This window comes from Microchirus variegatus, assembly GCF_963457635.1.
Source record: "Microchirus variegatus genome assembly, chromosome: 23".
In the NCBI taxonomy this organism is placed as follows: domain Eukaryota; kingdom Metazoa; phylum Chordata; class Actinopteri; order Pleuronectiformes; family Soleidae; genus Microchirus; species Microchirus variegatus.
In genome coordinates, this window is record NC_139824.1 from 14656892 (window position 1) to 14728980 (window position 72089).

At 37.9% G+C, this 72089-nt stretch overlaps 1 protein-coding gene and 1 long non-coding RNA gene across 3 annotated transcripts; one reads left to right on the forward strand and one right to left on the reverse strand.

The window, feature by feature from the left end:
- Positions 1 to 23322: 23322 nt before the first annotated feature.
- Positions 23323 to 25363, reverse strand: LOC310944003. The gene is made up of 3 exons (XR_014593120.1): positions 25125 to 25363; positions 23995 to 24065; positions 23323 to 23846 (listed from the first exon to the last, which is right to left on the reverse strand). It is a non-coding gene; the product is annotated as an uncharacterized lncRNA (long non-coding RNA).
- A 1530-nt stretch (positions 25364 to 26893) lies between these two features.
- LOC310943658 (uncharacterized protein) lies at positions 26894 to 38828 on the forward strand. Of its 2 annotated transcripts, none has more exons than XM_083909293.1 (12): positions 26894 to 27705; positions 30706 to 30836; positions 31645 to 31756; positions 32507 to 32618; positions 32714 to 32829; positions 33130 to 33307; positions 33381 to 33558; positions 33643 to 33804; positions 34658 to 34758; positions 34846 to 35093; positions 35336 to 35525; positions 35605 to 38828. In XM_083909293.1, the coding sequence occupies exons 1-12, from the start codon at positions 27582 to 27584 to the stop codon at positions 37031 to 37033; spliced, it is 3081 nt and encodes a 1026-aa protein (XP_083765419.1). In that variant the 5' UTR covers positions 26894 to 27581; the 3' UTR covers positions 37034 to 38828. The 2 variants fall into 2 exon arrangements, with proteins under 2 accessions (XP_083765419.1, XP_083765420.1); XM_083909294.1 differs by having other exon boundaries at positions 34846 to 34943.
- The last annotated feature ends 33261 nt before the right edge of the window (positions 38829 to 72089 follow it).

Below are 72089 nucleotides of genomic sequence, written 5' to 3' on the forward strand. Positions count from 1 at the left end.
GATGCAATAAATTGATGAATATTAAATGCATTTTACATTGTCGTGTGTGTGTGTGTGTGCGTGTGTGTGTGTGTGTGTGTGTGTGTCTGAGTAAATTAGTCATTTGATAATTTGTCTTTGGGTGCCGTAATGCTCCTCAAAAGTTAGAAATTTTGGAACCAAGAAATACCGTGACATCACAAGTGGGCGTGTCATATTCAAGGTTGTGAAGACGAGCCACATGCGCTGGGTGAGCAACAGTCCGCCTTTGATTTTTCATTGGGTATCAATAATAAGCCCCGCCCAATGATTTCCAGCGTTCACGCCCCCTACTTCCTGATTGGTTTGACCACTCGCCAATACTGTAACCCCTAACTAAACTCCAGGTGAATCTCGTTGTGGCCGCAGCAGAGGAGAGGAGCGTGTGTTCTACTTTAAATCTTTCGTTTCAACTTTGTGTTTTACCACTGACAACAGTTATCTACTTATCAGTGAGTTAACCATAATATGACTTTCTTTTGTCAAATTTTGGACCAAATTGTATTTATTAATTTATTTATTAAATTGTTAAATTTTACGACATAGTATAGTATGACGTTTTTGTCAAGTTTTGGACCAAAAAATGGTTTTCAAAAAAAGTTGCCAGATTTTGGACGACATAGTATAGTATGTCGTTTTTGTCAAATTTTGGACCAACATTTTTTTCTCCAAAAATGGTCACATTTTGGAGACATAGTATAGTATAACGTACTACATAGTATAGTATGACATTTTTGTCTAGTTTTGGACCAAAAAAATGGTTTTCAAAAAATTGTCAGATTTTGGACGACATAGTATAGTATGTCGTTTTTGTCAAATTTTGGACCAAATTCTTTTCTCCAAAAATGGTCACATTTTGGAGACATAGTATAGTATGACGTACTACAAAGTATAGTATGACGTTTTTGTCTAGTTTTGGACCAAAAAAATGGTTTTCAAAAAAATTGTCAGATTTTGGACGACATAGTATAGTATGTCGTTTTTGTCAAATTTTGGACCAAATTCTTTTCTCCAAAAATGGTCACATTTTGGAGACATAGTATAGTATGACGTACTACAAAGTATAGTATGACGTTTTTGTCAAGTTTTGGACCAAAAAATGGTTTTCAAAAAAATGTTGTCAGATTTTAAACGACAGTGTACTATGTCGTTTTTGTCAAATTTTGGACCAAAATTTTTTTCTCCAAAAATGGTCACATTTTGGAGACATAGTATAGTATGACGTACTACATAGTATAGTATGACGTTTTTGTCTAGTTTTGGACCAAAAAAATGGTTTTAAAAAAATTGTCAGATTTTGGACGACAAAGTATAGTATGTCGTTTTTGTCAAATTTTGGTCCAAAATTATTTTCTCCAAAAATGGTCACATTTTGGAGACGTAGTATAGTATGACGTACTACAAAGTATAGTATGACGTTTTTGTCAAGTTTTGGACCAAAAAATGGTTTTCAAAAAAAATTGTCAGATTTTGGAGGAAAGTGTACTATGTTGTTTTTGTCAAATTTTGGACCAACATTTTTTTCTCCAAAAATGGTCACATTTTGGAGACATAGTATAGTATGACATACTGCATAGTATAGTATGACGTTTTTGTCTAGTTTTGGACCAAAAAAATGGTTTTCAAAAAATTGTCAGATTTTGAACGACATAGTATATAGTATGTCATTTTTGTCAAATTTTGGTCCAAAATTATTTTCTCCAAAAATGGTCACATTTTGGAGACATAGTATAGTATGACTTACTACATAGTATAGTATGACGTTTTTGTCAAGATTTGGACCAAAAAAATGGTTTTCAAAAAAATTGTCAGATTTTGGACGACATAGTATAGTATGTCGTTTTTGTCAAATTTTGGTCCAAAATTCTTTTCTCCAAAAATGGTCACATTTTGGAGACATAGTATAGTATGACTTACTACATAGTATAGTATGACGTTTTTGTCAAGTTTTGGACCAAAAAAATGGTTTTCAAAAAAATTGTCAGATTTTGGACGACATAGTACAGTATGTCATTTTTGTCAAATTTTGGACCAAAATTTTTTTCTCCAAAAATGGTCACATTTTGGAGACATAGTATAGTATGACGTACTACATAGTATAGTATGACGTTTTTGTCTAGTTTTGGACCAAAAAAATGGTTTTAAAAAAATTGTCAGATTTTGGACGACAAAGTATAGTATGTCGTTTTTGTCAAATTTTGGTCCAAAATTATTTTCTCCAAAAATGGTCACATTTTGGAGACATAGTATAGTATGACGTACTACAAAGTATAGTATGACGTTTTTGTCAAGTTTTGGACCAAAAAATGGTTTTCAAAAAAATGTTGTCAGATTTTAAACGACAGTGTACTATGTCGTTTTTGTCAAATTTTGGACCAAAATTTTTTTCTCCAAAAATGGTCACATTTTGGAGACATAGTATAGTATGACGTACTACATAGTATAGTATGACGTTTTTGTCTAGTTTAAGACCAAAAAAATGGTTTTAAAAAAATTGTCAGATTTTGGACGACAAAGTATAGTATGTCGTTTTTGTCAAATTTTGGTCCAAAATTATTTTCTCCAAAAATGGTCACATTTTGGAGACGTAGTATAGTATGACGTACTACAAAGTATAGTATGACGTTTTTGTCAAGTTTTGGACCAAAAAATGGTTTTCAAAAAAAATTGTCAGATTTTGGAGGAAAGTGTACTATGTTGTTTTTGTCAAATTTTGGACCAACATTTTTTTCTCCAAAAATGGTCACATTTTGGAGACATAGTATAGTATGACATACTGCATAGTATAGTATGACGTTTTTGTCTAGTTTTGGACCAAAAAAATGGTTTTCAAAAAATTGTCAGATTTTGAACGACATAGTATATAGTATGTCATTTTTGTCAAATTTTGGTCCAAAATTATTTTCTCCAAAAATGGTCACATTTTGGAGACATAGTATAGTATGACTTACTACATAGTATAGTATGACGTTTTTGTCAAGATTTGGACCAAAAAAATGGTTTTCAAAAAAATTGTCAGATTTTGGACGACATAGTATAGTATGTCGTTTTTGTCAAATTTTGGTCCAAAATTCTTTTCTCCAAAAATGGTCACATTTTGGAGACATAGTATAGTATGACTTACTACATAGTATAGTATGACGTTTTTGTCAAGTTTTGGACCAAAAAAATGGTTTTCAAAAAAATTGTCAGATTTTGGACGACATAGTATAGTATGTCATTTTTGTCAAATTTTGGACCAAAATTTTTTTCTCCAAAAATGGTCACATTTTGGAGACATAGTATAGTATGACGTACTACATAGTATAGTATGACGTTTTTGTCTAGTTTTGGACCAAAAAAATGGTTTTAAAAAAATTGTCAGATTTTGGACGACAAAGTATAGTATGTCGTTTTTGTCAAATTTTGGTCCAAAATTATTTTCTCCAAAAATGGTCACATTTTGGAGACATAGTATAGTATGACGTACTACAAAGTATAGTATGACGTTTTTGTCAAGTTTTGGACCAAAAAATGGTTTTCAAAAAAAATTGTCAGATTTTGGAGGACAGTGTACTATGTAGTTTTTGTCAAATTTTGGACCAACATTTTTTTCTCCAAAAATGGTCACATTTTGGAGACATAGCATAGTATGACATACTGCATAGTATAGTATGACGTTTTTGTCTAGTTTTGGACCAAAAAAATGGTTTTCAAAAAATTGTCAGATTTTGGACGACATAGTATAGTATGTCGTTTTTGTCAAATTTTGGTCCAAAATTTTTTTCTCCAAAAATGGTCACATTTTGGAGACATAGTATAGTATAACGTACTACATAGTATGGTATGACGTTTTTGTCAAGTTTTGGACCAAAAAAATGGTTTTCAAAAAAATTGTCAGATTTTGGACGACATAGTATAGTATGTCATTTTTGTCAAATTTTGGACCAAAATTTTTTTCTCCAAAAATGGTCACATTTTGGAGACATAGTATAGTATGACGTACTACATAGTATAGTATGACGTTTTTGTCTAGTTTTGGACCAAAAAAATGGTTTTAAAAAAATTGTCAGATTTTGGACGACAAAGTATAGTATGTCGTTTTTGTCAAATTTTGGTCCAAAATTATTTTCTCCAAAAATGGTCACATTTTGGAGACATAGTATAGTATGACGTACTACAAAGTATAGTATGACGTTTTTGTCAAGTTTTGGACCAAAAAATGGTTTTCAAAAAAAATTGTCAGATTTTGGAGGACAGTGTACTATGTAGTTTTTGTCAAATTTTGGACCAACATTTTTTTCTCCAAAAATGGTCACATTTTGGAGACATAGCATAGTATGACATACTGCATAGTATAGTATGACGTTTTTGTCTAGTTTTGGACCAAAAAAATGGTTTTCAAAAAATTGTCAGATTTTGGACGACATAGTATAGTATGTCGTTTTTGTCAAATTTTGGTCCAAAATTTTTTTCTCCAAAAATGGTCACATTTTGGAGACATAGTATAGTATAACGTACTACATAGTATGGTATGACGTTTTTGTCAAGTTTTGGACCAAAAAAATGGTTTTCAAAAAAATTGTCAGATTTTGGACGACATAGTATAGTATGTCATTTTTGTCAAATTTTGGACCAAAATTTTTTTCTCCAAAAATGGTCACATTTTGGAGACATAGTATAGTATGACGTACTACATAGTATAGTATGACGTTTTTGTCTAGTTTTGGACCAAAAAAATGGTTTTAAAAAAATTGTCAGATTTTGGACGACAAAGTATAGTATGTCGTTTTTGTCAAATTTTGGTCCAAAATTATTTTCTCCAAAAATGGTCACATTTTGGAGACATAGTATAGTATGACGTACTACAAAGTATAGTATGACGTTTTTGTCAAGTTTTGGACCAAAAAATGGTTTTCAAAAAAAATTGTCAGATTTTGGAGGACAGTGTACTATGTAGTTTTTGTCAAATTTTGGACCAACATTTTTTTCTCCAAAAATGGTCACATTTTGGAGACATAGTATAGTATGACATACTGCATAGTATAGTATGACGTTTTTGTCTAGTTTTGGACCAAAAAAATGGTTTTCAAAAAATTGTCAGATTTTGGACGACATAGTATAGTATGTCGTTTTTGTCAAATTTTGGTCCAAAATTTTTTTCTCCAAAAATGGTCACATTTTGGAGACATAGTATAGTATAACGTACTACATAGTATGGTATGACGTTTTTGTCAAGTTTTGGACCAAAAAAATGGTTTTAAAAAAATTGTCAGATTTTGGACGACATAGTATAGTATGTCATTTTTGTCAAATTCTGGACCAAATTCTTTTCTCCAAAAATGGTCAGATTTTGGACGACATAGTATAGTATGACGTACTACATAGTATAGTATGACGTTTTTGTCTAGTTTTGGACCAAAAAAATGGTTTTCAAAAAAATTGTCAGATTTTGGACGACATAGTATAGTATGTCGTTTTTGTCAAATTTTGGACCAAAATTTTTTTCTCCAAAAATGGTCACATTTTGGAGACATAGTATAGTATGACATACTACATAGTATAGTATGACGTTTTTGTCAAGTTTTGGACCAAAAAAATGGTTTTCAAAAAAATTGTCAGATTTTGGACGACATAGTATAGTATGTCGTTTTTGTCAAATTGTGGACCAAATTTTTTTTCTCCAAAAATGGTCACATTTTGGAGACATAGTATAGTATGACGTACTACATAGTATAGTATGACGTTTTTGTCAAGTTTTGGACCAAAAAAATGGTTTTAAAAAAAATTGTCAGATTTTGGACGACATAGTATAGTATGTCGTTTTTGTCAAATTTTGGTCCAAAATTATTTTCTCCAAAAATGGTCACATTTTGGAGACATAGTATAGTATGACTTACTACATAGTATAGTATGACGTTTTTGTCAAGTTTTGGACCAAAAAAATGGTTTTCAAAAAAATTGTCAGATTTTGGACGACATAGTATAGTATGTCGTTTTTGTCAAATTTTGGTCCAAAATTATTTTCTCCAAAAATGGTCACATTTTGGAGACATAGTATAGTATGACTTACTACATAGTATAGTATGACGTTTTTGTCAAGTTTTGGACCAAAAAAATGGTTTTCAAAAAAATTGTCAGATTTTGGACGACATAGTATAGTATGTCATTTTTGTCAAATTTTGGACCAAAACTTTTTTTCTCCAAAAATGGTCACATTTTGGAGACATAGTAAAGTATGACGTACTACATAGTATAGTATGACGTTTTTGTCAAGTTTTGGACCAAAAAAATGGTTTTAAAAAAATTGTCAGATTTTGGACGACATAGTATAGTATGTCGTTTTTGTCAAATTTTGGTCCAAAATTATTTTCTCCAAAAATGGTCACATTTTGGAGACATAGTATAGTATGACGTACTACAAAGTATAGTATGACGTTTTTGTCTAGTTTTGGACCAAAAAATGGTTTTCAAAAAAAATTGTCAGATTTTGGAGGACAGTGTACTATGTAGTTTTTGTCAAATTTTGGACCAACATTTTTTTCTCCAAAAATGGTCACATTTTGGATACATAGTATAGTATGACATACTGCATAGTATAGTATGACGTTTTTGTCAAGTTTTGGACCAAAAAAATGGTTTTCAAAAAAATTGTCAGATTTTGGACGACATAGTATAGTATGTCATTTTTGTCAAATTTTGGACCAAAATTTTTTTCTCCAAAAATGGTCACATTTTGGAGACATAGTATAGTATGACGTACTGCATAGTATAGTATGACGTTTTTGTCAAGTTTTGGACCAAAAAAATGGTTTTAAAAAAAATTGTCAGATTTTGGACGACATAGTATAGTATGTCATTTTTGTCAAATTTTGGACCAAAATTTTTTTCTCCAAAAATGGTCACATTTTGGAGACATAGTATAGTATGACGTACTACAAAGTATAGTATGACGTTTTTGTCTAGTTTTGGACCAAAAAATGGTTTTCAAAAAAAATTGTCAGATTTTGGAGGACAGTGTACTATGTAGTTTTTGTCAAATTTTGGACCAACATTTTTTTCTCCAAAAATGGTCACATTTTGGGGACATAGTATAGTATGACTTACTACATAGTATAGTATGACGTTTTTGTCAAGTTTTGGACCAAAAAAATGGTTTTCAAAAAAATTGTCAGATTTTGGACGACATAGTATAGTATGTCATTTTTGTCAAATTTTGGACCAAAATTTTTTTCTCCAAAAATGGTCACATTTTGGAGACATAGTATAGTATGACGTACTACATAGTATAGTATGACGTTTTTGTCAAGTTTTGGACCAAAAAAATGGTTTTAAAAAAATTGTCAGATTTTGGACGACATAGTATAGTATGTTGTTTTTGTCAAATTTTGGTCCAAAATTATTTTCTCCAAAAATGGTCACATTTTGTAGACATAGTATAGTATGACTTACTACATAGTATAGTATGACGTTTTTGTCAAGTTTTGGACCAAAAAAATGGTTTTCAAAAAATTGTCAGATTTTGGACGACATAGTATAGTATGTTGTTTTTGTCAAATTTTGGTCCAAAATTATTTTCTCCAAAAATGGTCACATTTTCGAGACATAGTATAGTATGACTTACTACATAGTATAGTATGACGTTTTTGTCAAGTTTTGGACCAAAAAAATGGTTTTCAAAAAATTGTCAGATTTTGGACGACATAGTATAGTATGTTGTTTTTGTCAAATTTTGGTCCAAAATTATTTTCTCCAAAAATGGTCACATTTTGGAGACATAGTATAGTATGACTTACTACATAGTATATTATGAAGTTTTTGTCAAGTTTTGGACCAAAAAAATGGTTTTCAAAAAATTGTCAGATTTTGGACGACATAGTATAGTATGTCATTTTTGTCAAATTTTGGACCAAAATTTTTTTCTCCAAAAATGGTCACATTTTGGAGACATAGTATAGTATGACGTACTACATAGTATAGTATGACGTTTTGTCAAGTTTTGGACCAAAAAAATGGTTTTCAAAAAATTGTCAGATTTTGGACGACATAGTATAGTATGTTGTTTTTGTCAAATTTTGGTCCAAAATTATTTTCTCCAAAAATGGTCACATTTTCGAGACATAGTATAGTATGACTTACTACATAGTATAGTATGACGTTTTTGTCAAGTTTTGGACCAAAAAAATGGTTTTCAAAAAATTGTCAGATTTTGGACGACATAGTATAGTATGTTGTTTTTGTCAAATTTTGGTCCAAAATTATTTTCTCCAAAAATGGTCACATTTTCGAGACATAGTATAGTATGACTTACTACATAGTATAGTATGACGTTTTTGTCAAGTTTTGGACCAAAAAAATGGTTTTCAAAAAATTGTCAGATTTTGGACGACATAGTATAGTATGTCGTTTTTGTCAAATTTTGGTCCAAAATTATTTTCTCCAAAAATGGTCACATTTTGGAGACATAGTATAGTATGACTTACTACATAGTATAGTATGACGTTTTTGTCAAGTTTTGGACCAAAAAAATGGTTTTCAAAAAAATTGTCAGATTTTGGACGACATAGTATAGTATGTCATTTTTGTCAAATTTTGGACCAAAACTTTTTTTCTCCAAAAATGGTCACATTTTGGAGACATAGTATAGTATGACGTACTACATAGTATAGTATGACGTTTTTGTCAAGTTTTGGACCAAAAAAATGGTTTTAAAAAAAATTGTCAGATTTTGGACAACATAGTATAGTATGTCGTTTTTGTCAAATTTTGGTCCAAAATTGTTTTCTCCAAAAATGGTCACATTTTGGAGACATAGTATAGTATGACGTACTACAAAGTATAGTATGACGTTTTTGTCAAGTTTTGGACCAAAAAATGGTTTTCAAAAAAAGTCGTCAGATTTTGGAGATCAGTGTACTATGTAGTTTTTGTCAAATTTTGGACCAACATTTTTTTCTCCAAAAATGGTCACATTTTGGAAACATAGTATAGTATGACATACTGCATAGTATAGTATGACGTTTTTGTCTAGTTTTGGACCAAAAAAATGGTTTTCAAAAAATTGTCAGATTTTGGACGACATAGTATAGTATGTCGTTTATGTCAAATTTTGGTCCAAAATTTTTTTCTCCAAAAATGGTCACATTTTGGAGACATAGTATAGTATGACGTACTACAAAGTATAGTATGACGTTTTTGTCTAGTTTTGGACCAAAAAATGGTTTTCAAAAAAAATTGTCAGATTTTGGAGGACAGTGTACTATGTAGTTTTTGTCAAATTTTGGACCAACATTTTTTTCTCCAAAAATGGTCACATTTTGGAGACATAGTATAGTATGACATACTGCATAGTATAGTATGACGTTTTTGTCAAGTTTTGGACCAAAAAAATGGTTTTCAAAAAAATTGTCAGATTTTGGACGACATAGTATAGTATGTCATTTTTGTCAAATTTTGGACCAAAATTTTTTTCTCCAAAAATGGTCACATTTTGGAGACATAGTATAGTATGACGTACTACATAGTATAGTATGACGCTTTTGTCAAGTTTTGGACCAAAAAAATGGTTTTCAAAAAAATTGTCAGATTTTGGACGACATAGTATAGTATGTCATTTTTGTCAAATTTTGGACCAAAATTCTTTTTCTCCAAAAATGGTCACATTTTGTAGACATAGTATAGTATGACTTACTACATAGTATAGTATGTCGTTTTTGTCAAGTTTTGGACCAAAAAAATGGTTTTCAAAAAATTGTCAGATTTTGGACGACATAGTATAGTATGTCGTTTTTGTCAAATTTTGGTCCAAAATTATTTTCTCCAAAAATGGTCACATTTTGGAGACATAGTATAGTATGACTTACTACATAGTATAGTATGACGTTTTTGTCAAGTTTTGGACCAAAAAAATGGTTTTCAAAAAAATTGTCAGATTTTGGACGACATAGTATAGTATGTTGTTTTTGTCAAATTTTGGTCCAAAATTTTTTTCTCCAAAAATGGTCACATTTTGGAGACATAGTATAGTATGACGTACTACATAGTATAGTATGACGTTTTGTCAAGTTTTGGACCAAAAAAATGGTTTTCAAAAAATTGTCAGATTTTGGACGACATAGTATAGTATGTTGTTTTTGTCAAATTTTGGTCCAAAATTATTTTCTCCAAAAATGGTCACATTTTCGAGACATAGTGTAGTATGACTTACTACATAGTATAGTATGACGTTTTTGTCAAGTTTTGGACCAAAAAAATGGTTTTCAAAAAATTGTCAGATTTTGGACGACATAGTATAGTATGTTGTTTTTGTCAAATTTTGGTCCAAAATTATTTTCTCCAAAAATGGTCACATTTTCGAGACATAGTATAGTATGACTTACTACATAGTATAGTATGACGTTTTTGTCAAGTTTTGGACCAAAAAAATGGTTTTCAAAAAATTGTCAGATTTTGGACGACATAGTATAGTATGTTGTTTTTGTCAAATTTTGGTCCAAAATTATTTTCTCCAAAAATGGTCACATTTTGGAGACATAGTATAGTATGACTTACTACATAGTATATTATGAAGTTTTTGTCAAGTTTTGGACCAAAAAAATGGTTTTAAAAAAATTGTCAGATTTTGGACGACATAGTATAGTATGTCGTTTTTGTCAAATTTTGGTCCAAAATTATTTTCTCCAAAAATGGTCACATTTTGGAGACATAGTATAGTATGACTTACTACATAGTATAGTATGACGTTTTTGTCAAGTTTTGGACCAAAAAAATGGTTTTCAAAAAAATTGTCAGATTTTGGACGACATAGTATAGTATGTCATTTTTGTCAAATTTTGGACCAAAACTTTTTTTCTCCAAAAATGGTCACATTTTGGAGACATAGTATAGTATGACGTACTACATAGTATAGTATGACGTTTTTGTCAAGTTTTGGACCAAAAAAATGGTTTTAAAAAAAATTGTCAGATTTTGGACAACATAGTATAGTATGTCGTTTTTGTCAAATTTTGGTCCAAAATTGTTTTCTCCAAAAATGGTCACATTTTGGAGACATAGTATAGTATGACGTACTACAAAGTATAGTATGACGTTTTTGTCAAGTTTTGGACCAAAAAATGGTTTTCAAAAAAAGTCGTCAGATTTTGGAGATCAGTGTACTATGTAGTTTTTGTCAAATTTTGGACCAACATTTTTTTCTCCAAAAATGGTCACATTTTGGAAACATAGTATAGTATGACATACTGCATAGTATAGTATGACGTTTTTGTCTAGTTTTGGACCAAAAAAATGGTTTTCAAAAAATTGTCAGATTTTGGACGACATAGTATAGTATGTCGTTTATGTCAAATTTTGGTCCAAAATTTTTTTCTCCAAAAATGGTCACATTTTGGAGACATAGTATAGTATGACGTACTACAAAGTATAGTATGACGTTTTTGTCTAGTTTTGGACCAAAAAATGGTTTTCAAAAAAAATTGTCAGATTTTGGAGGACAGTGTACTATGTAGTTTTTGTCAAATTTTGGACCAACATTTTTTTCTCCAAAAATGGTCACATTTTGGAGACATAGTATAGTATGACATACTGCATAGTATAGTATGACGTTTTTGTCAAGTTTTGGACCAAAAAAATGGTTTTCAAAAAAATTGTCAGATTTTGGACGACATAGTATAGTATGTCATTTTTGTCAAATTTTGGACCAAAATTTTTTTCTCCAAAAATGGTCACATTTTGGAGACATAGTATAGTATGACGTACTACATAGTATAGTATGACGCTTTTGTCAAGTTTTGGACCAAAAAAATGGTTTTCAAAAAAATTGTCAGATTTTGGACGACATAGTATAGTATGTCATTTTTGTCAAATTTTGGACCAAAATTCTTTTTCTCCAAAAATGGTCACATTTTGTAGACATAGTATAGTATGACTTACTACATAGTATAGTATGACGTTTTTGTCAAGTTTTGGACCAAAAAAATGGTTTTCAAAAAATTGTCAGATTTTGGACGACATAGTATAGTATGTTGTTTTTGTCAAATTTTGGTCCAAAATTATTTTCTCCAAAAATGGTCACATTTTGGAGACATAGTATAGTATGACGTACTACAAAGTATAGTATGACGTTTTTGTCTAGTTTTGGACCAAAAAATGGTTTTCAAAAAAAGTCGTCAGATTTTGGAGATCAGTGTACTATGTAGTTTTTGTCAAATTTTGGACCAAAATTTTTTTCTCCAAAAATGGTCACATTTTGGAGACATAGTATAGTATGACGTACTACATAGTATAGTATGACGTTTTTGTCAAGTTTTGGACCAAAAAAATGGTTTTCAAAAAATTGTCAGATTTTGGACGACATAGTATAGTATGTTGTTTTTGTCAAATTTTGGTCCAAAATTATTTTCTCCAAAAATGGTCACATTTTGGAGACATAGTATAGTATGACTTACTACATAGTATAGTATGACGTTTTTGTCAAGTTTTGGACCAAAAAAATGGTTTTCAAAAAAATTGTCAGATTTTAGATGACATAGTATATAGTATGTTGTTTTTGTCAAATTTTGGTCCAAAATTATTTTCTCCAAAAATGGTCACATTTTGGAGACATAGTATAGTATGACTTACTACATAGAATAGTATGACGTTTTTGTCAAGTTTTGGACCAAAAAAATGGTTTTCAAAAAAATTGTCAGATTTTGGACCACATAGTATAGTATGTCGTTTTTGTCAAATTTTGGTCCAAAATTATTTTCTCCAAAAATGGTCACATTTTGGAGACATAGTATAGTATGACGTACTACATAGTATAGTATGACGTTTTTGTCAAGTTTTGGACCAAAAAAATGCTTTTAAAAAAATTGTCAGATTTTGGACGACATAGTATAGTATGTCGATTTTGTCAAATTTTGGTCCAAAATTCTTTTCTCCAAAAATGGTCACATTTTGGAGACATAGTATAGTATGACTTACTACATAGTATAGTATGACGTTTTTGTCAAGTTTTGGACCAAAAAAATGGTTTTCAAAAAAATTGTCAGATTTTGGACGACATAGTATAGTATGTCGTTTTTGTCAAATTTTGGACCAAATTCTTTTCTCCAAAAATTGTCACATTTTGGAGACATAGTATAGTATGACGTACTACAAAGTATAGTATGAGGTTTTTGTCAAGTTTTGGACCAAAAAATGGTTTTCAAAAAAATTGTCAGATTTTGGACGACATAGTCTCGTATGTCGTTTTTGTCAAATTTTGGACCAAATTCTTGTCTCCAAAAATGGTCACATTTTGGAGACATAGAATAGTATGGCGTACTACATAGTATAGTATGACATTTTTGTCTAGTTTTGGACCAAAAAAATGGTTTTCAAAAAAATTGTCAGATTTTGGACGACATAGTATAGTATGTCGTTTTTGTCAAATTTTGGACCAAAATTTTTTTCTCCAAAAATGGTCACATTTTGGAGACATAGTATAGTATGACATATTACATAGTATAGTATGACGTTTTTGTCAAATTTTGGACCAAAAAAATGGTTTTAAAAAAAATTGTCAGATTTTGGACGACATAGTATAGTATGTCGTTTTTGTCAAATTTTGGACCAAATTCTTTTCTCCAAAAATTGTCACATTTTGGAGACATAGTATAGTATGACGTACTACAAAGTATAGTATGAGGTTTTTGTCAAGTTTTGGACCAAAAAATGGTTTTCAAAAAAATTGTCAGATTTTGGACGACATAGTCTCGTATGTCGTTTTTGTCAAATTTTGGACCAAATTCTTGTCTCCAAAAATGGTCACATTTTGGAGACATAGAATAGTATGGCGTACTACATAGTATAGTATGACATTTTTGTCTAGTTTTGGACCAAAAAAATGGTTTTCAAAAAAATTGTCAGATTTTGGACGACATAGTATGTCGTTTTTGTCAAATTGTGGACCAAATTTTTTTTCTCCAAAAATGGTCACATTTTGGAGACATAGTATAGTATGACGTACTACATAGTATAGTATGACGTTTTTGTCAAGTTTTGGACCAAAAAAATGGTTTTAAAAAAAATTGTCAGATTTTGGACGACATAGTATAGTATGTCGTTTTTGTCAAATTTTGGACCAAATTTTTTTTCTCCAAAAATGGTCACATTTTGGAGACATAGTATAGTATGACATACTACATAGTATAGTATGACGTTTTTGTCAAGTTTTGGACCAAAAAAATGGTTTTAAAAAAAATTGTCAGATTTTGGACGACATAGTATAGTATGTCGTTTTTGTCAAATTTTGGACCAAATTTTTTTTCTCCAAAAATGATCACATTTCGGAGACATAGTATAGTATGACGTACTACATAGTATAGTATGACGTTTTTGTCAAGTTTTGGACCAAAAAAATGGTTTTATAAAAAATTGTCAGATTTTGGACGACATAGTATAGTATGTCGTTTTTGTCCAAAATTGGACCAAACTTTTTTTCTCCAAAAATGGTCACATTTTGGAGACATAGTATAGTATGACGTACTACATAGTATAGTATGACGTTTTTATCTAGTTTTGGACCAAAAAAATGGTTTTCAAAAAAATTGTCAGATTTTGGACGACATAGTATAGTATGTCGTTTTTGTCAAATTTTGGACCAAATTCTTTTCTCCAAAAATTGTCACATTTTGGAGACATAGTATAGTATGACGTACTACAAAGTATAGTATGACGTTTTTGTCAAGTTTTGGACCAAAAAATGGTTTTCAAAAAAAGTTGTCAGATTTTGGACGACAGTGTACTATGTAGTTTTTGTCAAATTTTGGACCAACATTTTTTTCTCCAAAAAGGAGGCTCATGGACGTGTGAAGAACTGCAGAGAAACTCTTGGAATCATGAGGATTGCAAGTGACAGATTGAGGAGATAAAGAAAATCAGTCAAAAGACATTACTTGGGATAACTGACTCCTGTCTTTAGCTCCATCTTGTGGTTAGGTGTGGATCTTCATCTCAAAGGAGACAAATCCCATTCAGGCAACAACCTGATTCAAAGGAGAACCGTGTTGTTTTTAAGAGGCTGTGGGTTTTGAAAGCTCATTTCCTTTGCTTTCTCACTGCCATGGTCGAGTTTTTTTCAGTCCTCAGGCATCTCTACCTCCTCAGGAGACTCCGGTCCTTTAACATCTGCAACAAAATCCTGCACGTGTTGCATCAATCTGTTGTTGTGAGCATGCTTTCCTGCACTGTGATCAAGGTTACTATAGTTCACGAAAAATAAACAAAACAAAAAATTGTTAACTGAAATAAAAACTAAAATTAGAATAAATAAATAAATAAATAACTGAATAGTGCGTTTACAAAACAGACTGAAATTGTACCGAAAATGCTGTAAAAACAAACCCTGATTTTTTTTTCATAAAAACAGACCAAGAAAAAGATTTTGGGAAAAAAAAGTCCTACAAAATTTTTTGTAAAAAAGACCCCAAAATGTATTTTTTCCCATAAACAGACCCCGAAAAAAATATTTTGTATAAACAGACCCCGAAAAAAAAGTCTCAATATAAACTGCCAAAATATAATTATACGTTTAATATAAGAACTAAAACTGGATCCTGGAAATGTACGTCCAGCAGATGGCAGTATTGCTCAAGGTGCAATTCAACAACAACAAAAAAACTAGACCAGGACAGTTTTATCACAGGTGTGAGGTTTTCCTCTGTTTCAGGACAGTGTTTCTAACAGACTACATTTTCAGCTGCCAGTTTTTTTTAAATTAGGACATTTAATTACAGGTGGGGCAGCTGACGTGAATGGCGCGGTTCCGTGACTTGGTACATTCCACTCCGCCCCTCGGTTTGGATGTATTTAAAATGTTCCACCTTGTATTTATCAGTCGGAGCTTCCGCTGACAGAAGCAGCAGAGAGAGGACGAGGAAACAGCGAGGGACGAACATGTGGTAACTCAACGACACACAAACAAACTGAGTGTTTGTGTTCTGTTTGACGCTCTGTTCTCACTGTTGTTAACACAGGTGTTTAGATTACACCTAATGTGACGTCACTGCTCCGCATGACCAACCATGCACGTGTGTTGTCAATGCAATTGTCAAAATTAGTCACTAAGTATTAGTCAAAAATGTCCTAGTATAGTATGTCAACAAAAAAATTCCATATACAAACTATCAAAAATGTCTCAGTATAGTATGTCATCAAAAAATGCTCAAATTTTAAACTGTCAAAAATGTGCTAGTATAGTATGTCAACAAAAATTGTTGAAATTTAAACTGTCAAAACTGTCCTATGATAGTATGTGATCAAAAAATGTCCATATACAAACTGTCAAAAATGTCCCAGTATAGTATGTCAACATAAATTGTCCAAATTTAAACCGTCAAAAATGTCCTAGTATAGTATGTGATCAAAAAATGTCCAAATTGAAACTGTCAAAAATGTCCCAGTATAGTATGTGATCAACAAATGTCCAAATTTAAACTGTCAAAGATGTCCTAGTATAGTATGTGATCAACATATGTCCAAATTGAAACTGTCAAAAATGTCCCAGTATAGTATGTGATCAAAAAACGTCCAAATTTAAACTGTCAAAAATATCCTAGTATAGTATGTGCTCAAAAATTGTCCATATACAAACTGTCAAAAATGTCCTAGTATAGTATGTGATCAAAAAATGTCCATATACAAACTGTCAAAAATGTCCCAGTATAGTATGTCAACATAAATTGTCCAAATTGAAACTGTCAAAAATGTCCCAGTATAGTATGTGATCAACAAATGTCCAAATTTAAACTGTCAAAGATGTCCTAGTATAGTATGTGATCAACATATGTCCAAATTGAAACTGTCAAAAATGTCCCAGTATAGTATGTGATCAACAAATGTCCAAATACAAACTGTCAAAAATGTCCCAGTATAGTATGTGATCAACAAATGTCCAAATTTAAACTGTCAAAGATGTCCTAGTATAGTATGTGATCAACATATGTCCAAATTGAAACTGTCAAAAATGTCCCAGTATAGTATGTGATCAAAAAACGTCCAAATTTAAACTGTCAAAAATATCCTAGTATAGTATGTGCTCAAAAATTGTCCATATACAAACTGTCAAAAATGTCCCAGTATAGTATGTCAACATAAATTGTCCAAATTGAAACTGTCAAAAATGTCCCAGTATAGTATGTGATCAACAAATGTCCAAATTTAAACTGTCAAAGATGTCCTAGTATAGTATGTGATCAACATATGTCCAAATTGAAACTGTCAAAAATGTCCCAGTATAGTATGTGATCAACAAATGTCCAAATACAAACTGTCAAAAATGTCCCAGTATAGTATGTGATCAACAAATGTCCAAATTTAAACTGTCAAAGATGTCCTAGTATAGTATGTGATCAACATATGTCCAAATTGAAACTGTCAAAAATGTCCCAGTATAGTATGTGATCAAAAAACGTCCAAATTTAAACTGTCAAAAATATCCTAGTATAGTATGTGCTCAAAAATTGTCCATATACAAACTGTCAAAAATGTCCTAGTATAGTATGTGATCAAAAAATGTCCATATACAAACTGTCAAAAATGTCCCAGTATAGTATGTCAACATAAATTGTCCAAATTGAAACTGTCAAAAATGTCCCAGTATAGTATGTGATCAACAAATGTCCAAATTTAAACTGTCAAAGATGTCCTAGTATAGTATGTGATCAACATATGTCCAAATTGAAACTGTCAAAAATGTCCCAGTATAGTATGTGATCAACAAATGTCCAAATACAAACTGTCAAAAATGTCCCAGTATAGTATGTGATCAACAAATGTCCAAATTTAAACTGTCAAAGATGTCCTAGTATAGTATGTGATCAACATATGTCCAAATTGAAACTGTCAAAAATGTCCCAGTATAGTATGTGATCAAAAAACGTCCAAATTTAAACTGTCAAAAATATCCTAGTATAGTATGTGCTCAAAAATTGTCCATATACAAACTGTCAAAAATGTCCCAGTATAGTATGTCAACATAAATTGTCCAAATTTAAACTGTCAAAAATGTCCCAGTATAGTATGTGATCAAAAAATGTCCAAATTGAAACTGTCAAAAATGTCCCAGTATAGTATGTGATCAACAAATGTCCAAATTGAAACTGTCAAAAATGTCCTAGTATAGTATGTCAACAAAAATTGTTGAAATTTAAACTGTCAAAACTGTCCTATGATAGTATGTGATCAAAAAATGTCCATATACAAACTGTCAAAAATGTCCTAGTATAGTATGTCAACAAAAATTGTTGAAATTTAAACTGTCAAAACTGTCCTATGATAGTATGTGATCAAAAAATGTCCATATACAAACTGTCAAAAATGTCCCAGTATAGTATGTCAACATAAATTGTCCAAATTGAAACTGTCAAAAATGTCCCAGTATAGTATGTGATCAACAAATGTCCAAATTGAAACTGTCAAAGATGTCCCAGTATAGTATGTGATCAACAAATGTCCAAATTTAAACTGTCAAAAATGTCCCAGTATAGTATGTGATCAAAAAACGTCCAAATTTAAACTGTCAAAAATATCCTAGTATAGTATGTGATCAAAAAATGTCCAAATTTAAACTGTCAAAAATGTCCTATGATAGTATGTGATCAAAAAATGTCCATATACAAACTGTCAAAAATGTCCCAGTATAGTATGTCAACATAAATTGTCCAAATTTAAACTGTCAAAAATGTCCTAGTATAGTATGTGATCAAAAAATGTCCAAATTGAAACTGTCAAAAATGTCCCAGTATAGTATGTGAACATAAATTGTCCAAATTTAAACTGTCAAAAATGTCCTAGTATAGTATGTGATCAAAAAATGTCCAAATTTAAACTGTCAAAAATGTCCCAGTATAGTATGTGATCAACAAATGTCCAAATTGAAACTGTCAAAAATGTCCCAGTATAGTATGTGATCAACAAATGTCCAAATTGAAACTGTCAAAAATGTCCCAGTATAGTATGTGATCAACAAATGTCCAAATACAAACTGTCAAAAATGTCCTAGTATAGTATGTGATCAACAAATGTCCAAATTTAAACTGTCAAAAATGTCCTAGTATAGTATGTCAACAAAAAAAATGCCCACATTTAAACTGTCAAAAATGTCCCAGTATAGTATGTGATCAAAAAATGTCCAAATTGAAACTGTCAAAAATGTCCCAGTATAGTATGTGATCAACAAATGTCCAAATTTAAACTGTCAAAGATGTCCTAGTATAGTATGTGATCAACATATGTCCAAATTGAAACTGTCAAAAATGTCCCAGTATAGTATGTGATCAACAAATGTCCAAATTTAAACTGTCAAAAATGTCCTAGTATAGTATGTCAACAAAAAAAATGCCCACATTTAAACTGTCAAAAATGTCCCAGTATAGTATGTGATCAAAAAATGTCCAAATTGAAACTGTCAAAAATGTCCCAGTATAGTATGTGATCAACAAATGTCCAAATTTAAACTGTCAAAAATGTCCTAGTATAGTATGTGATCAACAAATGTCCAAATTTAAACTGTCAAAAATGTCCTAGTATAGTATGTCAACAAAAAAAATGCCCACATTTAAACTGTCAAAAATGTCCCAGTATAGTATGTGATCAACAAATGTCCAAATTGAAACTGTCAAAAATGTCCCAGTATAGTATGTGATCAACAAATGTCCAAATTTAAACTGTCAAAAATGTCCTAGTATAGTATGTCAACAAAAAAAATGCCCACATTTAAACTGTCAAAAATGTCCCAGTATAGTATGTGATCAACAAATGTCCAAATTGAAACTGTCAAAAATGTCCCAGTATAGTATGTGATCAACAAATGTCCAAATACAAACTGTCAAAAATGTCCTAGTATAGTATGTGATCAACAAATGTCCAAATTTAAACTGTCAAAAATGTCCTAGTATAGTATGTCAACAAAAAAAATGCCCACATTTAAACTGTCAAAAATGTCCCAGTATAGTATGTGATCAAAAAATGTCCAAATTGAAACTGTCAAAAATGTCCCAGTATAGTATGTGATCAACAAATGTCCAAATTTAAACTGTCAAAGATGTCCCAGTATAGTATGTGATCAACATATGTCCAAATTGAAACTGTCAAAAATGTCCCAGTATAGTATGTGATCAACAAATGTCCAAATTTAAACTGTCAAAAATGTCCTAGTATAGTATGTCAACAAAAAAAATGCCCACATTTAAACTGTCAAAAATGTCCCAGTATAGTATGTGATCAAAAAATGTCCAAATTGAAACTGTCAAAAATGTCCCAGTATAGTATGTGATCAACAAATGTCCAAATTTAAACTGTCAAAGATGTCCCAGTATAGTATGTGATCAACAAATGTCCAAATTTAAACTGTCAAAAATGTCCTAGTATAGTATGTCAACAAAAAAAATGCCCACATTTAAACTGTCAAAAATGTCCCAGTATAGTATGTGATCAAAAAATGTCCAAATTGAAACTGTCAAAAATGTCCCAGTATAGTATGTGATCAACAAATGTCCAAATTTAAACTGTCAAAAATGTCCTAGTATAGTATGTCAACAAAAAATGTCCATATACAAACTGTCAAAATTGTCCTGTTATAGTATGTCAACAAAAAAAATGCCCACATTTAAACTGTCAAAAATGTCCTAGTATAGTATGTCAACAAAAATTGTCCAAATTTAAACTGTCAAAAATGTCCGAGTATAGTATGTGATCAACAAATGTCCACATTTAAACTGTCAAAAATGTCCTATTATAGTATGTGAACAAAAACTGTCCAATTATAAACTCTTAAATGTCCTAATCCACTTTGGTATTATTGGGCAGCACAGTTCAGAATGTTCTTGTTTTTGCTTTAATCAAAGTCAGGCTCCTCTCTGGAAGGAGATGAAGGAGCTCCAGCTTAACGTGGCCTTCCCTACATACCTGTATTCAACAAATGCCAAAAAAAATAAACCCTTTAGTGAGAAATATGATTGTAGTGTGGCTTCAAATTAAAAGAAATATCTGGTAGATACATCGTCTTCAGCCCAATATGTTGCTGTTGACATTTGAAGAAATGACTGATAAATTGAACATACCCTGTAATCACTTCTTTTTATCAGTTGTATTAGAACACAACAAAATCAAATGTTAAGCATCCTTTCAATGTCGATCATAGAAAAACTAATGAGCATGAATTGTTTAGAGGCGGGCATCATTTCTAAATGATACAAGTATCTGGTAGATGCATGATAACTTCTAATACCAACTTGAAATGACTGCAATACAACATGGAGAACATGTGTTACTCCAGAAAGAAAATAGATCCTATTTCAAATACCCTTTGTCCCGCAGCCGTTTATACACAGATCATTTTAAGTTTCAAAAGAATCAACAAATATTTGTAGTTTTAAGTGTATTATTGGCAAAAATAATGATAGCCCTTTCATGGAAAAACATCAGCAGACCAATAGTGGATAGATGGTTGTCTGAGCGAAATAAACTCTACCATTACAAAAGAATTACCTATACAATAAAACAACAACAACAACAATTTTACCAAATTTGGGACCAATTTATTTACTATCAAACAGGAACAGATGAGATGCATATGATGGAAGATCCAGGAGACATGTAAATAGTAACCCTTGCCAGGGAATAATACAACAGAGATGTATCTTTATTATACCATTTTTTTCTCTCTTTTATTAAGACAATTAACTCATTATTTTATATTGTTCAATGCATATGACTGTGTTTCTTTTGTTATGTTGTGAAAACAATAAAAAGAATGTTGGCAAAAAAAAAAACGTCCTAGTCTAGTATGTCAACTTTACCCAACCTGGCAACCCTCGCGCTGCACGCAGCCCCCGGCCGTCGTGGAAACCCAACCTGGCAACCCTCGCGCTGCACGCAGCCTCCGGGCCGTCGTGGAAACCCAACCTGGCAACCCTCGCGCTGCACGCAGCCTCCGGCCGTCGTGGAAACCCAACCTGGCAACCCTCGCGCTGCACGCAGCCCCCGGCCGTCGTGGAAACCCAACCTGGCAACCCTCGCACTGCACGCAGCATCCATCCATGGGGAAACCCAACCTGGCAACCCTGACCAAAAAAACCAAAAAAAAGTTTTTTTTTTTTTTTTTTTTACTGCACACACTCCAGATTTGCATACTACTTTTTTTTTTTTTTACTACACACATCCAGCTTTGCATTCCACTTTTTTTTTTTTTTTTTTTTTTTTTTACTGCACACATACTACACCACCTACCCATCATACCACACCACACCACACCACACCAGTGACCCATCACACAACCAGTTAACCTTTCATACAACCTGACCGGGGAACCGAACCTCCAACCTTCCGAACCGAACATCAACTCCAATCTTGGTCGAGAGCGAAGCCACTGCGCCACCGATTTCTTCTACATCTAGGGCTTTTCGTCCCGTTTTAATCTTAACTTTGCATGTTGGACTTTAAAATATTTTGTTCTTTGCGAGAATCGAACTCACAAACATCTGATCTCGACAGCAGCGTTCTTACCAACTGAGCTACCGGTTCTAACGACTGTCCGGGTTTTCGGCGAGCTATGACTCATTGAATTTGAATTTTAAAAGAAAAAGAAAGCATCACAGTGGGATTTGAACTCATAACCTTAGGGATACAAGTCATCTGCCAACAGTCTGCGCTATTCATCCAGATACCTGTGCTCTAAATTTTTGGTAATTTTATCTTTTCTGTTTTGGTCAAAAAACACAAACAAACAGTCTTGTTCTGGGCTTCTCTGGAATCGAATCCCAGTCTCCCAAACCTTGAGTCAATGTCAAACTCATAGAGCTATACAACTTAACGAGGAATATTTTTGTTTTTGTTTTATTTGTTTGTCATATTGGTATAAGTTTGTTTTCTTTAGCTTTTAGTTGTTTACAGTGAATCTAAAACTAAAAATGAGACTTGAACTCACAATCTCACTGACACGAGTCTTACTCTTACAGCATAAGCTATTCTTAATGAGCTGAACAACTTCTGGTTTTGGTCTGAGGCTTTAAAAAGGTGCAACATTCAATGTAGTAGTATTTGACCTCATAAGACAACAATGATCTCTATGTACAAGCAGGGCAGGTGCGTGGGGACCGTCTGCAAATTGCAACACAAGAGCAAAACGCTGCAAACAAAAATCAATAACTCCACTGTTGTACAGTATGGAGACTCCAAAATCACTACACACACACACCAAGGGTCTAATCATGGTCAAACTACAACAGCTGTTTTGTGCAATGCAGACTGAACAAACCCAAAAGCATTGACACCAGAGACAGACTCGTAAATGCAGGAAACTTTAATTTAATAGAAAGAGTGAGACAAAAAAACTTAAATTCAACATCAGAAGATCTCAGTCAGATCAAGCAACAAGCAAAACTGTTATTGGAGGAAAAAACGTCAAACTGTAGAACAATTACAATAAATTGGATGTAGACAAACACATGTGGTCTAAAACTTAGGAATACACACTTTTTGAAGTGATTTCTTCCAACAGCCACTCATCAATATTGATGCTATAAGACACTCGTTGTCTCACTCCTGCACACACAGACCTCAGAAGAAACAGCACTCGAGTCCAGACAGCTTCTTGGGTGTTGTGATTGTTGTCGGGGGGAAACACACACACAAGGTAAATTTGTTTATGACCTGACATTTTGTTTGGACATGGAGCCAGAACACAAATACCCCCCACAGACACAGACTGAACCAGACTCACCATCAGTCCTCTGTTCGAGGTGTTACACAAGTATTGGTATTGCATCTGCCGTCATCCCCAGACAATTTGTACGGAACCATCGTTTACAAGTTCAACACCGGATCTACAAAGAAATAAATATGTTATTAACATGTCAACAACGCGTTAGCTTTATTTACGTTGTAATGAATTATAATTTATAATATAGGGTTTTTTGTTGTTTTTGTAAATGTGCTTTTTAATGTTTCACAACAATTAAACATCACTCTTACCCAAATAGGATTACCAGTGGTGTTGGTCTGGTTCTCACTTCCACAGGAGGAGCAGAAGTCATCATATGAAACTGAGGAGACACACACACACAAAGAAAAAGGATAAACGAATGCCTTTTATAATAAATGATATATCCAAAGAGACCACCTGACCCTCATCAGAGGACGTTATGATGTGTCCTGTCTTTGTCTTGTTTTGTTATTCTCATTTATGTATTTCTTTCTTCATTTCTGTCGACTCTTTCTATCTCCAACATTAGCTCCTAATAATAATAATAATAATAATGATAATAATAATAATGATGATAATAATAATAAAAACATATGTAATCCGAAAATTAAAACACATATTTTGTCAAAATCAGCATTTGGACCATGGAGATATATATTTTTATGAAACAGCTGTAGTAGTATGACCATGGGGAGACTCTTGGTGTGTGTTTGTGGTGATTTTGGAGTCTCTGTACTGTATAACAGCAGAGTTATTGATTAATATAGGAAGATATTACTGATTAATACCAATAAAAATATAATTGAAAGTCAAAATAGGCACATTTTCACAAAACATCTGTTGTAGTATGAGCATTAGGTGACCCTTGGTGTGTGTAGTGATTTTGGAGTCTCTGTACTGTACAACAGTGGAGTTATTGGTTAATATAGGAAGATATTACTGATTTATACCAATAAAAAAAATCACAAAAATTCTAAAATGGCACATTTTCACAAAACAGCTGTTATAGTATGAGCATTTAGTTATTAGGTTATTGATTTCTGTTTGGAGCGTTTTGCGCTTGTGTTGCAATTTGCAGACGGTCCCTGCGCTCTCGCCCGTCGAGCTCGGCTTATTTTTGTTAAAAAAATCGGGGTTTTGGTCCTTGTAACTCGTAATCTATGTTATTACGGTGGGACAAAGGCATCATTTGTGTTTGAAAGATTCTGATTTGTTGATTCCGGAAGTTCGAATCTGTGAACATCTATCCAACTTTACCGAACTAAAGTAGAGTTGGTGACGTCATGCCTGTTTGTTGTTGCTAGTTTGTTTTTAGCGGCACCAGCTGTTAGCCGCTCAGCTGTTAGCAGCATATTTCGGCTCCAAGTGGACTTAAACACACCAGTGGCATGTTGTTTACCTTGTCCGACGCCGATGCTCTGGTCTCCTGTCTCCGAGTTTCTGGTCTCCTGTCTCCGGGTTTTTGTTGTACACGATCCGGACGCCGGGTCTCAGCTATCATCGGCTGTTTCAGCTCTTAGCAGTTAGCCGAGCGGCTAACCGGTGAGCTAGCGAGCTCACGCAGATAAAGCGCAGGTCGATTTGGTCTCCTGGTTGAATTAAAACACAGTGTTGTCTTGAATCTCCACACAGACTACAAAAAGCTCCACAAACTCCCAACAGTTTAAAAAAAAATACAAACAGCAACAAGTGACAAGTGCACCTGACTGCAGTACGCAGATCGGGGGGTGGCTCAACGTGGGTGGAGCTAAACGTTTGATTCAGCGCGAGTGACATCTGGTGGCGGAGATCAGGCAGCACATACTCAAACGTCAATGCAGTATAATTATATATTATATTATATTATGTATATATACATATATATATATTATATTATGTATATATATATATATTATGTATATATATATATATATATATGTAAGTAATATTCTAAAAGGGGACTTTAACTTCTACCAAAGTCATTTTCTGGTAAGATACTTCATCTCAAGTATCGTTTTCAAGTACTTTATACAAGCCTGTATATATATATATATATACTTAGGTATTTTACTCAAGTAATATTCTAAAAGAGACTTTAACTTCTAACAATGTCATTTTCTGGTAAGATACTTTAACTCAAGTATTGCTTTCAAGTACTTTATATAAGCCTTTATATATATATATATATATATATATATATATGTATATGTGTGTATATATATATGTGTGTATATGTGTATATACATATATGTATACACATACAAGTATATTTATAGGTATATAGGTACTTCAGACTACATGTGTATATATGTATATATATATATATGTATATAGGTACTTAAGACTAAGAATAAAGGTGCACTGCATCTATCCGTCCGTCTGTCTGTCTGTCTGTCTGTCTGTCTGTCTGTCTGTCTGTCTGTCTGTCTGTCTGTCTGTCTGTCTGTCTGTCTGTCTGTCTATCTATCTATCTATCTATCTATCTATCTATCTATCTATCAGGCCTTATTGGACACTTGCCTGCTGGACATGCTCTGCAGGGTAGAGGTCAGATCTGCCTCACTATTTTTAAACTGGGAGCCAGATTGCTGAACTGTAACCGGATACTTTGTTACTTTAAGTGTGTGTGTGTGTGTGTGTGTGAGCGCTCTGTTTGTGTCCCTCTCACACTCCTTTACGTTTATGGCAAAAATGCTACTTTGATTGGACGGAACCATGTGTCGCGTTGTTTGTGCCAAACTATGTACCCACATAGCTTGTATGATCCGTTAACAAGGGTACACACACACACACACACACCTGTCAGACACACACACAAACACAACATACAGGACGACAAGAGGACATATAACATGTTAATCCTGACATGACAGCAAGTATGACACGTAATGAGGTCTAATTGATCCGGGAAGCCAAGCTGGAACCAGTGAGGCCATAAAAGTGGACATTAAAAGGCCTTGCTGTGACGTTGACCTCTCTGTGTTCATGTGCACACGACATATTCACTTCTGTAAGAAATAATAAAAGGGAAATGATGCAGAGTGAGGTGAGCGGGCACTGAAGACTTAGATAGACACACACTTGACCTCAATGTACATATTTAGCTCGGGGTTAGAAAACATAATGAATTGCAGTTGGCCCGAGAGAGAGAGAGTGTGTGTGTGTGTGTGTGTGTGAGTGTGTGTTCCAGTCAAGATCGTCATACCTCGACGCTGGTGTTGGGAAAGGAGCTTCAAAACTGAGAAGTGAACCAGAAGGCCGACGATTATCTGGTTTATAGGAGACAACAGCTGACAAAGGACATGCTGGACAGAGAAGGTCTTTTGGACCTAAACAGGATTATAATCCCTCCTGATCTGACCTAAAGGAGGGTGTTGTCCTTTCTTCTTTAAAAGTCATTTAAAGGTTTGCTGTTCATTGAAGACGTCTCATCCCCAGGAGCTTATTATTCTGATATTTGGCACATGTTGGATTAATTACTACACAATCTGTTGAGCATTTTCTGGATTACGCACACATGGAGAGCTTTTACGCACAGCATTTGTGTGTTTGAATGGCCGCAAACATTTTTTTTAATTATTATTTATATATATATTTTTTTAACATTTTGGGCGCTGTTTCACATCTCACATTGCACACTGGTGTCGAGCTTGTTTGATTTCCCAACTGAATCAACAGTATCATATCTCGCGTCTTGGCTGTACCCGTAATAGCAACTCGTATCGCTTAACACTTTACGCAGACGGACTCGGGTGCGTCCTGAGCGGGGGTTTTGTTTGGTACCGTGTGTATATATTTTTTTCTTCTTCTTCTTCTCCGTTTTGCTTCGACGGAATCTCAACTCTGGACGACGTTGTTATTGTTTTGACATCAGAAAATGCTGCCGTTGTCGCCTCTGTTGCTCCTCGTCTTCCCCGCCGCGATCTTGGTGGCAGCGCAAAGCGCCGGGGACCTGCACGGCTTCACGCTGTACGGTGGGAGCGCGGGGTTCGACCCATCAGGTAAGCGGTGCTGGTGCTGAATGAAACACGGAGCAAATGGTAAATGGTCAAACACACACATAAAAAAACCCGTGCCATTTGCGCTCACTTTTACGCGTAAAAACAAGCATTTGCATCGTAGTTAAATCTGCCCTGTCATGACTAATGATGTTCCACAGACGGGACGGGAGTGCAGGGCCGGCACAAGCCTTTATGGGGCCCTAAGCAGAGCCCCAACCTCCCAACACCTCATAGTGCCAAAGTACATTGTGTAATATATGTACATACATACATATATATATATATATATACATATATATTCGGCCAATATTACTCCACTCCGCTGACACTGAAAGATTAAGTTTTTTTAAAGGGGTTAATCTTGAGAGATGGAGTTAAATTTACAGAACCTTCTAGGGAAACAAAAACATTTTTATTTCTTTGCATCAAATAAATGAATACATGATGTTCCGAAATCCAGCAGCAGCAGCAGCAGCAGCAAGGGGATGTTTAAACATGTCCTCAGGACAGGTTTTATTGCTGTGCATCTCGTGCTTGTAAGGATGAGCAGATTACAGCGGATATTTAATATCAAACTCTTAAGTTTTTAGTGTAGAACAAGATCAAATAAAACAGCAGACTCTGAAAAAATGAACAATGCACAAAGCATTGACTACGTTTATTGGCACACCAAAAAAACAATCCAAAAATCCTGTATCACCCATGTAAAAAACGTAAATTAAAAACCAGCAAAAGCATCTGAGTTTGCTCAAATGACTCGTATAAGCTTCATAAAATGATTCGATCAGACTAATGTCAGTTTTGGCAGATACTCGACTTTGTGACATCGGTATCGGACACAAAAAGTGGTATCCACTGCAAAAAACAACAAGTTTTCTTTGTTGTTCCTATTTCCTATAGATTTCTCTGCAGCTATAGAAACACATTTCCCCCCCTCCCTAAGCCACTTTTAAGCGTTTTATTCGTCCTTGGACTGCGATTGAGGAGCAGCTACTTACTGTATTTTGGGGACTGGTCATCAGTGGGTTTAGCGGGGCTCACCGTTGACCCCCTGGATCACAGTTGACCCCCTGGATCTCCAACACTCTGTACAGTCACAGAGACAAAATGGGCTCTGACTCACTGGACTGACTAATGACAAAAAAAGCAGTGTGTGTGCGTCATCCCTTGCATTATAGATCCATATTATACGTACATAGCCTGGAACACAATGTACAGAGTAAATCCTAAACAGGTTCCTATTGTGTCTCTGGCTTTTATGGTTAGCAAAAACAAACAGTGACTGATATTTACCACCTATATTTACTCATATGAAAACATTAAGTGCAGACCGCAGTCTGATAAATCTGCTATGAAGCGTTTTAAAGAAGTTCTTGATGGTGGAAATGTGTTTTGAATGACTGAAGAACAGTCCTAACAGATCGTTTAGCTTAATTATCGACGTTGTGTGCATAGAAAGATCTGTGCTTTACAGATACCGAAGCAGCAAATCTCTGTTGACAGCACAAACTTGTACATTTCCTCGTGATAATCATGAAATAAACATTTTCTTGCCCAAACTCTTCAAGGGATAAAAAAGGATTTGATTTTTATTTTTTTTGTTGACACAGTAAACTTCAGCCAGATAAATACGCCTGAAGCTCCATTTACTCATCGTACTTTAATCGAACGAGGCCAAAAGAAACATTCACTCAGCACAAAGCAAAGTAGATGATCCTTCCTCGTGTGTGCTTTTAAAAATGAGCGGTGATTCACGCTCACATGGCGGCCGTAACTCCTGGGCTGGAATTAAAGGCGCCATGTGTAAGAATGTGGCCCAAAAACGGTTACTACATTCACGTTAAAAACACAGAGGTCTTTTAGGTTTCATTTTCTGACGTATATAACTGGCAACCCGTGGTTGCTCTGCAGCTGAGACTCTACTGACTGCAATGACTGGTAGACGGCGGTAGGTGGCGCCACATGCCGAAACGTGATTTCAAAACATAAACATGATTTGCAGTCTGCAAAATATTTTTGTATATGTATTTTGTATTTTTTCAAAATACAAAAATTTCAAATTTTTTCAAAATACAAAAATTTCAATTTTTTTCAAAATACAAAAATTTCAAATTTTTTCAAAATACAACATTTTCAAATTTTTTCAAAATACAAAATTTTCAAATTTTTTCAAAATACAAAAATTTCAATTTTTTTCAAAATACAAAAATTTCAATTTTTTTCAAAATACTAAACATTTCAAATTTTTTCAAAATACAAAAATTTCAAATTTTTTCGGTACTGTTGTTGTTGGTGAGTTCAGTTTGTTACATGAACATTATTCCTGAGTCTCTGTGACATATTCCTGAGTCTCTGCAGGTTTCAACAAGTCAAATATAAGACTTTTTAAGACTTTTTTAAGACCATAATGAATAAAATTTAAGACCCATTTCGAATCCATACTGGCAAAAAAAGTACAAAAGACATGAAGGAGAATTGGAGCCACAAATCGTTGAACTTGAAATTCGGCTTAGCTGTGGGCTTTCATTAAGTTTTTTTTTTAACTGCTATGCTAAGCTGTAACACACCGCGGCGCGCGCACAGCACGCTAGCTAGTGGTGCTCGATAAATTGTCACCGGGCAGCACAGGTGGCCTACGTTAGTTCCGTGTTGTAGTTGTGTTCCTCAAAAATAGAAACATTTCAAAGCGAGACTGAAGTTAATGCATTTTTAAATAAAAGTAACGTTTATAGATTTTTAAGACCTTTCAAAATTCTATTTAAGACCTTTTATGAGATTCTAGGAGAATTTAAGACATTTTAAGGCCTTATATTCAAATGATTGAATTCAAGACTTTTTAAGACTTTTTAAGACCCCGCGGATACCCTGTATTAGGAGGATTTTATGGCCAGTTGCTTTAGATTTATTACATAATGCACCTTTAAAGTATACATTTCTATATGTGGAGTGAAATGGTGATTTGTAAAAAAAATGTCACTGCGGCTTCCTGTGCCCATGCAGATCCGTGCATGGGAGCGTATCCACCATGTGTGAGCGAGGCAGATCGCTTCAGCCTGGATGCCCTGCGCAGCATTCATCACATGATGGACGACGACAAGGATGGAGGAATCGAAGTGGAGGAGAGTATGGAGGTAGAAGCCGCTTTAGAAGCTGCACATTGCCCAGTGTGTGTCTGTGTGTGTGTGTGTGTGTGTTCTTGTGCCTGAGAGGCAGTCAGGGTGAAGCAGTACAACAACAGGTGTCCTGGCCGATGGCTGAGAGTCAAATGCTACTTTAAGGAGAGCAATGGTATAACTTTTGCTTTTGGCTCGGCGACAAAATGTTGTTTGGACTAAAGGAATACGGAAACACCGGTGACCTTCAGAGTCAATCTTGAGAATACAACAACCTCTTAATGTTGTCGGACTCCTACGATTCTTCAGTGAGTTTGTTTTTTGTTGAAAAAAAGGTACAGAAAATGAAAGAAAACATTAAATTATTGTTGTTGTTGTTATATCCCAAACATGCATTTACCTCTGCATGTGTAATGACACATTTAATTGTAGTATTCAGAGCAGGGGGAGGTATTTTCTCCAGAGAGTTTTCCGAGTCCTATGTGACATTGGTTGTAAATCCAGAATTCCAGAAGGCCTTCGGCCTCCAGAATGCCGTGCACAGATACAGTATCCAGGGGCTCAGGTTGCGGTTGCCATAGAAATATCAAGGGTAAGGGCCTGGATAATCAGAACACAGCCTCAGGATTCCTGCAGCCATCATATGAAGCCTCGGTTTACAGCCGAGGAGCATTCCAAGACCGCACTATCGCAGACGACCATGTACATGCAGTCGCTGATGTTTGCGCTACGCGCTTCTGTATCCATTCTGATGCAATACACTTAAAAAAAAAAAAGTTAAATCTCAAAACCTGTGCCAAGTCTTCATTTCTGTATATGTTTGCAGTTTATCATTGAAGACATGAAGCAGCAGCAGACCAACAAACACAGCAACCTGCACAGAGAAGACCAACACATCACAATCGAGGAGCTCTGGAGGGGCTGGAAGTCATCTGAAGGTGCGTGAGCAGGACGACAGAGTGTGTGCCATTGCATTTTATATCATTGGGTCAATTCCAATTCCTACCTTAACCCTCAATCTCAACCCTTAATCTTAACTGGCCCTCAAAACCAAGTGTCGAGGGTTATTTCGTCACTTAGAAATGGGACACCCCTTAAATGCAGATACGTCTTCAGACTGTAGGGGGCAGAATAACGCGAAAGCTGCGTCCAGTCTGTCAACTCCAAAAAAGAAGAAGAAGAAGAACACATTTACGTCAGGATTATTGATTACGATCCGTTTGTCAGTCAAGTTATTAGGTTGCCACGGACATATTCAGCTGACAGTTACCACACACCACGACTTATTGAAAAGTAAACCATAGCAAACCATCGCTTGTCCGCACCGGCAATGACGTCAGTAATCCATAATATGAGCCTAAACTAAGATAATACAATGGTTTTCATCATTTTTATATCTCTATTAACAAAGAAAATACTTAATTTGTAGCGTACTCGTTTCGCGGCTTTTGGCGCCATCTTTGTTATGGCAAAACACGCAATGCATTCTGGGTAGCCCTTGCTCCCAAGGGTGGTCTCAGGAAATCTCAATTTGAGGGGGCGAAACAGCCCTTAAACTCACCCCTCAACTTAATTTTTCTGAGAATCGGGACAGCACTTGCACTAGAGGGAGCACATTTTTAAAATTTTGAGAGTTAAGCAAGGAATTGGAATTCACCCTATGTCTCTCCTTTTTTTAAAATTTCCAGTACATAACTGGACTCAAGACGACGTGCTCCGCTGGCTGAGGGAGTTTGTCGAGTTGCCGCAGTACGAGAGAAACTTCAAAGATTTCAAAGTCAACGGAAACACGCTACCAAGGCAAGAACGACAAAAAACGAGACTGCTGTAATAATCGACCGAGATGAAGTGAAACGCCGACTGTCTGTAACGGTCTGTGTGACGTGTGTGCGCAGGATTGCAGCTAATGAGCCGTCATTCCTGAGTGGCCATCTGAGGGTTCAGGACCAGAGAGACAAACAGAAACTCAATATCAAGGCTCTGGATGCGGTGCTGTTTGGGCCACCTACACGTAAGAACAAGGCCTCAAATGCTCTCTCTGCTCTTATGGCTCTTGAATGCATCCGTTTCTGTTGTGTATATGTGCCTCATAAGCTCTCTCTCATTAGGGTTAGGGTTCCATAGATCCCAAGAGTGGAGTAGGGATTGCATATCATACTGAAGAGAGTGTTTGATTCTTCTTGGGCTTTATAAGTAACTCTAAGTCCGTTGACATCGCACCATCTCGTTGTTCTTATGCAGAACTTTTAACGGCCTGTGGTTCATTTCAAGCCAGAGATGTTTATGACACCCTCCATTCACTCCACCATAGGTCCTCCTCATAACTACATGAAGGACCTGCTGCTCATCGTGTCCGTGGTGATGGGAGTCGGAGGCTGCTGGTTTGCCCAGGTCCAGAACAAAACCAGTAAAGTCCATATCACCAAGATGATGAAAGATCTGGAAAGTCTTCAGAGGGCCGAACAGAGTCTCACGGATTTACAAGAACAGTGAGTGTCCAGTAGTTTGCGTCGATTATTGAAAAAATGTTGAATTACTCAAATGACGCGTCCGCATTCTCAGACTGGAGCAAGCCCAGGAAGAGAAGCGCAATGTTGCCGAGCAGAAACAGAACCTGGAGGAGAAGATGAGAGACGAGATCATGGGAGCGCAAGAGGAGGCTTACCGTCTGCACGAGCTGAGACAGGGAGCTGTCACCGAGCTCAGCCGCCTGCGGTACGCAGAGGAAGAGCTGGAACAGGTACGCGTAACCGTTCATACAGCCAAAAGCAAAGAAGCTCGCTTCACAAAGCGGATTAATCGTGCCACAATGGCGTCTGTTTAGGTCCGTGGGGCACTGAAGCAGGCGGAGAAGGACATACAGGCGAGCTGGACGGTGACAGAGACTCTCCAGCGATGGCTTCAGCTGACACATGAGGTGGAAGTCCAGTATTACAATGTCAAGAAGCACAGTGCAGAGCTGCAACTCGCCACAGCCAAGGAAGAGGTAATTCATGATCATTCAATAATTCAAGGTCAACATTTACCAGTGACAAGAATTCAGACCCTCAGTCATTGAAATTCCTGTTGACTGACTCATTGGGCTAATTCCAATTCCTATCTTAACCCTCAATCTCAACCCTTAATCTTAACTGGCCCTCAAAACCAAGTGTTGAGGGTTATTTTGTCACTTAGAAATGGGACACTCCTTAAATGCAGATACGTCTTCAGACTGTAGGGGGCAGAAAAACGCGAAAGCTGCGTCCAGTCTGTCGTCTCCAAAAAAGAAGAAGAAGAAGAACACATTTACGTCACGATTATTTATTACGATCCGTTTGTCAGTCAAGTTATTAGGTTGTCAGTTAGTTATAAGATGATACTCATACAAATACCACAACCACGGACATATTCAGCTGACAGTTACCACACACCACGGCTTATTGAAAAGTAAACCATAGCAAACCATCGCTTGTCCGCACCGGCCGGCTATTGACAAAAGATCGTAAAAAAAATATTTTTTTACGCAAAACAATGACGTCAGTAATCCATAATATGGGCCTAAACTAAGATAACATTTTCTATTAACAAAGAAAATACTTAATTTGTAACATACTCGTTTTGCTGCATTTGGCGCCATCTTTGTTATGCCAAAACATGCAATGCATTCTGGGTAGCCCTTGCTCCCAAGGGTGATCTCGGAAAATCTCAATATTGAGGGCGATACAGCCCTTAAAAACTTGCCCCGCAACTTAATTTTTCTGAGAATCGGGACAGCACTTGTACTAGAGGGAGCGCGCATTTTTGAGATTGAGGGTTAAGCAAGGAATTGGAATTCACCCATAGTCTTCACTTTCTTGCAGGCAGAAAGGATTAAGAAGAAAAGAAGTTCCGTCTTCGGGACACTGCATGTTGCCCACAGTTCCTCTCTAGACCAGGTCGATCACAAGATCCTGGGAGCAAAGTGAGTGACAAAATAAACTGTGCAGACGTGCGGCTTCGCCAGTAAACATGTAATGTGCCAAGCGTCTTTGTATCTGTATCTATCAAGGAACGCCTTGTCTGAAGTAACAGCCTGCCTACGGGAGCGCCTCCATCGGTGGCAGAAGATCGAGCGCCTCTGCGGCTTCCCCATCATCAAAAATCCAGGTCTATCAAACCTCACTGCTCAGCTCTATTCAGACTCAATTACCCTGGCGTTGCCCAGAGTATCCCAGACCTCTTGTTCATGCCATAGCTCCGTACATGGATCTATAGAAGATCTGTTGGAAGAGTCTCCAATCTTACCACACATGCAAGGTAAAGTGGCAGGAATTCTCAAGTGTTTAATCAGCCGCCTGCTATGGCCATGACATAATGACCCTAGTGACAATTCAGATCGTAATGGATCACCATGCAAATCATTCAGAAATCCATTAAGTTCTAGTACACAAACAGTCACAAAAAAACTCAAATAAAGTGTAAAGGTTTTGTGAATAACTTGACGATGTCATGTCCACCACTCAATTGCTGATTGGTTCCATCTTTGGGTTTTCCTCTAGTGACAGTTCCACCACTGAAGCACTCTCCTCGAACACAGGGATCACTCTGTCGGTCACGTCGCCACGGGGTCATTTCGCAGCCGCCGGCTACTATGATCTCCTCGGACCCCGATCTTCTCATCCCCATCCGAGCTCCATACCCGCGCTTCGACGAAGAAGAGAACTTCCTCCTGAAAACTCTCAAGAAGCAGTACGTTTCCCCCGTCCACAACTTATGGATATAGCCATTTCATTTTTGTCACGACCTAACTCCATTTACATATTTACAGAGACTCCCAAGAGAAGTTCTCAGACGCAGACTACATGACTTCACCTCCTCTCAGCAAAATGTTTCATGGTCCAACTGTGGACGCTTCCTCTCAAAAGCTCTATCACAATGATACTGAGCTCCTCGCAGACCCAAAAGCTTTGAGTAAAGAAGTGGAGGCTGTTCCAGTTCACAAAATTGCCACAGAAGAGCTAGCTAAAGATAGCTCTTTGGATGCCCATTGCTTAAAGATGTCCAAAGAAGATGCTCTGATAGATGCTACATCGAGGAGGATGTCCCGAGACAGGATGGACGTCCCCATCGATGTTGCTCTCAGAAAAGGGATTCCCAGTGAGATGGATGTTGAATTTTCAACCCGGAAAGCAGAGAGAGAAACAGTCGGGGACTTGACAGACACAGCTTTAAGGAATATATACAGGGAAAGAGGCGATATACCATCGGATATGAGAAAGATGATTTGGAACGAATTGGAAGCAACGGAGAAACAGGCTCCAAGGAAAATATCCAGAGATATGATGGGCTCTTCATTCGACAGCATCTCCAGAAAGATACTACGAGATGATGCTGAGCATCTGTTGGATTCTAGAAGAATTGCTTCACAGGGGATGTCCTTCGATTCAGTTTGCAGAAAGCTTCCACGAAACAAAGGGGAAAGCCAGCATGATTCTTCAGCGAGGGCAGTAGCAGTTGATAAAATGGTTGAACCCACTGTAACGTCACGGAAACTATCCAGAGAAGATTTGGAGTACGGCACAGATATCGCTTCCCTAAAGATGCTGCCCAGAGAGACACGCGACGCCCTGATGGAGGCCTCGTTTTCCACAGAGAAGCAAGAGTTTGGTTTAGAACAACCGACAAACAGGTGGATGCTCAGAGACGACCTTGAGCTGTCTGCCGGTTCTCTCAGACGGAGAACTTCAAGAATGCCAAGAGATGTCCCCGAATGCGCCGTCGACAATCCCGCTGGAAACATCTTCGATAAAGTTGACTGTCCTATTGAAACACCCAGGCACTCGACACTGACAGAGGAGCTGGGAGCATCTGAATTAAGTTCATTTCCAGTTCAATTTGATCAGCCAGACCTTATGATCACCGCCAACGCGCCACTGACGTCAACAGACCCTTTCACTGTCGGCCCGCTGAGCCAGCTCGTGTATGACGGAATCCTTGAGAAGTCCCGCAACTCCGTGGCAACGAACCCAACCAGCCTCTCGACCTCGACACCTAACCTATACCAGAAGAAGCTGCTGGTGGAGGCGGAGCCTCCCGTGCCGCCACCGAGGGCTGCCGTCGCGTCTCCGCCTGAGGCCAGAGAAGAAAAGACCAAGGAAAAGGAGAAGAGTCGGAAATCCCTGAAGCTCAAGAGTATTTTCAAAAAGAAACCCGAGTCAACTTCAGAGAAAACTCACAGTGGACTTCAGAAACTCTGACAGTCAAAACTGAGAGTATTTATTTATTTTTATTAAGAGAAAAAAAGAAGCATTTTAATGAACTAGAAAAATCACTCAAAACATCGGGTAGCACCTTTTAAAAAGCACAGTCTTACTTAAAGCGAGGCAAGACTTTGAATGTTGAATTAGTCTAAAAGACACAGTTAGCATATTGTTTTCATTCTCAGAGTTTGGTACACATGGCGCTCAGCTCATGATTTTACACAGTCTTACTTCATATTATATTTATTTTATTGTCTTACATGTATGCATGGCTGACATCAAATGACTTTTTAATCCATTTATATATTTAGATGTGGACTTTTTGATACTTTGGACTGATGGCTTGAACTGCTTCAGCTTACTTTTTTTTGCAGAAGAAAATATTGACATCAATCTGTTGCGGGTACATTTAATGAGCACATTTAATTTAATTTAATTTAATTTAATTTAATTTAATTTAATGATTAATGTCTCAATATAGTTTTCCTGATCTTAACTTAAATTGCTGGATATGAAGAGTTTATGACGACTATAATTAACACTGCAATTCTGTGACAACGAGAACAGAAATGCATTTTGTGAAAAATTGGGACAATGGGACAAAAAAAAAGGACTGTTTTGAATAGACTTCATTCTGCTCATGTATTTATTCATTCATGTTTTAGAAATGGGTTGTGGAAAAAAAAGGAAAAAGTTTAACGGAGCAGCATTTTCTCATTATCCAGTAAGGTGAATTTAGAGATTGGGCTCTTGCTTGTAAGGAAGTCTACTTGGTGTGTTTTTTCTTTTGCTGGATATATGACGATATGAAGACTTAACCAACTTCAGGGCAGAACTTCAGACTTCTGGCTTGATTTATCTGCTACTCTGTACATTATTTTCACTTTAAGAGTACACTCATCTCGTTCTGCTAAAACAGATAATAACAGTATTGGTTTTTTTTAGAATTAGCCATTTAAATGATTTTATTTTTATATATATTTTATATTTGATTGTTGTTTGATTTGTGACAGATTTAAAACCAAGTTTACAATTATTTGGTCATTTGTCTTCAGGGCTAGTTAGCTGGCTCTGCTCTTGTAGTCCAGCCAATAACAAAAAATAGGATTATGATGAATTATGGAATAATGAAGCTATAAAATCTTGCATAATATGTCCTCTAAGTAGCTGAAATAGCCACCGTCAACCTGCAGAGGGACAACAGATGAAAATTTTAATGAGAAATCTCCTTATTCTAAATTAAAAATGAAAATTACTATTTTATTACATTGTTTCCTGAAGCACGTTTTTATAACTAAAACTGCTTTGTGTGTGTGTGCGTTTTAAAAAAACGAGTGTGTGTGTGTGTGTGCTCAACCATTGGTTACAGCGTGGTAGTCGAGAGGCGTTTTCTACACATTTGATGTACCGGTGTCAAATAAACAGCCCAAATAAAACAGGCTTAATTTAATTCACATTGAGCCATTTAAAAATAAAAGACTAGTCCTGATCCTGTGGATCACATTGGGATCACCCAAGTTTTGTTGAAAAAAAATCTTAAAGAGCAGTTTACTTGCTTTCTTTGTAGTGTGTGCATTGAATTGCGCATTTTAATTGTTTATATTAAATGATGACTTTTTTTTGTTTGGATTGTTGTTTACATACATAAATTCAGTGGTCTGCCACGACTTTATTTTAAGTAAAACAAAACATTCACTTTAAATTTGATTTATTGGAATATATATATTCCCATGTCTTACATTATATCAGGTATCAGGAATATATATATATAATTTTTATTTCTTGTTTTAGATGAGGACAGTTGTTGTATGCTGCTGTATTTCAGTATGATTTAATTGACTTGTTTGCTGATCTAATAACGTACTAATGTACAAAAAATAAACTTTAAATACATTTTCTTTTGCTTTATTGTGAAATTAAAACTACACATTGGAATGCTTAAAGGTGCATTATGTAATAAATCTAAAGCAACTGGCCATAAAATCCTCCTAATATGTCACAGAGACTCAGGAATAATGTTCATATAACAAACTGAACTCACCAACAACAACAGTACAGACAAAATATTTGCATACATTTTTCTGTGCAGACTGCAAATCATGTTTTGGCATGTGGCGCCACCTACCGCCGTCTACCAATCATTGCAGTCAGTAGAGTCTCAGCTGCCGAGCAACCACGGGTTGCCAGTTACGTCAGAAAACGAAACCTAAAACACCTCGGTATTTTGAATTTGAATGTAGTAACCGCTTTTGGCCACATTCTTACACATGGCACCTTTAATTGTTCTTCAATCTAATATCCACCATTATTATATTATATTATATTATATTATATAATATATATATATGTTTTATCAGACCCAGAACTATTAACAAAAAACCCTAAGGACCAGCCAAAATGTCCTCACTTTGCCAATGTGTCCTCACTCCGTATGGTTTTTTTGTCGGTCCTCACAAAGCCACAAATACGAGAACACACACACACGCTCACAACTGCAGACGCATTAGAATACTTACACGTTTTTAGGTTCCCAGTGTCTCGATTGCAGCAGCACTGAAAAAGATAACAACCGGCAAGTTAACATGATGTAGAAAACAAGAATTTATCTTTAAACATCGTACGAAACGCATCAGTGTAAAATTACCTTTAAATCAATAACACTGAAAGTTTACGAGGAGGCAGTGAATGACAAAACACTATATAGCATATAAAATCCCACAGTGAGTGAGTGTGTACTAAAGTTAACTGATGTTGTTTAAAAATAACTCAGTGAAAACACCATCTGTGACACGTGACTCGTGGAATGACTCATGGAATATTCATAGACCTGAATAGAAAATCACTATTTTTGCAGTGATGAATAAGACGACACATTTTATAAACGTATGTAAGACTGCTGATCTGTGGCTTGTTGAGTGGGATTCTTTGGTACAAATATGTTCAGGATTAAAATGTCACATGACTGCTGCTAAAACGACACCAAAGCTGTAAGCAGATGACCTTGTCATTTATTTTAGTTCAGAATAGTTCTTCATCTCCACTAGAGGTCAAAAGTGTCAGAAACAAGCAATGCAACGTAAATTATCTGTTAGTATTTGTCATTTATATAACGAGACTTGAAATGAACCTTTGTGAAGAACTGGAAAAGCCCAGTAACGTGATTCTGAGCTGTGGGAGCCACTGTTCCAACTAGTGTCTTACTGGAGTTATTTTGAAAAGGTTGCATCATTGGCACAAGGTTGTGTTTCTGTTCCGTGGCCGCGCTCCAAAAACCCCGAAGTGTGCCACGAGCTCACGTCTGCCTGCACTCGTCCCCGAGTCTGAGTTTGTCATTGTGGGTTTCCTGCAAAAGACTCACCGACCTCATGGACAGAACTCTGCTGACCTTTGACTTAAAGCTCACATAGAGTGGTCCTGTTGCACATATATGTTAGTTATGGAGGTCTACTTACATACATTAACTTGGTTTTATGGTCAAAAACCTCCTAGTTGCTGTAAACGAGCCGATAGAAATCCTCTTTTTTGACGCCGTTTCCCAGCCGCGAGATTTGAGACTCAACTCTCTCACCCAGAAGACAGAGTCTTGTGATTGGCCAGTACCCGGAAGTGACATATTCAGCACACCCGCTCCCAGAAGCGCAGCAGCTCCCCCCTCTGGAACGGTGGATGCACTGCTACTCATTATCAAAACATTGTTTTAACAGTGTTTAAAAATAGCTTCGTCACGACTCCCCGCTGCAGTCACTTTTATGACTTTGACCCAGAGTCAGAAGACACTGTCGCTCGTAAAACACCTCCACAACGGACGTTGTTCTTCTTCTGTTCAGGAGAACCGGTGTTTACGTAACCGGACCGGGTTTTTTCAGAGATCTCGCTGAGCCCGAGATTACAATAAAACACAGCGTTCTCAGCAGTGGCTGAACTGTTTGTTTAGAACCTTCAGGGCTTCATAAACAAGGTAATGACGCAGATACACACTAAAAAACTGCGTTAATTGGAACTTCCGGTCTAGGTCCCCTTTAAATATTGAAACCATGGTATTATATCTTAATATGCAATAAACATGGGTATCATGAAATATGATAGAATAGGGTAGGAACTTTAATTTAATGTGGGTAATTTAAGCACTGTATGCAAAACGAGGCACAGTCCACCATCATCACGGTCTGTTTCCTGTGGGCCTGAACAACATGTGCTGCAGTTAAGATAAACTTCAAAGTCAACCTTTAGTTTATTCATTTCTGAGAGGAAAGAGGGGGAACCTCTGAGCAGCAGGAGGGAACTTTCAGATTTGAACCCAGGATTAAGGAACGGGGAAAGAATAATGATGAGGATGAAGGGCAAGAACTTCCAACTGTGGAGGACAGCGCTGCGTCTTTCATCGCGTCATCAGCCTGCCAGAAATTATTGGTAAAAAAATAAGAACTAAACCAAACAAAATGCCACGTTGCGTTCGCAGTATTAATTCACAAAACACGTCGACGCTAAACGGTTCATTCAAATTCTGAGAAACAAGCGCGCTGAACCGTGACCTGCTTCATAAAAGAGCATCTTTTATTTTCCTGTTTCAAATCTGTCAGTGGATATGAAAACAGGGGGGAAAAAAAAGAAAAAAGACTTCTGCTCGTCTGTTAAAACGTTGGACGACTTTGAGAGTGAAGTGGTGAAATGCTGCCGTGTTATCTGAGCTGCCAGCAGCACTGTTCGCAGTCTGCCGTGCAGAAAGTAAAAAAAAAAAAGGGAGTCTCTTTTGAAGTTCTAATTCGCGAGCCTATTTATCTGCTTAAAATGCATGCACATCTGGAGTCTGCAACTCTGAGGCCCGGCATTACCCGAATGATAATGAGGCCGCTGACACCTCAATACGCCGAAAATAAACTCAATAAAATACAGCAAATCAGAAAAAGTTGTATAGCTGCATATTTATGACGAGTCTTGTATTGAGTCGTATCAGGATAGGATTCAGCTGGTAGCTGCTCCATTGGTATATTAACATATTTATAAATGATATTTTATATATTTAAAGGTGCATTATGTAATAAATCTAAAGCAACTGGCCATAAAATCCTCCTAATATGTCACAGAGACTCAGGAATAATGTTCATATAACAAATTGAACTCACCAACAACAACAGTACAGACAAAATATTTGCATTAAAAATAATATTTTGACTGCAAATCATGTTTATGTTTTGAAATCATGTTTTGGCTTCATGTGGCGCCACCTACCGCCGTCTACCAATCACTGCATTCAGTAGAGTCTCAGCTGCCGAGCAACCACGGGTTGCCAGTTATGTCAGAAAACAAAACCTAAAAGACCTCGGTATTTTGAATTTGAATGTAGTAACCATTTTTAGCATCCATTGTTTTTCGTGCACTCACGACCACATTGGTCAGGTGTGTTGTTGGTGCATTGCAGTGAAAACCAACTGCAATTCCAGGATTTTTCAGGTTTTATGGTGCTGCACAATGGGTGCAAAATTAAACTGCACGCAGAGAAACATTATTTCTTACTTCCGATCCGGGGGAAATCTCCACTTACAATAGGGAACCCCCAAAAGTGCAAGCTCAGCAAAGTTTAGTACTAATCAGTGAAAACAATGTAAATGAAGAGAGGTGTACCGTATATTAATTAATCGCCCGCTTCCTTAAGTTGAATTAACTTATGATATAATGTTGTTATTTGTACAACAACAAACAATGGCGGTGATTTATTATAGTGAGAGTCAGATTATTGAGTGGTAGTTAACCCAGAGGAAACATCAACACTTATTTACAGTTAATGCAAAGTAGGTTAAATCGTTAAGGTGTTAAATCCACACAGAAAAGTGTTGTAACTGTACTGTGGTACTTAAAACGTAAAGGTTAATCCTTCTAATATAGTTTATAGTCGAACGATCGGAACATTTAGTCAGCGCCATCAGGATTTGTTCAGTGTTGATGGCTCCAAGAGTCAACCTCTTGGAGGCCTATTTTCTCCAATACTCAATATGTCCACTAGAGGGCAGAAGAGTTTCACAAGGGAAGGTGACGTTAACTGGTCAGAAATGTTTGTTTTATTCATCTCAAACAGAGTCTTAGTAGAGAGCTGAGGCTTTCACTGATGATACAAAGGGAAACCATTTTCATTATCATCGACTCAGCCCAGCGTTTTGGTACAATATTGACCTTGCTTCATTTATTTTGGACTGTTAATGACTCCATTAAAGCATAATATATATATATATACATATATATATATATATATATGAGCACAGTATAATTTAAAAATGTCTCTAAATATTGGATTTCCAGCTACAGTATTCCCTTCAGTACGTGTTATGTTCCATTTCCCTCCAGGTTGATCCTGTTTTCACAAATGTCAAACTTATTAGATGCCGATTTCACGAGGGATGACTCACATCCAACAAGTCTCCAGAAAAAATATCAGCAAGACAGTGTTGCTATCACTGTTTATGTCACATTTCCTCATATTCTCCTAAATTCCTAGCAGGTATTTAAAAAAAAACAAAAAAAAAACACTGACAACACTGTGAAATACTAGCAAATAAAACAACTCAGTAACGGGTCTGAAACTCAAATGACCTTCTGGGTCGGTCAAGTGAAAAACCAGTCTCACGGGGGTTGTCAATATGCAAAATGTACCTATATATATATATAGAAATAACTCCATTATAAGTTGACATTAAGTGGCAGGTCACAACATATTGATCTGAGGGCCTTGTGTTGCCTGCGGGGCCACGAGTTTGAGAGCTCTGCTCTATAAGCACGACGGGATGTTTGACTGCTTTATCAACGTTTATGTTTCTGCTGCAGCAGCGTCGTCGTCGTCCTCGCTGCAGCCTCACTGCACTGATGCTGATAGAGAGCTGAAGGTAAATGTTTAAATGTGGAGACGCCACTTTGAAGAAAGCACTTTCTAACTCTCAGTGGCTACAGAAGTCAGTCCACCAACCCCAACCCATTCCCCCGCGGCTTAATAAACATTTGTTAAAAAAAAAGCACAGCTCACTGATGTCAAAGGTCTGTCGCCAACTTAATTGCGAGAGATTAACAGTCGTTCACTTAACAGTGAAGTCCAAGGAAGCTTTAGCATGAAAAGAGACATTTTTAATCTGGATTATACAAGATAATTTGATGCATTAAAATTAAGATAACATATATAAAGTTTATTTTTATTTTATTTTTATTTATTTAGGATATACCATCATTTACAAACAAAAATAAAACTGTTGACAGCTAATTTACCCACAGACTTCTATTCAAAAACCACAACAAAAAAAATAACTTTTAATCTACACTCTTAGAAATAAAAGTGCTAAGTAGAACCATATAAGGTTCTTTGGCTTGTCCTCATACACTCTTAGAAATAAGGGTTCCAAAAGGGTCCTTCTCCAAGGGCTGAGGTTCTACCTGGAACCATTTGCTTCTGAAAACCGTTTTTTTAAGGGTTCTTGGTAACACTAATGGTTCCAGTAAGAACCATTTTGATCCAGAAAACCCCTTCAAACCCTCCAAAAGGGTTCTAGGTGGAACCTTTATAAAAAGGTTCTACCTGGAGCCAAAAAGGGTTCTCCTATAAGGACAAGCCAAAGAACCTTATATGGTTTGACTAAGCACTTTTAATTCTACGAGTGTCGACATTTGTTTTAAAGGTACCCTTTTGGAGGGTTCCACCGAGAACCCTTTTAAAACCCTTTATAAAGGAAAGGAGTTTTAGAGGGTTCAAAATGGTTCTTACTGGAACCATTAGTGTTACCAAGAACCCTTTAAAAACCCTTTCTTCAGGAAAAGGGTTTTTCAGAAGCAAATGGTTCCAGGTAGAACCTCAGCCCTTGGAGAAGAACCCTTTTGGAACCCTTATTTCTAAGAGTGCATGGACATCCCAAGCTCCAAATTTTACAGCTGTTGCAATAAGAGTATTGATAATTATTGATTGATAAGCAGAACATGGAGGTGTGTGGTATAGACTTTGTGACGTTTCACTTATTTGCACTAATACTAAGTCTGTACGAGAATGTGTTGTCATCGCTCTGCCTCACATTCACCCGTTTGATTCACAGATGAGAGGAAACGACTTAACGTGATCCTCGTGATTGTTGCTTGAACCCGGAAATGTGGACGAGGACGGCGTTCTTCTCATCCTCCGTCATCTCCACAGCAGTACAAACACTCACAAACACTCTGCAGATCTGTATAAGAATCAGCAGGTCACAGGACGTGGATAAACTCGTGTTGTTTTCATGTCTTCAGACAAACAAACCAGCCATCGAGACGATGATGAAATGCTACACGGATCGATTTCAATCAAAAAACAAACGGTCTGAAACCAACTGTTACCAAGCGATAACAAACAAGCTTTTCTTTCTTTCTATCAGGAGGTTTTTCATTTATTCATTCATTTCTGTTGCTAATATGTTATTTAAGTGGCGTATATATATATATAAATATATATTAAAAAACTCAATAGACAAAAAGCATCTATTTTTAAAGAGCTGAATTAATACCGGACCCAACTGTGATATTATCGCGCTTAACGGCGTCACAATAGGGTGTCGTTAAATCTAATGTGAACGTCTCATCATATCATCGCCGGGAAAAAAGTGTCTAGACAGAGCTGGTGGAGAAAAGCTGAAAAATAAAACATTCATTCATTCATAATCTACCGTTTTATCCGCCTCACACTCACACCCATGAGTTTCCAATGAACATCTGCATGTTTTTGGACTGTGGGAGTTAAACCAGACCTGGGTCTATTTTGCAGCACATCATTATTGGCTGATTGGTGTTGGTGTGGGATAATCTGGACAGATTAACAAAACACACCCACAGTCAAACCATCAGGAGAAAAAAGAGGGGGAGAGGAAGAGTGCAACAGCCAAACCGAGAATAAATGAGTCATTAAGAGACCGTGTCCTTGGTTCAAGCGCGTTTAGCTTCATGTATTGTACTTTTTTTTGTGCTTCAGATCAATTTGTTGCAACAGTTGCACGAACTGTGAAAACCTCAGCCACTGGGCAAATATTGCTTTTCCTCTGTTTTATCCAAGCAAAGTATGTTCAACCAGAATCCTCAGAGCTAATTAATTATTGATTTTAGCTCAACATTAAAAAAAAAATAAAAAATAAAAAATTAATCCCTCTTTTGGCACAGACCAATTATTGTTTTCCATCTGAGACCCACAATGACACCGTTTATGACCACACAGCTATGTAGAGAAGGAATCGTTACCTTACAATTCCACGTCTGTCCAGGCTCATGTATGATATGCAAAGAAGACTTTAAAAGAAATTAAATTACAAAATACATGAAATGTAAATTTGGGGGAAAAAAGGAAAATATGACTAAGTTGGAATTCCTTGTGCAGTATGATGACAATACTCCAGGGCAAATATCGATATTTTAATGAAAAAATTAAAGGCGCCATATGTAAGAATGTGGCCAAAAACGGTTACTACATTCAAATTCAAAATACCGATGTCTTTCAGGTTTCGTTTTTTTGATGTAACTGGCAACCCGTGGTTGCTCGGCAGCTGAGACTCTACTGACTGCAATGATTGGTAGACGGCGGTAGGTGGCGCCACATGCCAAAACATGATTTCAAAACATAAACATGATTTGCAGTCTGCAAAATATTTTTTTTAATGCAAATATTGTGTCTGTACTGTTGTTGTTGGTGAGTTCAGTTTGTTATATGAACATTATTCCTGAGTCTCTGTGACATATTTATGGCCAGTTGCTTTCGATTTATTACATAATGCACCTTTAACTAAAGTAAACAGTTCCCTGCCAGTTTCACTCGCCAGGCGTTACTACTTCATGTCTCCTCACGGCGAGAGACCCGAAGAAGAGGGAGTTTACAGCGAGTGGGGAAATGCTACGTTAATAGACGCTTCATCCACGCTCAATACGCGCTTGACGTCGCGTTTACGTGACCCCACTCCCGATTGTTAAAAAAGAGTAACGCTAAACTTTAAAAACAGAGGTGCACATACGCAGTACACAGGTATAGTTGGTTATTTTTTCGTGCAATAAACAGACCATTCGAGTTCGACTGTAGCCACCCTAACGGCGCTAAAGGAGCTAACGGAGCTAACGCAGCTAACTGGTAAACGGTGCCCAGACTCCAGTGCCACAGCATGAAAAACTGCGTTACTTTAGAGACTCATTTTAACAATCGCGAGTCACGCAAACATGACGTCGTTTCCATGACGGCTGGCATCGCTACGTTAGTGTTAGTGCCGTTAGTAAAATTATTTTTCTTTTGCTGAGTTGCAGCATGATATAAATGGCCAGAACATTCTGCAGAACAACACCTTTGGACCGTATAACATAAAATCTCATCTCTTCTTCAATTCATCATCATTTTAAATTCTTCTGATATAGTCAAAAACGCGTCCATAGATATACAGATAGATGTGCTCTGTTGATAGATAACACGGCCTTTGACCTGTGACCGCACAATCTTCAATCTAGAATATATTGGAATGGAAGCTGACTTTTTGACAAATGGCCTCCTTGCAGTAAATGGATGGTGAAACAAAGACGTCTCGGTATCTCCTGCTGAACGTTTGCACTGCCAACTACAGACCGAACCAAATATGTTTTTCCTCTTTTGTGCCTCCTTTACATGAAAGAGGACATTTTCAAGTCAAATGCAGCTGTTCAGTTTAAGTGTCCATAGAAAACATGACTCTGTGTGTTTCTCAGGTGGTGTTTAGACCTCGTGTCGCCCCACAGACATTCCACAGACATGATCAAATAGACGGAGGAAACAGCAACATTGCACTAGTTTGTCATCACGCCCCAATGCAAGAAATCTCCTTTGCAAAAATAAGCCGAACCAAGACATAGAATAACATTTTGAGCTTCAAAAGTTTTGAACTTTTGACCATGTTAGACATTAATCGAGGCCCCGGGGTAGTGGAGGCAAAGCTTTGCTAGTGGCAGCAGTGTGAGGCAGCATCGGTGAAGCGAGAAATGAGTGAGGAACGACTCTTGGACATAAGCTAGCATCATTCAAACGAGATGGTTGAAGACGGGTTCAAATATTGAAAACACAAAGAAGATCCCACAAAAAAGTTGAATGCTGCTGCACTAAAAACATCTGCTATACACATAAATCACACGTGTCAAACTCAAGGCCCGGGGGCCAGATGTGTCCCGCCACGTCATTTTATGTGGCCCGCGAGTGATTAATTGGTCTGTGTTAAAATAGGTCTATGCTGCTTTAAGGCGTGCGTTGACCGTAAACTACATTTCCCACAATGCAAGGCGATTGCGTTACCCGTAAAATGACGGCACCGCCACTAGATCGAAAAAGACGTCTGTGATGTCATGATTACGTGCCGCGAACCCCGGCACCGTTTACCAGTTAGCTCCGTTAGCTGCATTAGCTCGTTTAGCACCGTTAGCGCGCCTACAGTCGAACTGGAGCGGTCTGTTTATTAAAGGAAAAGAGCAGCGCTACAAATAACCAGCGTACCTGTGTACTGCGTATGTTTTTAAAGTTTAGCGTTAACTTTAGAGCACGTGTCAAACTCAAGGCCCGGGGGCCAGATGTGTAAATAATAAATACGGAAAGTTATTTAGCAATATGTTACGGAGTAGTAACCTTTATTTTACATTATATTTGGTTACATTTAGTTACATTTATTCTATCTGACAGTTACATCGGGCCCTTTGAGGGTCACCATTATGAGTTTGACACCCCTGACATAAATGCTCCGTCAGTCAGGTCTGATAGTTTTGCTTGACAGAGCCTGTTTTCAGATGCAGGACACAGCATTACAGCATTACACATAATGTGACACTGCTCTGTTCATAAAGACCAGTGGAGTAATCACAACAACAAATCACGAGCCAGCGCAGCATTTGAACCACAGTCCAAGGAGAGCGGTTTAAACAGAAATGGCGTGTGACAGAAATGGAGTCTGGAGACTAATTAGTTGATAGTAATTAGCGCGAATGAAACTGAAACTGAGCTGGAAATGAACCAGCAGTAAGTCAGAATTAAAGCTTTTTTTTTTTTAAAGACAACTGTAGCTGTTAAGTGAGATGTTACTCAGAAGGCTTTGCTGTTCTCGGATACTACCGCGTTTGACTGAGAGGCAGAGGCCTATAGGAACCACGTCTGTTCTCATCCACTCGTCAAACGTCAACTGCTTGGTCAACCACTGCATCTGTGTGTGTGTGTGTGTGTGTGTGTGTGTGTGTGTGTGTGTGTGTGTGTGGACAACCACACAGGAGACCGTTTACTCAGGCCTCCAGGGCAGTGTGAACATTTAGACAGGCAAATCATTGCAGGCAGTACGACTTGTCTTGTCAGTGTAATGATGCTGGCATTACTACTATTCTGCACTTTTTTTTTTTTTTTTTTTTCATTTGACATTTGTGAAATGGCAGCATAACAACGTTAGTATACAGCAACATTATAGAATTGTGATAAATAAGGGGGGGGGGGGGGTGGAAGGAAAGATCATTAAAAGTGCATCATTTCCTTAATGGCGTTTCCGTTAAATAAAACAAATACAAATAAAACAAAGCACTTTGTGATCTTTAATGGGTTAGTCATTGTTTCCTTCTTTTTTTGTTTGTTGTTGCAGATTATGCAAATTATGCAGCCTTCTAGTACAGACATGGATTTAGAATTCTTTCACGTTTTGCACCATCTGTAGCCACAAGTGGCAAATGGTTTGCAGTGATCAATACCCGTAATAACCATGTTTTAAAGGGCCTTCAAGTCACTTGGGTGCGATCACTCAGACAGACACTTCTCCCCATCTTATCTTGTCTGTGTAACACAGTGAGCCTTTTTACATGTGCATACACTACACAGGGTAATCAGTTGGCTGTAATAAGTGCCGTTGCTGCAAGATGGCACTAAATCCTGCACGCATTAAATGTGTGTTTATGTGCAGCCCGGCCTACGTGCCTTTTATGTGCAGCAGCATAAGTCATGGTGCTGCTGTAGGACTCTGCAGGTATTTTCCCACAGACAAAAGCTGCATCTCTTTCTCTGTGCTCGAGTTGCTGTGTTCGAGTGCGATATGTGCATTTGTTTGTGCGCAGCATGCCTCCTCGATGGATGTTTATATTCCCAATGACAGACACAAGGTCAGCACTATACTGCACCAACTCATCTGCTAACTTCAACTGCCAGGTCTCCCAAAAGCTTTTTATTGCGCGACAGCATCACTAGATGGCGATGTGGCTTTTTATAGAGGGGTGGGGGGGGGGGGGGGGGGGGGCGGACAGCAGTCCCTGCTGAGTACATCCATCACAATGAGGCACTGTACTCATCTCCATTTAGCGCTGTGTTATTTGAGGCTCCGTAGACCACTGGGGTACATTCATTGTATTTCAGAGGTGAAAATTTCGCTTTGTTCAAAAGAAAGAATACTTAAAGTTGGCAGTGAACCAGTGGTCGGGTACCAAAATAACCCAGCAACTGTCACAACATCGTGGCATTAAAACAGGCTTAATTACAACCTTTACTTTGTATGCATTGTGTAGGGAGCACACACGATGTCTAACCTTAACCGAAACGTTATCTAAACCCAATCCTAACCCTAGAAGCAAGTCTTTAAAGCGGACCTAGACCGGAAGTTCCAATTAACGCTGTTTTTAGTGTGTATCTGCGTCATTACCTTGTTTAAGAAGCCCTGAAGGTTCTAAACAAACAGTTCAGCCACTGTTGAGAACGCTGTGTTTTATTGTGATCTTGCGCGCAACGAGATCTCTGGAAAAATCCGGTCCGGTTACGTAAACACTGGTTCTCCGGAACAGCAGATCGTCCTGGTCCGGGCACTAGTCAGGGCACATCCGGTTGCGTACATTGAACCGCAGAAGAAGAATAACGTCTGTTGTGGAGGTGTTTCACGAGCGACAGTGTCTTCTGACTCTGGGTCAAAGTCATAAAAGGGACTGTGGCGGGGAGTCGTGAAGAAGCTATTTTTAAACATTGTTAAAACAATGTTTTGATAATGAGTAGCAGTGCATCCACCATTCCAGAGGGGGGAGCTGCTGCGCTTCTGAGAGCGGGGTGTGCTGAATATGTCACTTCCGGGTACTGGCCAATCACAAGACTCTGTCTTCTGGATGTGAGAGTTGAGTCTGAAATATCGCGGCTGGAAAAGACAGCGTCAGAAAAGAGGATTTCTATCGGCTGGTTTACAGCAACTAGGAGGTTTTTGACCATAAAAACAAGTTAATGTATGTAAGTAGACCTCCATAACTAACATATATGTGCAACAGGACCACTCTATGTGAGCTTTAAAGTTGGAAAGAGCAGCATAAATGTGCGCAAGTACTCAGAAGCTGATGAAAGGTACAGTCTGCAGTAACTGATCAATAATTCCACCATAACAACCTTTCAGCATAATGTAAATTAAGTGATCTGAGAGCTAATTACATTTGTGCACCACCTCATCTGTGCTGTGTTTACAGCCCCAAAACCGACTTAATCTGTAGCATTACCTGAGGTAATCACAAGGCAGTGCAGAGAAAAGGTTGGCTGTTCCACGACACCTACTCTGCAAATAAATAAAAACACATCCCTATACTGTGGTGATCAACAATCAACTATCTTTCCAGTGATCCTGTGCTTTCTTACTGCAGCTTTAAACCAAACTCACTAATGTGCAACACCACACATCCTGTAAAAAACAAGATTTATGAGCAAATATGCTGCTACCTGGTTCCTCAGAGTATGCCTGCATGAATGTTTTCTCTGGGCTTCATTAATCAGAGCACTCTCTACTCATTTAATTTGCTTTACAGTTGCGTTATCAAGGTCTTTACTACGTTTAAAGCTGAACAAAATCTGGATTTTTACGAGCTGAGCTTCAGAAATGCGGCAGCTCAATTAAAATGCCGCGATGTGCATAAAGTGTGTGCGGATAAAGTCTTCACAAACCAAAGCTCGATTGCGATGCACCTGAGGTTACGCTATTGTGAATCATGCCCGTTTAAGCTTGTTTATCAGAGACAACAAACACGAGTCTTTCACGTCTGCTGAAGTCGTCGTCTGTTACGATCCATACTTTTTTACTGGCTACGTGTGATGTTCAGTGATCCGCGTTCACCCCTCAAGCTGCATCACAGCTGGAGAGAAGACGACGTTTGCGTACACATAACACACCGTCAAGAAACAAGCAAACGGCAGCACAGAGAACTAATTCACGGGGACGGATAAAGAAAAGAGCCCCAAAAGCCACTCCTCCCAACAAGACATCCAATCAAGGTCAATTTGCAGTGCTTTCTCATCTCGCCCAGAGCCGACTGCACGCTTTGTCGCGTGAATACACATTTAAAGGTCACATAGAGTGGTCCTGTTGCACATATATGTTAGTTATGGAGGTCTACTTACATACATTAACTTGTTTTTATGCTCAAAAACCTCCTAGTTGCTGTAAACGAGCCGATAGGAATTCTATTTTCTGACGCTGTTTCCCAGACACGATACTTGAGACTCAACTCTCTCACCCAAAAGACTGAGTCTTGTGATTGGCCAGTACCACTCAGCACACCCGCTCTCAGAAGCGCAGCAGCTCCCCCTTCTGGAACTGTGGATGCACTGCTACTCATCATCAAAACATGGTTTTAACAGTGTTTAAAAATAGCTTCTTCACGACTCCCCGCCGCAGTCCCTTTTATGACTTTGACACTGACGCTCGTGAAACACCTCAACAACGGACGTTATTCTTTTTCTGCGGTTCAATGTACCCAACCGGATGTGCCCGGACTAGTACCCGGAGCAGGACAATCTGCTACTCCGGAGAACTGGTGTTTATGTAACCGGACCGGGTTTTTTCAGAGATCTCGCTGAGCCCGAGATTACAATAAAACACAGCGTTCTCCGCAGTGGCTGAACTGTTTGTTTTGAACCCACCAGAGCTTCTTAAACAAGGTAATGATGCAGATACACACTAAAAAAACAGCGCTAATTGGAACTTCCGGTCTAGGTCCGCTTTAAACAACGGGGAATTCAGAGAAACACATGGAGTCCTGCGTGGCTCTGCCTGTTCAGCAGTCTGCAGAAGAATAGGACGGAGAGCAGCTCTGCAGCAGCAGCAGCAAGCGACGTCACCGTGGAGCTGCAGACGACGCAAACAAGACAAATTACCCCCAAATCATTGTGCGGGTGACTCCCACTTATATAGACGCTTTCACACGGAGCCGAATTTGAACAACCACTCTAAAGCTGTAGACGAGGGTATGTGCGCACACGCGTATACACTCTTATACTGCAAAGACTCTGTTCACTCTGGTTTAACTGGGGTCACAGCCACTTGTGGTGAATGAGCGCCAGACACATTTGACCAAATTAAGATTCTCCGTCTCTCTTCTCGCTCGCGTATCCCCCCGGAGCCCCCCTCACGTCTAAAGAGCTTCAGCCTGAATTGATGCAGCCATTCACCCATTAGCCTTATTAATCCTTCATCCGGCACAGCGTTCGCGCTCGTTAGCATCGGGGGTTAGCTGCACGCCGGGGGATTAACATTCAAGCAGGGGTTAGTCACGATGTCAACAACAAGCCTTCGGAAGCTAAACGCGTCGGCCCCCATTAGCGGCCAACGGGTTGAGTCGCTCTCGTTTACCGATCGATACGAGATAATCACACGCGGTGACATTTCGGTTAAAGGAGCTCAGGCGCGGGAAGTCGCAAAAACACACGCACACACACACACACACATGCATGAACGACCCATGCAGAAGTTGCAGCGGGTTCGACGAAGCGAGCGAAACAAGGGGGGAATTAGTTAAATGAAGGAGAGGAGAGAAGATTTCCCATCCTACTCATTCTAATCTGTTGTGATTGTCTCCATATTGTGGTCTGTCCAAGGCCAGATGGTCCACACACACACACACACACACACACACACACACAAATCATATATTAGTATAAGGCTAAAGATATTCAATCCGAGGTAGGAAAATGGAAGATGAAAGAAAAGAAAAACAGCAAAGAAAAAAATTAAATAAGGGACAATGTAAGACTTCTCCCACCGTGTGTTGTTGCAGCGTGCGACTGCTTTGACCCGCCGGCAAAAGGGTTTGTGTTCAATCACACTTTCCTCTGAGACGGAAATTAGAGTGCTCTCTTTGGAGCCTCATGGCACACACACACACACACACACACACACACACACACACACGTGCAAAGCCTTGGACTTCACAGTCAAACACAAAGGGACACACTTTACTGCCCTTAAGCACATGGACTTGCATGCATCCTTACACACACACACACACACACGCACTCTGTGCTCGTCTTCCTCTGAATAACCAGAGAACGCATGCCTGACTTCATGCCTGCCTCGCCGGCTGGACGCTCAGGGCCGAGTCCGACACGAATCCCGTCTGATGCCTGTTTTTTTTTTCACCCCAATAATTCAATTAGGAGGGCGGTGCACTGCTGCACAGGCCCCGGTCAGAAGTCGTGCCAAATCCTCCCCCGGCCGCAGGGTTACGGTGGGAGGGGTTAGGATGCATTACATGATGTTACCTGCATGTGCTGACGAGAAGAGACAAGGCGTGACCTATGGGGCGTCTCGGTGGCAACAGGACCGCGGCGACTCAGCAGAAAGGCTCCACCTTAGCATGGATGCACACAGAAAAAACACGAGTGGATGGATGAGAATCCAGTGGGACGCTCCATTCAAATGCAAATGTGCAGGCGAAAACAATAAATGAGCTGGAGGGGTGGAGGGGGGGGGTGGGAACAACACATGCAGATGCTTCCATGGCACACAGGGTCACTTCATGGAAAACAGAGTATGAAAATGATATTAATCGCCCCTCGAGTCACTGGAGTCAATTCAAATGCGTCATCTGCGAAGGATTTCAGATAAACGGCTCCGCCATCAAAATGCCATTTTTTTTTTTTGCCAACGAGAGAATATATTTTTGAGGAGCCGTATTTATCCCGAGATTTACAGATTCCAATTTCCTGTCAAAGCCGGAGCAGGTCTCCTGGTTTTGGGTGCATGCCACAAAAACAACTGCAAGATTCTTACTTTGTTTCCTAAAGTTTCCTAAAGATGGTACGCTCCACCATCCACACATTCCTGATTACTGCAGCTACTATTCAAGGCAGCACATGTGATGAGGACATAAGGCATGTCAATAAAGGTATGATGATAAACTGGACTATTGGAGAGTGTGATTCTTCCCCCACAAATGTAATATATCTGTCCGTAAAAAACAGTGACAATGAAGGAAATCCGTCTATAGATATTTTCTGTCCACAAAAAAACGATGATTATTCTTTTTACCTTAATTTATGGAAGTAGAAGGGAAATAAAGCCAACAGCAAAGATGGGGAAAGAACGTGGGATGATGTCAAAATCACCTAAATGACTCTTAAAGTTAAAGTGTGTAAAATTTAGCAACATTAGTTGTGGTGGAAGTTGCTTTTTGCAGCTAACTTCAGAAGATGGTTAGTTTGTCCATTGTAGGCTATTGTAAACACAAATTTGACAAAAAATGTCAGCCTCCATAGAGCTTTTGGGCAAATGAAAAACAACAATGCCTACAATCCAATAATTATACGCTTATAAAATTAAGTATAATTTCTTTATCTTCAATTTCTGCCTAAATTGCACCTTTAAACATTATTTGTGAGCTCAGAGGTTACATGGTGTAAGAAGCCAAGAAGCACTAGAAGGTGGCAATTTTCACAGAAAGCCATGACACTATAGTAGCGTGTCTTGCTCTCCTTCGACTCCACTGCTCTGCTAATGTCATTCTTGACATGACACCAATGTTTTTTTTTTCCTTTTCATACACGTTGAGGAGAAAGTGAACATTGTGTCCTCCTAACAGGAAGTGTGTGCGGGTGATTTTGGTGTGACATTTTGAGGGCTAAGACTTGATTAATTTAGGCTTTGGTTAGGGCATTTAGCTGTGATGGCTAAGGCTAGGCTAAGGGCCTACACTCTTAGAAATAAATGTGCTAAGTAGAACCATATAAGGTTCTTAGGCCTGTCCTAATAGGAGAACCCTTTTTGGCTCCAGGTGGAACCTTTTTATAAAGATTCCACCTGGAACCCTTTTGGAGGTTTCCACCAATAACCCTTTTAAAAACCTTTATTCAGAAAGGGGTTTTAAAGGGTTCTCTTGAGCAAAATGGTTCTTACTGGAACCATTAGTGTTACCAAGAACCCTTGAAAAACCCTTTCTTCGGGAAAAGGGTTTTTCAGAAGCAAATTGTTCCAGGTAGAACCTCAGCCCTTGTAGAAGAACCCTTTTGGAACCCTTATTTCTAAGAGTGGAAGGGCCTACACTCTTAGAAATAAAAGTGCTAAGTAGAACCATATAAGGTTCTTCGGCTTGTCCTCATAGGAGAACCCTGTTTGGCTTCAGGTAGAACCTTTATATAAAGGTTTCACCTGGAACCCTTTTGGAGGCTTCCAACAAGAACCCTTTTAAAACCCTTTATTCAGGAAAGGGGTTTTAAAGGGTTCTCTGGATCAAAATGGTTCTTGCTGGAACCATTATTGTTACCAAGAACCCTTGAACAACCCTTTCTTAGGGAAAAGGTTTTTCAGAAGCAAATGGTTCCAGGTAGAACCTCTGCCCTTGTAGAAGAACCCTTTTGGAACCCTTATTTCTAAGAGTGTAGAGAGTGCATTATGTCTGAGTGTTCTGTACGAGAGTGTGTGTGTGTGTGTGTGTGTGTAAGTGCCAGTGTGTTGTTCTTGGTGTCTTTAAAAGGCAGCAGCACTATTGTTGGAGGGGAGATTGGGCCTCTGAAAGCAAAATTCACTCAGGAAGCATTTGTTCCAGGAGGAGATGACTAAGGAAATGAGTTGTTTTTCTCTCTCTCTTACACACATACACTTACTTACTTACATGCACCCGTCCCGAGGCAGCGAGAGAGGAGATGAGTTAATGGAAGGTTGCAGGTAGTGGGTGATATTAACGGTGTCTTATTTTTAGGGGGACAAGGGAAACAGAGAGCTTCGCCTGCTCCCCCATTTACAGAAGAACACCGAGAGACATGAAAAATAGATGAACGGTATAAGCCTCCCTTCCAGAATCATAGAGAGATATTTGTAGAGAAAGACAACAAAGGGGGGGGGGGTGATGACTGAAGATGGAGGTTATTTACCCTTCCTCTGAGTGGTTTCACTGCGACGCCCCCTCAGGGCACTTTGCCTTCACGCACAACTAAAGCTACCACACACACACACACACACGGAGACATATATGCAGTTCACAAGTTCAACAGCAGCCTTTTAACATCTGAACTGAGCATGTGTGGCACACAAGGTCAAGCACGCACAGTGTTAAATCTGTGGCCCTTCTTTTTTTTTTTTTAGCACGTTATTCCCAGAGAGGAAGCAAGGGAAGCCTCACAGATGATGTGTGAAGGCAAACAATTCATCTGTAAAGACAACAGAACCGACAGAGTGAGAGAGTGAGAGAAAGAGCACGAGGGAGGGCGGGACTACCATCTGAGGCTTTATCCACACGGAAACACCGAAAATGACATATGCCAGGCCTGTGGGTGGCGCTGTAACACTGAGACAGTAACGCACCAAAATAACGGAGACGAAGACTTGTACAATGCCCTTAAAGTAGACATATTATACCCTTTTTTTCTCCAAGTGAACCTAGTTCCCTGGTGTCCTATTGGTCAAAATACCTTCAAGATGAAGCACACTGCCTAAAAACAGCCCTGTTCAGAACGCTCGCTTTCGAGCGCCTGTCTCTTTAAATGCAAATGAGACACAGGAAACTACGCCAGCGTCGCTGAGGCTAACGGCAGCTAACAGCAGTTAGCATTTGGAAACGCCATCGTTTGCCGACTCTAGCCGGGCACATTGCGGTCATATATAAAATGTAAATCCTCTGAGGCTGGAAGTTTTGTGTAGAACTCTGCGCTGCACTGTGCAGACAAGAATAGAACACTTTGTTGACTTCCGCTTGCCTGCACTCTCTGGTTTTTTAGGCACGAAGTGTTTTATTTCCTGTATTTAGACTGAGGCGGACCACAAAAGCATGACATGAGTCATCTTTTTCCACACTTTGCCGACTCATAGGGCCTCCAGAGTCCAAAATATAAGGATATAAATGATTAAAAAGTTGATTTTGCGTAATATGTCCTCCTTTAAATTATCATAAAGCAAATCGACCACACAAGACCATGACCACAACGGTCTGGGGCCGTGACATCATCGTTTTCCCCAAAAGCATTATACAAAAACACAATTTCCCTAAAAATACCATTACAGGGCTCCCAAAATGCACGTTTCATGTGAATAAAAAAGCCTAAACAAAAACAAAAGTTTTGTATTAATTTCTGTGTGTACGGGCCCTAAAAGTGTCACACAGACATAAACTACTTCAAAGCCTCAACTCCCAACCGATTCATTTTCATAGTTGCTTTTGAAATGAACGACGAGCTCTTTCTTTAAATGTGAAACCTTCCTGCAGGCTGTTGCTCACAGTGACATCGAGATAGATTTCTATACGATACTTGTTGACAAAGCCTCCGGGACAGTCTAACACAGAGGAATCAAGGCGACGCTTGCTTGTTGCCCCGCTTTTATGGCTTTTTCTGCAATTTAAATACATAAATAAGGGGGAAGTACAAAAAAAGAATAGATTCATGAATAAATATAAGATACCACAGTGACTGAGCATTCATGTGGAAAAAAAAATGCAAGTTCAGTTCTTAGAGGGTTTTTTTTTTTCTGTGTGTGTGTGTGTGCAGTTCCTTACAAATTGCAGAGCACCATAGTAAATAATATCTAATATTCAGAGACACTGAACAAATACGCAAACCCAAAAGAACCACACGATATAATCACCGAGCTCGCGCTCATCTTCCAACAAAAAAACATTTTTCACCATAATAAAGTGTCAACCTTTAGCCTCAACTTTAGGAGATGATGATAATAATAATAATAAGAAGAAGAATATGGCTTTGCAGAGAAATACGTGCACAAGTAGTAGTACCATGTATTGCTACGACTACTTTTTATTCCCCCAATTAAATAGATTTGACACAATCCTTCTCCATCTTCTAAATTATTTTTAACCAGCAAAAACTGAACTGAAAAGTTAGACGATATTAGAAGATAAAAAAACACCATGTTTTTGAGAGCTAATTGGGTGTGGATGCAAAGCCGTAGATGGCGGAGCAAGTTTCTCTCAAACATTATTAGAAATTACATTAGCTTATTAAAAATGCATTAGCCGCATGGGTATAAATACACGCTCACCATCCCCAAAAAAGTCCCAAACAAAAGTGCATGTAAAGATAAAGGGGAAGTACATTTGCTTAAAAAGAAATAAAATACTGCATCATCAGCGTAAAAGTCGGATCCAGCGTTTAATAACATTTCCAGTGAGCCAATTAAAAGTAAACACTGACTTAATGCTGATTAAAGTGGCCTAATGTTAAAGAAAAAGTCGTCTCCTTTCACAGTAATCTAACATTTTAGCTGGGTTCATATTTGTTTTCTTAAGGCTGCATTTCAGAGGGTTTTTAATTGAAGTTTTGAACAAGTCCGACAGATTAAAAAAGACAAATAGATGATTATTTACGCCCTCTGAAACAACACTTACACTACATTCTGATGACCTTACGAAGGATCACACAGGATGAGGTCTAGGGTCAGTGAAGGATCATGGGAAAGACTGTACTGCAGGGACACATACTGTAAGTAATTGCTAGTGTACTTCAGTGTACTCCAAATTGTGTGCACAACAGGGGAATTACAGTGTGTGTGTCTGTGTGTGTCATCTGGCCTGTGATAGCACTTTGATGTGATCATATCGCTTGTGATGTGTGCTTTTGGGGATCGAGCGGCCCGTGGGACTGAAAAAAAAGAAAAGAATAAAAAACACCACCGTGTCATCATGTTTTAAATCTCTCTCTTCTGCTTTGCTAATTGGAAAGAGCCACAGGCTCTTTACTACAAGACAACAGCAGCGACGCTGGCCCTGCAGGGACTCGGGTGTATGTGTGTGTGTGTGTGTGTGTGTGTGTGTGAGAGTGTGTTGATTGTAGGTATTCAAGAGTGTAGGGGTGGATGTGTTCAAGAAAGATGATTACTTTTTCCAAAATGAAGCGTACGCATGGCTCTTTTGTATGTCATGTCTGTTGTTGTGGGCTATTATTATTGTCACATCCTTTTCTTTGGGTGTAATTTGTGACTTTTCTTACTATACGCGTCCACATTTGAGCACGTTACGACGATAGAATCTAGGGTTTGTGCTTTTGGTACTGACCAAAAAAATCTTTTGTTAAATTGACTATTCAAATCTGTATCTGTGCTTGAATTTGATATCATTCAAAAGCAAAATTTAAGAAAAAGACAAGATCTGGTTCACCTTTAAAAAAGTCTTAAAAAGTCTTTACTCCAATAATTTGAATTTAAGGCCTTAAAATGTCTTAAATTCTCCTAAAATCCCTTCTTAAAAGTCTTAAATACAATTTTGAAAGGTCTTAAAAATCTATTAACGTTACTTTTATTTAAAACATGCATAAACTTCAGTCTCACTTTGAAATGTTTCTATTTTTGAGGATGCGATAACATAACTACAACGCGGAACTAAAGTAGGTCACCTGTGCTGCCTGGTGACAATTTATCAAGGCGGGCACACTAGCTAGCATGCTGTGCACACGCCGCAGTTAGCATAGCGGCGGAGAAAACTTAATGAAAGCCCACAGCTAAGCCGAATTTCAACGATTTGTGGCTCCAATTCTCCTTCGTGTCTTTTGTACTTTTTTGCCAGTATGGATTTGAAATGGGTCTTAAATTGTAGCTTAATGACACAACAAGACTTCCAGTGAAAATCCAGCCAAGTGTCAGACAAAAAACTGGTTGTTTCAGGAGGAGAAAGGGTCAAAAACTCAACCTCCAAGAATGCCAAGCTAGCATTAGCATTAGTTAGCTCTATAGCTAGAGCCCTGGCGGCGCCACCGCTTTTAGAAGGGCACCATTCTAATTTTCTTCTAATTGTGAGTCCAGAATTACATATATTAATTTTTTTTAGTGTGTAAAGAGACAATTAGTGTGGATTTAATGGAGCTGTAGATTAAGGATTAAGAGTGTGATGCTCACTCTGCTCAGGACAATTTACAAACACAGTTAAACTCAGGCGTGTTGGGGCAGCATCTGTCTGGCGTGTTATTCTAATCACTTTGTGCGTTAGCTTAATAGTTGTATTTCCGTACGATGTATCATTCATCGATTCATTCCTAGGCTTGAAACCACAACGCCAATTGCGCACTTTTTTAGACCAATGTCCGGTGTAAACAGTGTCCGCCATCTTTGCTAACAGTTACGCTAACAGGACCAAGTGTCACTGTCGGAATTTTTCAAAAAAAATCTACTGCTATTCTAGTATTACAAAGCCAAATGCAACATTTAGTCACATATTGTGGTTTCCAAACATGATTTGAGAAAAATTAGCACCGTTTAAAGTCTGCCCCCCCTCCTTGTCTATTAGCGGTGTTTTATTACTCGTGTATAGACTTGCTTTTTCTGGCCCCCCGCTCAACCTTTCCTCGTGCACAACTCTTGACAGCATGCTCTAGGTGGACAAGGTCAAACCTCTCCAGTGTGTCCGGACAACAATTCACACTATAAATGGTCCCCCCTGTGAGTGTACTGCATTGCTGCAGGCGGCCATCTTGTGCCCTTAGCCGCCAGTTTCTCTCTTGACAGGTTCAACGGCTGCGTGGCCGTGGGGTCATGCCTGAACACGTGGGGGGCTGTGTCTCTGTCAGGGAACCTGACGGCTATGCACTGGAGCTGCTTATCTCACAGAGAGGCTCGCTGGTGGCTCTGCAGCAGGTGAACGGGGAGGCAGGCAGTGAGAAAGTGAGGAAGGAAGGATGTGAGGTGAGTGGAGATAAACATGGGAGGAAAACGAGGGGCGAAGTTTTGAATGAGAGTAAAGCAGAGGGAGGGATTTGAGCGGGACTGAATGAGTGATGAGGGGAAAGATTCAAGAAGGAAATAGGGGATTTGCCGGGATGAGCCGAAGTGGAGAGCGGCAAAGAAAGATGTGCGAGTATATTGAATGCGAAGTAACATGAAAGCAGAGTAATATAGCCTATGAAGGAGGTAAAAGGTAGATGAATGAGGAGAGCGATGCAGAAATGTTGATGAGTCGGAATAAAAAAAAAAAAAGGTACTGTAACATGGGAGATGTTAAGAGGATACGGGGAGTGAGCAAGGGGGGGCTGATGAATGTCCTCTGGGTCCTGAGAGTGAAAGGAGGGGTGAAAGAGGAGAGGAGAGGCAGCTGAATAAGCAAGACAGAGGTGAAGACAGGTTAGTCCACTTATTCATGCAGGCATCAGAGATACAAGGCCGATAGAGTAAAGACACGACGAGGTTAGAGACAACGGTGATGCTCGGGTTATTTGTTTTATATTTTTCTCATTTAAGGAGGTTTTTTTTTCTTCTTGTTGTTGTCAGGGTACAAAACAATAACCTGAGGCTAAACTGTGGATGTATCTGTGCACAAATACAAGCCATTGAAGTCTATAACACACCAAGGGCGACGTAGCATACATTATGCTTACATGTGACCGCGTGTGTTCAGTACAAACATAGACATCACAGGTAACCTTTCAAAGCCCGGAAGTGCGACTGTGATACGCCGCCGGCCTCCTCTTCATCTTTCCTCCCCGTAATAGAGGCAATTACGTCTCATCTTCTCGTCTTTATCCGGAGCCTCCTCCCACCATTCTCTCCCTTTTTTTTTCTTTATCACTTCTCTTCCAGCCGGGGCCCCTTAAGTGTCAAAAGCCCCTCTTTGCTGTAAAGAATGAAAACGAGGTCTATTTCCTTAAAAGCTGACAGGGAGGTTGTGATGGTGATGCGGTAGCGTGTCATTGCAGGTAATGGCGTTTGGCATTCCAAGCTTCATTGAGCTATATTATAAAGTGTTTGATCTATATGCACCACCCCCCCCCCCCCACCCTTTTTTTCGCCACGGAGATCTCTGACAAGTGTAGAAATGAGACAGAGGACTCTAAGAGACTTTTCAATCTCGTCTGAAAGGAAATTGGAACACGGGGACAGGTTGGCTGGTGGGAATGTACAAAATCTCATATTCCAGGAAATGCTATACATTATTTTTTTTCTCCCCACAGCAGAAAAAAGCAGTTTTAATATTTCAACGCCCAATTGAAGTATTATGGTTCTGGACTGCATTATAGCTTACACAGCTTGCTTTTGCGGAAGTAATATCGCTCTACAAAGCGGTAAATAGATTCAGAATGGAAAACTATGTGGAAGTGAGGGGTTTGAGTGTCTTTTATGGAATGTGAACTGTACCAGCATATCTGATTATGGTGCTTCCACAAAGTAAAAGACAAAAATTGTTGTCAGTTTTGTGTGTTAAAGCTCACATAGAGTGGTCCTGTTGCACATGTTAGTTATGGAGGTCTACTTACATACATTAACTTGTTTTTATGCTCAAAAACCTCCTAGTTGCTGTAAACGAGCCGATAGAAATCTCTCCTTACTGACGCTCTCCACAGCCGCGATATTTCAGACATAAATCTCACCCCCAGAAGACAGAGTGTGTTGTGATTGGCCTGCCAGCGTAGAGCCTTCCCAACTGTCATGTGATTGGCCAATGCCCGGAAGTGACATAATCAGACACACCCGCTCTCAGAAGCGCAGCAGCTCCCCCCTCTGGAGCGGTGGATGCATTGCTACTCATTATCAAAACATTGTTTTAACAATGTTTAAAAATAGCTTCGTCACGACTCCCCGCCTTTTCTGACTTTGACCCGGAGTCAGACCCAGAGTCAGAAGACACTGTCGCCCGTGAAACACCTCCACAACGGACGTTATTCTTCTTCTGCGGTTCAATGTACGCAACCGGATGTGCCCGGACTAGTGCCAGGAGCAGGACGATCTGCTGTTCAGGAGAACTGCTGTTTGCGTAACCGGACCAGGTTTTTTCAGAGATCTCGCTGAGCCCGAGATTACAATAATAAGCGTTCTCAGCAATGGCTGAACTCTTTGTTTCGAAACTTCAGGGCTTCGTAAACAAGGTAATGACGCAGATACACACCAAAAAACAGTGTTAATTGGAACTTCCGGTCTAGGTCCACTTTAACTCCAACGCTTTGATTGTGGAGATTTTCCATCAGTGACGCATGGTGCGAAAAAGAAAGGCTGAAGAAAGTTTAATTTAGAGGGACAGACCCGGAACTTTATCAGATGTGTTAGCCTATCATATTGTAATGAATGCACGCCGTCTGTCTGTGCAAAAAAAAAACTCCTTCAGAGAAGCCACAATCACATTACACCGCGCTCTCCTCGCACCTCTAATTGCAGCGTGGGTGGCAAACCTTGACATCCTCAATCAAAGGACCTTCACACTTCCACATGCACAAGCCCACGGTTGCACATACTGTACAGCTCGCAGACAGACGCACAACACCTTGGACCGACAGAACGCCGCATAACGGCTAAATTAAATGTCACACAGCGCAGGGATTTCATGTCACCTCGTGACAATCAATTTTGTCAATTTAACAAAAAAAAAAAAAATTGGTCATCTCGGCGTGTGAGTGCGGGCATGTGCTCGGTGAAAGGGCATCACTCAGTCAGCGGTCGTTTTCCGCGGCGCCGCGAGTGCTGAATCCAGCTAATGAAGTGAAGACAAGAGTTTCTGAGCAAAAGTGTGGGTGGATGTCTCGCTGGCAGTCTTAATAAACATCACGCACACTTTTAATTAACTACATTCTCCTCGCGAAACGACAAGGTACTAACAAGACCGGCGACACTCAATCATACAGAGGAAGAGTGTTTGCACACGTGCATGCCCGGAATCGGCGTCGGAACTCCATCCCTCCGCCTCCCCCCCGATCATCCTCAGCGCCTCAGTGTGTCAGGAATTAGCAGAGACTCATAATTGCGTGAAAACTAATTTTCATCTCTGAAAACCCCCCCGTTTAATGGCACTGATTTTATTGCCCCACTCTCTCTGTGGCTATAAATTACATGAATTAGTGTTGCTTTTGCTTGTTAAGTACATGCAAAAAAAAAAATAAAAAAAATTAAGCTTCTCAGTGGATAATAGATACCGTTTGAATAATAGTATCTTGCGAGGCGTTATGGGCTGTCTCCTGTGTAGCAGTTGACCAAGCGAAGCAACACATTCACATCTAGTGGTGTAAATCTGTGTACATTTAAATGATCTGATGCATCATACAGCTTCAGCTTCACAAATACCAAATATGGTGATAATATACAGCAGACTATCACGTAAACACACAGTGAGGGCTTTTCTTAAAGGTCCGTGTTTGGTGGAGAATGTTCTAAGTAACCTTAGAATGTTTTTTATCTTGATTTAGTGCAGTTTAATTGGGAAGCACATTACCAATAACATACAAGCTTTGAAAATTTTGGTAACACTTTAGATTAGGGAACGCATATTCACTTTTAACTACGTGCTTCCTAACATGCATATCGTTAGCCTAATAGCATAATTGCCTAAATAATTTTTTTGGTAATTGTGATATCTGCCTAACTTTACCAATGTTCTTGCTCAAAAAATAGATTTTTCTTGTCCAAAAATGTTCAAATATGACTTAAGCAACTATGCTATTAGGCTAACGCTATAAGTTGCATACTAGCCCTTTATTAGTAAATATTAAGCACCTTATGTAGGAAAAACCTTAATTCAAGTCGTAAGGTAGAATAAGGTTACGTAGAATAAGGTGTTAATACATGCGTAATGATTACCAATAAAGGGCTAGTATGCGACTTATATCGTTAGTCTAATAGCACAGTTGCCTAAGTCATATTTGAACGTTTGCTACTTATATATGTCAGTAAGCACCTAGTTAGTGGTGAATATGTGTTCCCTAATTAATCTAAAGTGTTACCGAATTTTGCTTGTGACACTGACAGCGTCGACAAATGACATTCACAAAATTCAGCAGCAGAGGATTCTCCACAATCGCATCCCAAACACCAGTTCTTCCCCTTTTTGGGACGCGTCTGCCCTGACTGTTTCGTGAGCGAGTCTTAACTGCATCCGAACTTGTGCGGTTTGCATGTGTTGGTGCAGAGGACCAAACCAAAGACGGGCTGCACGGCTTGTGTAGCGGTTAGCACTCTTTAGTGTGCCTTTGAAGGAAGAAGACCCGGGGTTTTGCGACCTGGTCGGAACAAGGGCCTTTCTGCATGGAGTTTTGTGTGCGTGGGTTTCCTCCCTCTTTTATTCTGGATAATAATTATTAACATGGAGTTGGTATTATATCAATTACAACTGAGGGTGGAGATCGGACACCTAACTTTGATGCAGCAGTTTCTCTTTGTTTGATTTCCAAACACACACACACACACACACACACACACACACACACACACACACACACACACACACACACACACACACACACACACCCACACACACACACACACACACACACACACCGCCCAATTATTCCAGTCGACATCAGTTGATTACAACTATGTGTTGTTAACAAGATACAAGCCCCAAGTGTTTCTGCACTCTCTCTCTCTCTCTCTGATGATTTGAGGCATTTGTGTGAGGTGGGACCCTCCAGCTTCACAACGCTGAGGCACGCATATAAATGTGTCTTTCCCCCACTGAGTGCCTCATTTTGTGTGTACAAGTCTGAGTTAAAGAAGTAAATTTTTTCTGAATAATAAAAGATAAAGAATGAAATAAATTGGTTCCTTTAGTTCAGCCAAGTCGTCCTTCTTATTCTCCTTTTGGCAAATTTCTATTAAGATACGATACGATACGATATGATAACGATACGATACGATACAATACGATACGATACAATGCGATACGATACAGCGCGATATGACGCGATACGATACAATACAATGCGATACGATACAATGCGATACAATACAATGGGATACGACACGATACGATACAATGTGATACGACACGATACGATACAATGTGATACGACACGATACGATACAATGCGATACGACACGATACGATACAATGCGATATGATACAATGCGATAGGATTCAATGCGATACGACACGTTACGATACAATACAATGCGATACGATACGATGCGATGCAATACAATACAATGCGATACGATGCAATACGATACGATACGATACGATGCGATACGATACAATGCGATATGATACAATGCGATAGGATTCAATGCGATACGACACGTTACGATACAATACAATGCGATACGATGCGATGCAATACAATACAATGCGATACGATGCAATACGATACGATACGATACGATACGATACGATACGATGCGATACGATACAATACAATGCAATACGATACAATGCGATACGATACAATGCGTTATAATGCGATACGATACAATGCATTGCGATACGATACAATACGATACGATGCAATACGATACGATATGATACGATACGATGCAATGCGATACAATACAATGCAATACGATACAATGCGATACGATACGATACAATGCGATACGATATGATACAATGCGATAAGATAAGATAGAACTTCATCCTGAAGGAAATTCTTGTTCCAGGTTGCTCCAAAATGGCCAATTTACAATAATAATATCAAAGTACAAAAATAACAATATAATATAAGATCGCGAAAGGAACATCAAAAGTGAAATACAAGTGTTAAAATAAAGTGTCAAATAATTGAATGAAGAATGGAATGACATGATGTAATCTAGATATCTATATCGCACATGATAGTTAACATGATAAAGCCAATAATATTGAAATTGAAAAATAAATATAGCACATGGTAATGAACTGTAACACTGAAATATGTTGTTTAACGTACGTATAAACATGTTAGCTTTCCTTCCTGCAGAAGAAGAAACAGCACATTCATATATACGTTCTCGTCCAATCAAACGTCACGTAGCTCGACCATCAGTACATGAGTGTCAGCTTAACTGCAGTAAGTGAGGCCAAGAGGTGCAGTCGCATACGCCATAAAACAGGAACTCAGCCGTTTGAATGTCACCCGTATGAATAATAGAGCTCCACTCTCTCTTCTGAGTTCTGACAGTGTGTCTCTAATTCATGGCTGGATTAAAGGTGTGCGTTAGCTATAGAGCTATAGGTAATCCAGTCATCGTTTGTTCCATAAAATGTCATAAAATGTTGACAAATATTAGTCAGATCTTCTCAAATGTCCAAATAATCGCTGATCAAAATAGTTGACGATTAATTTAGTATTTCATTTTAGTAATTAATTTAGTAATTAGCTACAAACATTTTTGTTTTTAATGACAGTAAAAAGTTTTATTTACAGTACATTATTGTTCTCTATATTTATATTATCTTATAATGTGGGTTCTTTACAGTGTAATGTATATTTTTCTTACCAAGTTTATACAGTTTTTATAAGTTCTTTACAGTATTTTATTGTTCCTTACATTTATATATTCACACACTTTATTTATTTTCAAAATTACAAGGTTTTTCCACGTTATTTCATCCATTTGGAATAAAAAAACCTTGAGACTTCATACATTTTTCCTTGGTGTCAGATTATTAAGAGCGGTATAATGGTGATGGAATTTACTATATGTAACATAACTAAGAACTAATGTCAATAACACAACATATGCACCACAAAACAGAGAGAACCAGGGTGTGGAAAGCTGGAGGAACCAAAGTAAACCGATAAGCTCTAACATACATTTGTATTCAGCCATGATTTCTAACAGGGAGTGAAGCGGTGAAACTTTATCACCACATTATTAATTCTGCGAGTGAAGGCTGATGGTTGATCTGGGTTCTAAAACTCTCCGACTAACAAGGAGAGCATTTATAGCGCCAGTGCATTATAATAACATAAAGAGACATTAATGAGAGCGGATGGATATAGTATATGATGTTACTGTAGCAACAGCGCTTGTCTTCTTCTCGCCGTTTAATTATTACATATTATAAATACATTAAAAATCTTTGAGAGAACATGTTGCAGTATTCTCCCTCTTACTTGGAGCTATGAAACAAAGCATAGACTTACTCTGCAAGCATAGAGCAATGAGACAGAGCTTTATCAGAGTAAAAGGGGAAGAAAAAGACAATAATAATGAAAATAAAGCCGTGACATGTCCGTATACTGTTAGGTTAAGTGATCTACGTCCTTACGAACACATCTGAAAACATAGATCACGTGATCACACAGTCTACAGCGACATTTGTTCAAGTCAAAATGTGAGTCCAAATATCACTTTAGATGAATTATTGTCTTGACCTTTACACGTCTTACTCTCACAGACTGAAGGGAACATCTTTGTTCTTCACAGTTCTGCACGCATATCATGCAGTAATCCCTTTTATTTAATTAAAAAAAGAATAATGATGTAAAAAAAAATTACTATTCCCTCTGATATTGCAATTCCTGTAAAAAATAATCACAATTAGATAGTTTTATAAACAGGAAATGGATTTCCTACTCCACATTGTTGCTCAGGTTTCAAAAAAGCTAACGAGAGGAAACAAAGGTATTTCTAAAGGTTTTCTTTTATCAGACCATTAAATTTTTTTTAACTTTTTTTCAAATTTTGGAGAAGAAAAAATTATTCTGACATTTTTTAAAAAATTTTGACATTTTATCGGGATTTGTTTTTTTTCAAATTTTTCGACAAATTTTTTTTTCACATTTAGAACGACAAAAAAATAAATCAGAATTTTTTTCAAATTTTTGGACCAAATTTTTTTTTTTTACTTATTTTGTCCAATTTTGACAAATTTTATGGGAATTATTTTTTTCAAATTTTGGACAACATTTTTTTTTCTGACTTTTTTTTTCTAATTTTGGACGACATACGGTATGAAATTTTTTTTGGACACTATTTATCTTTTTTACTTTTTTTGGGTCAAATTTTGGACAAAAACTTTTTTTTTCAAATTTTGGACAAATTCTTTTTTTGCCCAAACTAATTGAGAGGAAGTGCTCAGAGAACTCTTCACTCACAGCTCACAGTCAAGTTGTGGCCTGATAACAACCAATCAGGAAGTGAATGCAGACAACTGTGTCATCATCTCCAAAGATCCATTTCTACCCATCCACACTAGACAGTCGCAGAATGTGTGTGTGTGTGTGTTTGTGTGTGTGTCCACTAGTCCAAATAACTCAGACTGGCTGCTACACAATTGTTATTGTTCATTATAAAATTTATTGTCTACCCACAATAACCTTTAACTATAAACTTAACTCCCTTACCGTTTTATTACTATTGACATTATGTTTTATAATATCGCCGAACCACTATATTCCTCACCCAGGTCAATAATAAAACTGCAGTGCATTTTATTAACCTCTGTGTACGATGATGGCTCTGTGACAGAGACCCATTTCTCACCATTTTTGTCACTTTGCATTCAAAATGCTTTAAATCTTTGATACCTTTTTCCCCTCCGACAGCAGCGCGACCATTAAACCTGGGCATGAAAGGCCCACAGAAAGATGAAAGAGGGTGTGTGTGTGTGTTGTGGAAAAGGAAAATAAATGTTTATTTTTAAAAGTAATTGCTGCGATGTGAAAACTGTAAAGTGTGTGTAAACAGAGAATAAACTGCTAAATAATATGGTGCAACATTTGTACGGCAGGTGTTTTAAACATTCGACATTAACCATGTACGTCAAACAGCCTCGGGGGGGGGGGGGGATCGGGGGGAACTCGAACCGTTTAATATACTGAAATATTTCCGATCATTAAGTGTATTAAAGGGAGCCAGTTATGCTGATGAGGCCATTAATGGATGAATTGAAAGCATCAATTAACTCATATTAGCATGTTAACACACTTGTCTCGATACGCAACCTTAATGTGGAGCATGTGGGGACAGGCGTTTTAAGAAATCAATTAACCTGAGTAACATGGTAATTTATGTCACGAGGTGCTTCAGCCACCGATTTAATAAGGTCAGTGGATTCTCCCACTAGTGAAGCTTCCATTATTTACTAGGCCTGAGTTGACGTGGTCGTATATTTAAAAACGCAGAACCATTGTCACAGAGGACTGAGGCCATGTCCTGCTTTTAGTGCATACGGGGTTTTGGGTCATCACTTTTTTGTCCAGTGCTTTGGTTCATCTGCAGAGGCTGAATGAGCGCTGATTTACATCTAGTTCATTGGTTCTCAAAGTGCGGCTCGGGGGCCAATGGCGGCCCGCAGAAACATTTCTGGTGGCCCGCAATGAATTACAGTTGATGGTTTTAATCCAGGAGCTACTAAGCTTGTTAAATGTTTATTGGACATTACTGGATACAGACCAATAAGTATAAACAAAAATACTGGGTATTTACCTGGTTTCTATATGGTGAACTTTAGTGTATTATTGGATTATAAGCAGGTAGCTACAGCCCCCAATTACTAGCTATTTACCCAGTAAATATGTTAACAGAAATGTGTTACTTGGTATTAACCTGTAATTAGAAGGTAAGAACAATGACCGAAATACTGGGTAATTACCCAGTAAATTATAAAGCGTTATTATATTAACGCTTATATTACTTAAACTGTACTACTAAACTGTAGAACTGCAATCTGGTCATTAAAATTATTACAAATGGTATTTCTTTCTGGGGTTTTTTTTTTGTTTGGCGGTATCAAAACTTTGAGAACCCCTGATTCGTAGAATTATCATTCAAAAATCAGTTCCGAGCCAGCAGTAAGCATAAGCGGAGCTGTTAATCTACACTCTTAGAAATAAAAGTGCTAAGTAGAACCATATAAGGTTCTTCGGCTTGTCCTCATAGGAGAACCCTTTTGGAGGGTTCCACCAAGAACCCTTTTAAAAACCTTTATTCAGGAAAGAGGTTTTAAAGGGTTCTCTGGATCAAAATGGTTCTTACTGGAACCATTAGTGTTCACAAGAACCCTTGAAAAACCCGTTCTTCTGGGAAAAGGGTTTTTAAGAAGCAAATGGTTCCAGGTAGAACCTCAACCCTTGTTGAAGAACCCTTTCGGAAGAGTGTACATATTCCATTAAAAACCAGACGTTTGCAGCTAGAATAGTCGTTTACCACATTAACAATGTATAGAGTGTATTTATGATTCATTTAATGTT

Bases quoted from the DNA above. Each gene is read 5' to 3' on its own strand.
- LOC310943658 (XM_083909293.1), top strand. From the start codon at position 27,582: ATGCTGCCGTTGTCGCCTCTGTTGCTCCTCGTCTTCCCCGCCGCGATC. The intron at 33,559-33,642 runs GTACGCGTAACC...GCGTCTGTTTAG, and splicing joins CAGAGGAAGAGCTGGAACAG to GTCCGTGGGGCACTGAAGCA. The intron at 33,805-34,657 runs GTAATTCATGAT...ACTTTCTTGCAG, and splicing joins TCGCCACAGCCAAGGAAGAG to GCAGAAAGGATTAAGAAGAA.